This window comes from Sorex araneus, chromosome 2 (assembly GCF_027595985.1).
Source record: "Sorex araneus isolate mSorAra2 chromosome 2, mSorAra2.pri, whole genome shotgun sequence".
Taxonomy (NCBI): Eukaryota; Metazoa; Chordata; class Mammalia; order Eulipotyphla; family Soricidae; genus Sorex; species Sorex araneus.
In genome coordinates this window covers 1,580,573-1,649,185 of record NC_073303.1, presented here as the reverse complement: position 1 = coordinate 1,649,185, position 68,613 = coordinate 1,580,573, and the positions used below count along the sequence as shown (strand labels likewise).

General features: G+C 63.6%; 1 protein-coding gene across 3 annotated transcripts; it reads right to left on the bottom strand.

Moving 5' to 3' along the window:
- Positions 1-33,237: 33,237 nt before the first annotated feature.
- Positions 33,238-50,212, bottom strand: TFAP2A (transcription factor AP-2 alpha). Of its 3 annotated transcripts, none has more exons than XM_055127351.1 (7): positions 50,088-50,212; positions 45,712-46,146; positions 42,590-42,641; positions 40,390-40,621; positions 39,101-39,219; positions 37,155-37,296; positions 33,238-35,048 (listed from the first exon to the last, which is right to left on the bottom strand). In XM_055127351.1, the coding sequence occupies exons 1-7, from the start codon at positions 50,136-50,138 to the stop codon at positions 34,760-34,762; spliced, it is 1,320 nt and encodes a 439-aa protein (XP_054983326.1). In that variant the 5' UTR covers positions 50,139-50,212; the 3' UTR covers positions 33,238-34,759. The 3 variants fall into 3 exon arrangements, with proteins under 3 accessions (XP_054983326.1, XP_054983328.1, XP_054983327.1); XM_055127353.1 differs by lacking the exon at positions 50,088-50,212 and adding an exon at positions 49,084-49,235; XM_055127352.1 differs by lacking the exon at positions 50,088-50,212 and adding an exon at positions 47,222-47,373.
- Between the last annotated feature and the right edge of the window lie 18,401 nt (positions 50,213-68,613).

Below are 68,613 nucleotides of genomic sequence, written 5' to 3'. Positions count from 1 at the left end.
GAGGGAGAGAGGAAAGAGAGGGAGGGAGGGAGGGAGAGGAGAGAGAGGAAGAGAGGAGGAAAGAGAGAGGGGGAAAGAGGAAAGAGGGAGAGAAGAGGAAGAAGGAAAGGGAAGGAGGGAGAGAGAAAGAAGAGAGAGGGAGAAAGAAAAATGGAGAAAAAATGGAGAGAGCAGAAGAGAGAGAGAGAAGAGAGGGAGGGAGAGAGGGAGGGAGAGAGGAGAAGACAGAGAGGGGAGGGAGGGGAGGGGGAGAGAGGGAGGGAGGGGGAGGGAGAGAGGAGGAGGAGGGAGGGAGGGAGGGAAAAGAGGGGGAGGGAAGGGGAGGGAGGGGGAGGGGGAGGGAGGGGGAGGGGGAGGGAGGGGGAGGGGGAGGGAAGGGGAGGGAGGGGGAGGGGGAGGGAGGGGGGAGGGAGGGGAGGGAGGGAGGGGGGATTGCTCTCTTCTCCCCAGACAAAGCCAGTGCTGCCGCCACGGCTGTTCTGTACTTCCGGAACCTTCCGTCTCTGAGGCTCCACACGGGCCCACTCGGAGACCTCCAGGAGCACCAGCTGGACTGCGGGGCCCGCGGGAGGGGGAAGGGGCATGGCCACGGCACGTGCAGAGGGACCCAGTGGGCCCCTGAGTCGGGAGACGGAGGGCGGGTCCCCTGGGCTGCCCAGGGCCCACCCACCGGACCACCCAACACAGGGTCGAAGGGCCCCAGCCGGGCAAGCCGCACCAGGTCACTCTGGCAACCCCCGGACAGAGGGGTCGGGGGCCTTTCCCTTCCCGACTTTAGCTCCGGCCCCACCTGTCCTCAGGGGAAGGGAAGGGGGACGGCACGGGGACGGGAAGGCGTGTGCCTTGCGCTGGTCCCCACTGGATCCCCAGCACCACGGGGGGTCACCCCACGGCCCCCCAGAGCTGGCCAGGGGCAGCGGGGAAGCCCCGGGCACCGCCCAGTGCCGTATGGCCGGGCTCTGAGCCGCCCCGGGAGGTGCCTGGCCGCCTCTGTGCTGGGCCTCAGGAGGGGAGGGGAGGGGAGGGGAGGGGAGGGGGAGAGGAGAGGGGCTGTGGGGACAGCGACCTTGTCAGTGGGGCTTTCGTGACCTGTGACCGACTCCAGGAAGTGAGAGCTGGGTGCCAGCACTGAGGGTCTGCGGCCAGCCTTGGGGTCCGGGTTTCTGTCCGTCAGAACTCAGCCCTCTGCCACCGTTACTTGGTACATGAATGGCGCGTGCACACAATCCTGGGGGAGTGTGTGAGTGCATGAGTGTGCGAGTGTGTACTGAGCACACACATGCGTGTGCATGACTGTGTAAAGCGTGTGCATGAGTGTGCACATGTGTGTGCATGCGTGTACATGAGCATGCACGTGTGTGCATGAAGTGTGTGGGTGTGTGCACATGAGCACATGTGTGTACATAAGTGTGTGTGAGTGTGCAACTGAGCATGCACATGTGTCTGCATGAGTGTGAGGTGTACACATGTGTGTCTGAGTTGTGAGTGTGAGTATGTATACCCTGAGCATGTGTATGCATGAGTGTGTGTACCTGAGCGTGTGTGTCTCTACCTGTGTGTGTCCCTGAGCATGCGTGTGTGTGTGTGTGCACGAGTGTGTGGGAGTGTCCACACCTCTTCTCCCCGAGGACAGCAGGCCCAGGGTCCCCCCGTCCCGGGCGAGCTCGGCCAAGCTGACCGTGTCCGCAAAGACGAGTTCTTCCAGGCAAGCTCTTGCGGCCCTGCTGCTCGCGGGGCCCCACAGGGGGGGCTCAGCGCCGAGCCAGGGGGGACCGGTTTCGTCTCGCTGCAGCTCTGGGCCCGGGAGACAGAGACAAGGTGCCGTGAGCCTGGACACCAGGAGGCCCAAGGTCTGGAGTCGTCCACTCCGGAAAGGACGGGCACGAGGAACCGGCCTGCAGACCCCAGGGCGACCCTTCGGCAGGTCCGACACCCGCTCTAGAGAGGCCAGCGGTGAGCCCCGAGCCCCCCAGCCACGAGCCCCAGAGCACCCGCCACGACCCAGGCCCAAACTCTCGGGGCCGAGCACTGCCGGAGGGTCCCAGGCCCCCAGCACAGCTAAGGAGACCCCAAAACCTTAAAGCGGCAAACACACCGTGCAGCTCCACCGAGAGGCAAAGGCCTCTGTGGCCGCCCCTGCGCCCACACGCGAGGGCTCTGGGGGTCTCTGGGGGTCTCTGTACACAGGCGCAGAGAGAAGCGCAGCACCCCCGAGACACCCTGTAAACGCCAGCACGTGCGTGGTGCGCACAGCCACCCCTGCAGCATTGGCCCGGGTGAGGATAATCCCCAGGTCCCGGTGAAACGATCTGATTAATTACAACTTGGTCGGAGTCACACAAATGAAAACAGTTTAATGACTGCGCGAGAGGGGCGGGCTGAGAGGTGTCTGCCAGCCCCACGTCAGACTTGTCACCGACCTTGGGGGTGAAGCACGAGGGTGAAGCACGGGACCGCAGGAAGGCGGCCGGAAGTGGGGCTCGCGTCTGCGCAGGCACCGGCTCGCTTTCCGGAGAAGATTCTCTAGAAGCGACGGTCAGTCCCGAAGCCCAGATGCCCCCGGCCAGACAAGCGGCCTGAGCACTGGGGGTGGGGTCCTGTCCGAGCACACAGCCGAGCCACATGGTCCCCCCCCCCGCCTCTCCAGGAATGCTCCCTGAGCACTGAAATGAGAGGGACAGAGGGGGGAGGGAGAAAGGGAGGGAGAGAGAGAAAGAGGGAGAGAGGAATAGAGGGAGAGAGAGGGAGAGAGGAAGAGGGAGAGAGGGAGAGAGAGAGAAGAAGAGAGAGAGGGAGGGAGAGAGAGGGAGGGAGGGAGAGGGAGGGAGAAGAGGGAGAGGGAGAGAGGGAGGGAGAGAGAGGGAGAGAGGGAGAGAGAGGGAGAGAGAGGGAGAGAGAGAGGGAGAGAGGGAGAGAGAGAGGGGGAGAGAGAGAGGGAGAGAGGGAGAGAGAGGGAGGGAGAGAGGGAGGGAGAGAGAGGGAGAGAGGGAGAGAGAGAGGGAGAGAGATAGGGAGAGAGGGAGAGAGAGAGGGGGAGAGAGAGAGGGAGAGAGGGAGAGAGAGGGAGGGAGAGAGGGAGGGAGAGAGGGAGAGGGAGAGAGAGGGAGAGAGAGAGAGGGAGAGGGAGAGAGAGAGAGAGGGAGAGGGAGAGAGAGAGAACCTCCCCATGAGGCCGGGCTGGGACTCCTGGTGGGGCCAATTATTCCAATGATCCTGGTTAATTTGTTTTATGGCTTCTCGGAGTTTGATGTATTTGCTCTTTGTCGGCTCATGTATGTAAGAGCGGGGTGAGATTAATAGGCGTCAGGACGTGGATTCATTTCCTCGCGTGATGCCGTGTCTGCAGACGGGTCCCGGTAAGAGCACCGCCAGGCGCAGACACGGTTTTCCTTTGGAGGTGGTGTGGGGGCGTGGCCCCTGGTGACGCAGCCAGGCTCCCCCAGGGGCCGCCCGGCAGAGCTGCGGGACCGAGCGGGGCAGGAACTGAGCCGGGCCGCGGCCTCCAGGCCTCCCGGTGCTCCCTCCGGACTCCTCTAGTGCTCCTGAGATTGTTATCAGCAACATCCGCCATAAATACCAGTGATCACTGGCCGCCCACGGGAGGGAGTCTCGTGATCACCACCCTGAGGTCAGTGGCGGTCACAGGCGCTGCTGCATTTCCAGCTCAAAATTGTTGCGTCTCTGGGGCTGGAGCGACAGCACAGCAGGGAGGGCGTTTGCCTTGCACGTGGCCAACCCGGGTTCAATTCCCAGCATCCCATAAGGTCCCCTGAGCACCACCAGGAGTAATTCCTGAGTGCAGAGCCAGGAGTAACCCCTGTGCATCGCCAGGTGTGACCCAAAAAGCAAAAAAATTTTTAAAAAATTGTTGGGTCTCGGGGCTGGAGTGATAGCACAGCGGGTAGGGCGTTTGCCTTACACACGGCCAACCCGGGTTCGAATCCCAGCATCCCATATGGTCCCCTGAGCACCGCCAGGGGTAATTCCTGAGTGCAGAGCCAGGAGTGACCCTGTGAATCGCTGGGTGTGACCCAAAAAGCAAAAAATAATAATAATAATAAAAATTTAAAAAAAATAAAAATCGTTGGGTCTCTACAGAGAGAGTGAAAGGGAGGCGCCTGCCAGAGGAGGGGGTGGGGGCACGGAGGGACGCGGTGGAGAGCCGGCAGGGGTGAGGGTGGGTCTCGAGCCCTGCATGACTGAGGCGCAATCACGAGAGTCTGTAAGTCTGTAACTGCACCTCACGGCGGTTCCTTAAGTTTTTTTTAAGTCGTGGCATCTGCCCCGAGTGCCAGGACCCTTCGTGTCTTCATTTCTTTTTCCTTTTACTCGTCCAGGGCAGTGCTCGGGGCTGACTCCTGCTTCTGTGCTCAGGGCCGCTCCTGGCGGTGCTCTGGGGCCCAGGGTAGTTCGGGACCACGCGCGGGCGGCTGCGCGTCAGGCCAGCGCCCCCCTGCTGGACCGTCGCCCCCCTCCACGGAAGCGTCCGTCACCGCACTACCCTGGCTCGGTGCGTGTTTACACAGTGCTCGTCTGCGCGCCCCTCGGCGGGGTTCGGGCGGGGCAGAGGAAGGGCTCAGGCCCCACCCCCACCACCCGCCCCCCAGGCTGGGACCCAGACGCGCCCTGCGTGACCGCGCCCCACGCCCTCCTCCCCAGCCGCCCCAGCGAGCCTCAGGAAGGAACAGCAGGACCCGCCACTCCGGGTCCCCCACCACCACCCGTGGAGCCAGCACCCTGCCCCCCTCGTGCCGGGTGCTCCGGAGTCTCCGAGCACTACTGGACGGGCACCCCAGGCCCGGGAGGAGACTGCTCAGGCCAGCTGTCACCCGGGAGGTGGGGGACGGGCAGCCCTGAGCAGGGGTGAGTGAGGCGGGAAGCGGGCAGCTCGGGACTCACACCCGGGCGCAGGGCAGCCGCTCTGCAGAGAGGGACGGGCTGGCTGCAGGGCTGGGAGGGGAGCCGGGAGCCGTGTGCATGTGGGGCACCGAGTTCCATCCCCAGCACCGCAGGGAGTGGCCCCCAAACAGACACACTGAGGAACAGGAGGGGAAGGTGGTTGAGGGCCCAAATCCAGTACTGGTGGTCCTGAGTGCACAGTTCCCCATCCTGGGGTGCTGAGGGCCCAGTTCTCCATCCTGGGGTGCTGAGTGCACAGTTCCCCGTCCTGGGGTGCTGAGGGCACAGTTTCCCGTCCTGGGGTGCTGAGGACCCAGTTTCCCATCCTGGGGTGCTGAGGGCACAGTTCCCCATCCTGGGGTGCTGAGGGCACAGTTCCCCATCCTGGGGTGCTGAAGACCCAGTTTCCCATCCTGGGGTGCTGAGGACCCAGTTTCCCATCCTGGGGTGCTAGGGCACAGTTACCCATCCTGGGGTGCTAAGGGCCCAGTTCCCCATCCTGGGGTCTAGGGCACAGTTCCCCATCCTGGGATGCTGAGGGCACAGTTCCCCGTCCCGGGGTGCTAAGGGCACAGTTCCCCATCCCGGAATGCTGAGGGCACAGTTCCCTGTCCTGTTGTGCTGAGGCCCGTCCTGGAGCTGAGCTCTGGCACTTCCCCCGGGCAACTCCCTGGAGCTGGGTCTGGAGGGGCTTGTCCCGCGCACCCCCCCGGGCTGCTCTCCGGGGCTGGGCCGTTCCCTGGGAGCCCTGGCGATGCCCGGCCCTTGGCGGGTCGGCGTCCGCAGAGGCGGTTGAGGACGGCCGGGCCGAGGTCTGGGCCAGAGCTCGGGCTGCCAGCACGGCGCTGCCCAGCTGTGCCTCACTTGTGCCCAGTGCCAGCCTGGGACCCCGGGTCCCTCCCGTGGCCGCCCGCCCGCTGCAGGGCCCGTCCCGGCCGCCAGGTGCTGGGCCACGCGGGCCACAGGCGCCTGCTCCCCGCCGCCCTGCCCTGCGCGTCGCCCCTCCGGCTCTGCCCGTTCTGCCCCGGCCAGTGCTCCAGGCCAGGACTCGAAGCAGCCTGGCAGGCGTCTGGGGACAGGCGGGAAGCGGCTGCGGGAGCGTCCAAGGGCCCCCCGAGTGTGACAGCTCGGACCCCTGGACAGACGCTGCTGGGCTCTGGGAGGCAGAGCCAAGGCCCAGAGGGTCCCTGTGGGGGCGGGCCCGAGGCCCAGCCCACACGCCCGGGCGGCCAGAGCACGACGCCGTGAGACTGAGGCAGGGCTGTGGCGGTGGGGGGCGTCCCCCACAGCAGGTCCCTACGCCCCTCGGGGCACACAGACTCGCCACCCTTTTCCTGGTCTGGACCGTCCACTGCTGGCCAGTGCCCAGGCCTCAGCGACGGAGCCCCCGACCCTTACCTCCCCGTGCCCTGGGGCCTGGCAGAGCAGGGACACTCGCACCCGGGGCTGGACCTACCCTGACTCGCACTGACAGTGCCGAGGCTGCGTGACCTCCTCCCCATCTCTGCACTGACTGACGGCTTCCCGGTGACGGGGCTTCGGGTTCCCAAACGCTGCACTCGGGGTTCCGTGCAGGGACCGGTGGGCGATGGTCAGGGGCGGGCGCTGAGGCCGGGCAGGTCAAGCGTCTGCGCTCCTCAGTGGCCGCGCGGCCACGGCACCTTCTGTGCAGACACGAGGTCGGAGGCTCAAGGCCCGGGACGGAGGCCGCGGGGAGGGCCGGGCACTGAGCCGCCGCAGAGGAGAAAGGACAGAGGGACTCAGGCTGCCTCGCTGGACAGCCCCAGCGGAGCCCCGGGCACACTGCCCTCCCGGCCCCAACCTGCCCTCGTCGGCCTCTGGGGGACGCAGGCCCCCCCAGATTTGCTCAGTCCGAGATAGTTTCCACAGGGGAGAGAATGAGCCACACCCAGCAGCAGCCAGTGCCCAGGCCAGGGCTGGACACGAGCTGTCTCCATACCGGGCCAGAGCTGCTGACATAGGTGGGCCAGCCCTGCACCGGCGTGAGCAGCATCCCCACCGAGCTCCCGGCTGGGCCTCCAGCAGCCTCCAGTCCGACACAGCCCTACATAGCCCGAAAACAGCCCCACAACAGCCCCACAACAGTCCTACAACTGTCCCACAACAGCCCCACAACAGCCCCACAACAGTCCTACAACAGTCCCACAACAATCCTACAACAGACCCACAACAATCCTACAACAGTCCTACAACAGTCCTACAACAATCCTACAATAGTCCAACAACAGTCCCACAACAATCCTACAACAGTCCTACAACAGTCCCACAACAGTCCCACAACAATCCTACAACAGTCATACACAGCCCTGCACAATCCTACAACAGTCCTATGACAGTCACTACAGCAGCCCTGCAATGGTTCTAGACAATCCCACAACAATCCTACAACAGTCCTATCCAGTCCTACCACAGTTCTAAGACAGTCCCTATAGTGTCCCAACAACAGTCCTACAAGAGTTCCCCCAGGGTCCCGAGAGCTGCGCACACGAGGCCCCAGGGACAGCCCGTCGGGTCCCAGAGGTTCCACACCCTGAGCTGCAGCCGGCCACAGGCACAGCCGGCAGGATCGTGCTGGGTGACACTTTCGTACCCCCAAGAAGTGACCGTCTGTCCCACAGGGAGCAGGAGGAAACAGTCGCCAGCTGCCCCTCGGGTGACTGGAGACTCCTGCAGACAGACGGACAGACACACAGACAGACGGACAGACAGACAGACGGACAGACTGACAGACAGCAGCTCACAGGGCCAGGGGAGCCTCAAAGGGCTCAGGTGCGGCTTCGCCCCCGCCTGCAGCGAGCGGGGCTCCCCCGCCCCGCACCCCACACCCCGCGGGAGAGCGAGGGGGCGGCTTGGCCCCCTGCTGGCTGCACGCCTGGGTGGCCTGAGAGCACAGAGAGGCTCCTCACACGCCGCCACCCGGCCCCACAGATGTCCCCGCCAACGTCCAGGTGGGGTTTTCCACGAATGTGAACTCGCCAGTGCGGCAGCGTGACCCCGTGGGAGTCGCGTGGGTCCAGTGCCGGCATTCCCCAGGGTGGACACCGCCCCTCTGCCAGGCCTGAGCCGCGGTGCTCGCTGGGGGGCGATGCGTGTCCTCCACGATTCCCAGCCCGTCCCTCAGCCCGCGCCCTGCCGACAGCCGCTCCTCTCCGGCCAGTGCCGCTCCGGCCAGCTGCCGAGGGGACAGATCTGGGTGCCAGCACTGTCCAGCCCGGGGCCGCGCCTCCCACCTGGCCTAGGAAGCTGGTGTGTGGGTAGGGCCTGCCCCCGCCCCCGCCCCCGCTGGGCCCCCAACAGCCGCCCTCGCCCTGCGGGGGGGGGGGGGGAGACGACGAGCTCCCCTTCGAGCTCCCCTGCGGAAAGGTGCTGGAGTGGAGAGTCCCGGACTCCCACCGAGACCCTCCCCAAATCTGGGGCTCAGGAATGTCTGATCGACCAAAGCAAGTCATTAAAAGACGTGACTTTGGGGGGCTGGAGCGGCAGCACAGCGGGAGGGCGTTTGCCTTGCACGCGGCTGACCCGGGTTCGATTCCCAGCATCCCATAGGGTCCCCTGAGGACCGCCAGGGGTAATTCCCGAGTGCAGAGCCAGGAGTGACCCCTGAGCATCGCCAGGTGTGACCCAAAAAGCAAAAAAAAAAAAAAAAAAACGTGATTTTTGGCGGTGGAGAGCAGCCAGTCCGTGTCTGGTGACGCAAGAACTCTGAGTCCAGGCGCGGTGCGTGGCTGCCCCAGACCCGCCCTGGCCCCGGCTCCCTCACTGCCCCGCGGGGCGGGCAGAAAGCCTTGCCTGGGACCAGCCACTGTGCACGCCTTCGTTCCAGTGCTCCGAGAGTTCCTTTGGAGATTAATGCAAACCCTTTGGGGGCGGAGGGGGAGCCATTATTTTTAGTCCAAAATTACTTCTCGGGATACCAGTGCAAACATCAAAGCGCGCGAATCCCTCAAGAAAGGATATTTGATAACTCAATAGCACAAATTAATTGTGAGAATGCTCAGGGACTCCACGTGCATTATAATTAATTTAATTCTTAAGAAATACATTGAATAACGGAGCTAAGCCCAACGCAGGAGCCCGGCGTAGAAGGCGGAGCCCGGTCCTGGTCCTCCTCGGGCCGGAGGCCAAGGGTCAGCCCGAGCGGGGGCTCCAGCCCCTCCCCCTCCCGCCCTCCATCCTCCCTTCCCCTCCCCCTTCCTTTCTCCTCCCTCCCATCCCCTGCTTCCCTCTCTCCTCCTTCCCGGCTTCCTTCCGTCCTCACGTTCCTTGGCCTGTCTTCTCCCTTCCGTGCCCTCCCCACGGTCAGAGCCGGTGCCCAGGCTACGGGCCCGGCTGCGGCGCCCGCACGTTCGCACTGTGGTGCTCCTTAGGGCCCACACAGCCTCAGGAGCCCGCACACTGCCCACAGTGCTCCCACTCTGGCTGTGGTGCTTCCGCACTGCGCACAGTGCTCTCACATTGGCCTCAGTGCTCCCACACTGACTGCAGTGCTCCCACACGGTTGTGGTGCTCCCACACTGACTGCGGTGCTCCCATAGCCGTGGTGCTCCCACACTGCAGTGCTCCCACGGCTGTGGTGCTCCCACACTGACTGCAGTGCTCCTACACATTGTGATGCTCCCACACTGACTGCAGTGCTCCCACACTGTTATGGTGCTCCCACACTGACTGCAGTGCTCCCACAGCTGTGGTGCTCCCACACTGACTGCAGTGCTCCCACACTGTTATGGTGCTCCCACAGCTGTGGTGCTCCCACACTGCAGTGCTCCCACGGCTGTGGTGCTCCCACACTGACTGCAGTGCTCCCACGGCCATGGTGCTTCCACACGTTTGTGGTGCTCCCACACTGACTGCAGTGCTCCTACACATTCGTGGTGCTCCCACACTGACTGCAGTGCTCCCACGGCCATGGTGCTCCCACACTGACTGCGGTACTCCCACACGTTTGTGGTGCTCCCACACTGACTGCAGTGCTCCCACAGCCATGATGCTCCCACACTGATGGTGGTGCTCCCACGGTTGTGGTGCTCGAGTTCTCTGGAGTCACTGGCTGTGGCTGTGGGTCTCCCCGGGGCCCCTGTGGGTGCTCCCGGGGTGTGCCGGGGTAACACCCGCTTCCACACCCGGGGTCCTCACGGCTCTGGGCACCACAGGGAGCAAAGCCCCAGGGCCCGGCTCGGCCACGTGGGCACCAGGTCTGGACTCACGAGTCAGGCCGTCCCCGAGAGAACGGGAGCTGGACGCACCGCAGCCGAGCCGCAGGGGGAACTGGGAGTCAGCGCAGGGCAGGGGCAGGGCCGGGGCAGGGCCAAGGGCAGGCGGGGGGGCTGGCAAGGGCCTCGTCACGCACCACGGCCTTCGCCCGAGCAACTGAAAGGCCCGGACAGCAAGCCTGCCCGGTGAGCGGACGGTGAGCGGACGGCAGGCAGAGACAGGAGCAGGAGCAGCAGGGGTGGGGAGAGCAGGGAGGGGAGGGGAGGGGAGGGGAGGGGAGGGGAGGGCGGCACCCGAGCCCCTCAGGGCCTGAACACGGGGCTCACCCTACCCACCCTCCTGCATTCACACGCCCAGAGTGTGCAAACACGTGTGGCCACACACACACGCACTTATATGTGCAGTGCACATGCACTTAGCATGAGCGTGCACACTAGTTCACAAGCATGCACAATGCACACCAAACAGGCATGTTCCGTGCACACGTGACGTATGCCTGTTGCTTGTGTCTGTGGTGTACATGTTCCATGCGTGTGATCACTCACTTGTCCACAGCGGTGTGCGCATCCCTGAGCATGCTCCACAGCAGCGTACACATGTGTGCACGTGGCTGCACACAGTGTGTGCACACAGCCACGTGGGGGCATGCACACTCACTCATGAACAGGTGAGCACATGGTGGATACACGTGTGCATATGTGTTCATATGCAGACTCGTGTGCACCAGCACACCCATGCACGCCCATGGAGCAAATGCACGAACCACACCATGCATGCTTGTGCTCATACAGCATGGACACCAGATGCGTGCACATGCACACAGGCACACATGCACATGCGTGAACACATGCGCTCACACACAATCACACACACACACACACACACACACACACACACACACATTCGCTCCCCCTGAGCCGCCTTCCCACCAAGACTAAGGAGCAGAAACTCCTACCAAGAGCGGGGTGGGGGAGGCTGGCTCCCCTCCCCTCCCCTCCCCTCCCCCCTCCCCTGAAGGGAGCCCGAGCAGCACAGCCCCTGCCTCCCTCACCCTGGACAGGCCACAGGAATGCCCAGGGGAGCCCAGGCCTCTCCCCACGGTGCCCCCACGGCCCCTCTGAGCCCGGCAGCCCCGCCAGGACCCTCCAGGGAAGCAGCCACCGAGGGCCCCAGGGCGGGTCTCCCCCTGCTGGGGCGGGGTCCACTCAAGGGGCGGCTGGAGAGAAGGGAGGCTGCGGCTGACCCCATGGACCCCTTCTGCAGGGGGCCAGGGCCCGGGCCCAGAGCACACACACACCCCCGGGAGGCGCTGGCCTGTGAGAGGCCGGGCCGGGCCCTGGCGTCCACCCAGTCACGGGAGCCAGCCCCCACCGCCCCGGGGAAGGGCCACAGCTGGGGGGGGGGCTGAGGGGCTGCCCCGCCCCCACTGGCCCCCAACCTATGACAGACGAGGTGCCGATGGCCGCAGGGGAGGTGGCTGGTCTCCAGCACACTCTGCCCCCACACCCCTGCATCTCGAAGACGCCCGGCCCCGCCCTCACCCCCCCCCCCCCGCTCCCGAGGGCCTGTCCAGGGAAGGGATCCTCCAGGACCCCCAAAAGAGAGGGAACCGGCAAGGGGGGGAATAGGAAGAGGATTAGGGTGCGTGTGGGCCCGGGCTCCCCACTCTCCTCCCACTCGATTGTCCCTGCCCCCCCCTTTCCTGTGGCAAATGGTAATTAGAGTCAATAAGCTTCAGCTGAGGGCGCTTTGTCTCCACACTGTTTAGATCATCATCAAAGGCCCGCCTTGAGGCCCGCGTGTGAATAATTCAAGGTGTGCTCAGCCTCCTCGGAGCAGGAAGCCCAGTTATTGAGTTTGTAAAGCAGCCGGTGATTTATGGTGACATCCTGCATGAGTCACGCTCATTTAATAAAACGCTTCGGTTTAATAAGGAACGCAGGGGAAGTCGGGGAGGCGTCTTCCCGTTAGCGCCCGGCGTGCAGGGGGCACCTCGGCCGGCCTGCCCTGGCCTGGCCCGCGGGACAGACAGACAAGACGTGCCGGCCCGAGATCCTCGCCGCTCTAGAATGTTCTCCACGCCCCCCCGCCCGGGAGGCTGCATCCTCGCCCTCTGGTAGAGAGAATGTTAAATCTCTCTCTAAAAGGCTACTAATTAAGAAACCAGAAATGCTCGTGGAAATAAAATTACAAGAAAAATCAATATACGGTTGTTAAATGTAGCCTGCATTTAAGGCCATAACCATATTTTACTGTTAAACACCGGCTGGCTCATTAGGGAGCCGCGGCAGACGGCCGCGCCCCGAGGAGGGGAGAGGGGAGAGCGCCCCCCTCTGCAGCTCCGGGGAGACCCCCAAGGAGGGGAGAGGGGAGAGTGCCCCCTCTGCAGCTCCGGGGAGACCCCCGAGGAGGGGAGAGCACCCCCCTCTGCAGCTCCGGGGAGACCCCCGAGGAGGGGAGGGCGCCCCCCTCTGCAGCTCCGGGGAGCCCCGGCTGGGGCTGCGGGCGGCTGGCCGGGCCCTGGCCCCCCTCTCTCCAGCTTGCGAAGCCAAGCCCGGCAAGGCTGCCCCAGGCTGACGGAGACGATTCCCGGGGGGACCAGCACGGTCCCGGCCACGGCCACCCGGCCACGGCCACGCTCCACAGCGCCCGGGACCTGCTGGGGCCCAGCAAGCAGGTGCGCTGGCGTGTCGGTGTATGACTCGCGAGACTGCGGTGTGGTATGCGTGGGCAGCAGGCCCGGCCCTGGGCGGACACTGGGCCCTGGGCCCTGGGGGTGAGGAGACGTCCTGGGGGGGGCCCTGCGCTCTGCTCCGTCCAGCTGAGCCTTTGTCCCCCGGCGTGACCGGCACCCGGGCCCTCTCCATCGCAACCGCCTCTCAGAGCGGAAGCTGAGACACACAGCTCTGGTTCCAGAAACTTCTGCCCCCCCACGCGGTTCCAGGGGAGAAGCCTCCCACGGGGGGGCCCAGCCTGACACCAAGAGCCACCAGAGCCCGGCGCCCCCCGCTCGGCTGTCTGGGGAGGACAGGGCGGCCGCAAGCCCGAGAGGCCGGCAGCTGCGCCTCCCGCTGGCGCCCCCGAGCTCCCGGCCGGGTAGGGGCGCCCCAAGCCCCTGCTGCTCTCCCCTGCCTGCAGGCCTGGAGCCCGGGCAGGGGCGTGGGGAGGAGAGGTCTGCGCCCCCTCCCCTCCCCGCACAGAGGCCGCTGCTCCGTGCCCCTGGCCAGAGAGTTCTTTAGTGCAGCCGCAATCAGCCCTCACCAATCACCGCCCGGGGTTAATCAGCTGATCGATTGGTCCCGCAGCCGGCCAGGGTCCTCCCGGGCTGCGGCCTGGCCTGGGGCAGGAGGGGGGGAACTTTTAATTATCCCGCAGCGGCTGGGGCTGCCGGGCCCTGGAATCGTGATGGAAGCCGGGCCTGGGCGACGCAGGACTGGCCTGCGGACAAGCTAATTGCCTGGCAGCGGCCACATTTCCGAGGTCTGGGAGATGCTTTGTCAGAGCACGGGGGGTGCTGGGCTGGCAGGAGCCGCGGCCCTGGGGTCCAAGATGCCCTCCCAGCTGCTCCCTCCTGCCCGGCACCGTGACCCGCCGCCCCGGGGCGCAGAACTGATCACTGGAGGGAATTTGAGTCTGACATTTGGAGGCACATTCAGGGTTTAATTATTTTTCATTCAGAACTTCCCCAAACAAAATCATCACACCACACCCGTGTGCACACAGACACGCAAACACGCAGACACACTCACGGCATGTACAGACACATGAACACACACATGCACACTCAGACACACAGTACGCACACATGCACTCACGGTCACATTCATGCACACACTCACACATGCACACTCACACAGCACACACACATGCACGCACATGCACACACATGCATGCATGCAGAGGCACACATGCACATCTACTCAGACACATGCACACACATTCACACACACAGTATATGCACGTGTACACTCAGACACATGTATGTATATTCACACACATGTGTACACACTCAGACACACATACAGTACACATGAATGCACGCATGCACACTCAGACACACAGCATGCATACATGCACACATGTTCATGTAATGCACACATGCATGCACGCACACAAGCACACATACGCAGATACATGCACACATTCACACATAAGCACACACAGTATACGCATGTGTACACTCAGATACATGTATGCACATTCACACATGCACACACTCAGATACACATACAGTATACATGCGTGCATGCATGCATGCTCAGACACACAGCATACATACATGCACACATGTTCATGTAATGCACACATGCACACACATTCACACAGAAGCAGAAACAGTATACACAAGTACACTCACACACATGTATGTACATTTACCCATGCACACACTCAGACACATGCACACACATGCACACAGTAACACAGTGCACATACATAACATACATACATGCAGACACTCAGATACACACAGCAGACACACATGCACACATGCGTGCACATTCACACACAGATACCTGCACACATGTACACTCATACATGCACACTCGCACACACATCATAATGCATGCTCACTACTCACAAGCACACACTCAGACACACGCACGCATGTGCGGACACCCATGCCCACACACTGGGCTGCGTCTCTCCCGTGACCCCTCCAGCCCACGTGCTGACACCTGCCTCCATCTCTCCCCACGCCCGAGTCCTGTCCTGGTGTCTCTGCAACACGGTTTCTCCCTCTTCTCGCGTGTTCTGCCTGTGAACCGGCCGCAGTGAACACAGAACACACGTGTCCTGGGGGGACGGTGTGGGCCACGGGGCGGAGTCTCTGGGCTCAGCTCCTGGGTTTTGGAGCAATGGCCCTTTCCTGACCTTTCGTCTCTGCGGGGCCAGGTTGGACCCAGGGAGCAGTGGGGAGGGGGAGGGGCCTTCTCTCCTCCCCCCCCCGTGGCCCCGGGGGAGTCGAAAGCTGGGGGGGTCGCGGGGGGGGGGACAGACAGCACCGGGTGAGCAACCCTGGCTCAGCCCCGGGACACTCCGGAAGGGCCCGGCCTTTGCACACGGGCCCGGCGCCAAGACGGTGGACAGACCCTGAGGCTCCCCCCGTGTCACGAGCATTTGCTGTCCTGGCGGGTCACGGCTCAGGAGAAGCGCGTGCAAGGCCCTGGGCATGGCCACTGGGGGGGACAGCACTCACTAGTGACACACGGCCCACCCGGTTCTGTCCCCCGCAGCGTCCATCCCCCACAATGCCAGGGGGTCCCTCCGCACCCGGGGCAGGAAGACCCTCCGACTCACCGCCAGGTGTGGCCCCACAAAACAAAAACTTAGTAATTAAACAAAAATGTTTTTTTGTTTTTTTGGGGTTTTTTTTTTTGCTCTTTGGGTCACACCTGGCGATGCACAGGGGTTACTCCTGGCTCTGCACTCAGGAATTACCCCTGGCCATGCTCAGGGGACCATATGGGATGCTGGGATTTGAACCCAGGTCGGCCGCGTGCAAGGCAAACGCCCTACCCTCTGTGCTATCACTCCAGCCCCAAAATGTTTTTATTTTTAATGTAAAAACTAATAGAGAGACCAGAGAGACAGCACGGCAGGTACAGCATTTGCCTTGCTCACGCCTGACCCAGCTTTGATCCAGAGAAGGCTTAGGGGTGACAGGAAGAGAGCAGGAGTGAGGAAGGAAGGAAGGAAGGAAGGAAGGAAGGAAGGAAGGAAGGAAGGAAGGAAGGAAGGAAGGAAGGAAGGAAGGAAGGAAGGAAGGAAGGAAGGAAGGAAGGAAGGAAGGAGGGAAGGAGGGAGGGAGGGAAGGAAGGAAGGAGGGAAGGAAGGAGGGAAGGAAGGAGGGAGGGAGGGAGGGAAGGAAGGAAGGAAGGAAGGAAGGAAGGAAGGAAGGAAGGAAGGAAGGAAGGAAGGAAGGAAAGAGGGAAGGAGGGAGGGAGGGAGGGAAGGAAGGAAGGAAGGAAGGAAGGAAGGAAGGAAGGAAGGAAGGAAGGAAGGAAGGAAGGAAGGAGGGAAGGAAGGAGGGAAGGAAGGAAGGAGGGAAGGAAGGAAGGAGGGAAGGAAGGAAGGAAGGAAGGAAGGAAGGAAGGAAGGAAGGAAGGAAGGAAGGAAGGAAGGAAGGAAGGAAGGGAGGAAGGGAGGGAGGGAGGGAGGGAGGGAGGGAGGGAGGGAGGGAGGAGGAAGGAAGGAGGGAAGGAGACATGCAAGGCCGGGACCCAGGCGTGAGGTTCCCAGCGAGACGCCCGGTCCTGCTGACGCCTCTCTCACTAAGCAGAGACCCAGTGGAACTCACAGGATTAATTTCTCCCTTAGATTTGTCCTCTGGCTCCTGAGCACTGCCAGCTTACTCCTGAACTCCGCATCCGCGTCTCGGGGAAGCTGCTCTCCAGAGAGTGAGTTTGGGGAATAGTCTAGGGCCGAGCGACAGCACAGCGGGGAGGGCGTCTGCCTGGCACGGGACCGACGCGGGTTCAAGTCTCAGCATGCCATAGGGTCCCCCGAGCACCGCCAGGAGCAATTCCTGAGTGCAGAGCCGGGAGTCAGCCCTGGGCATCGCCGGGTGGGACCCAAAAAGCCAAACAAGACAAACCCACAAAGAATAGTCTGACCATGACTCAGTTAAGCCGACACCGGACCTTCTGAAGGAAACGGAAAACATTTAAACATCTTGAAACATATTTACTCGGTGGTTCGGGGACTACTCGGGGGCTACTCTCGGCTTTGTGCTCAGGGGGACCGAGCAGTGCCAGGACCAAGCCTGGCTCCTGTGTGGAGACAAACGCCCAGTCCTGGAACTAAAGCGGGTCTCTGGGTGCCAGAGGTGGGAGGGAGCAGCGTCAGGCACTGGGTCTGACCCTGGCGCCTGCAGGCTCCCTGGGCCACCCAGAGGGACCCCTGAGCACCGACAGGGTGGCCAGAGAGGCACAAAGGGCCCGGCGGCTGCATGACCAGCTCCCACGGAACAGTGGCCACCAGCAGCAGGCCCAGGGGACCCCGAGACCACGGCCCCAGCCAGCCCAGGGGGGCCCGAGACCACGGCCCCAGCCAGCCCAGGGGGGCCCGAGACCACGGCCCCAGCCAGCCCAGGGGGGCCCGAGACCACGGCCCCAGCCAGCCCAGGGGGCCCCGAGGCCACGGCCCCAGCCAGCCCAGGGGGGCCCGAGACCATGGCCCCAGCCAGCCCAGGGGGCCCGAGACCGTGCTCGGGGGGAAGGCACGGCCCAAAGCCCCCCTGGACACGCTGGCCCTCGAGCCTGGGCTGGGGCAGCCGAGCGTGGGGCCGTGCAGAGGAGGGAAGGGGCCGTGGCCAGAGCCTGCACGTCCCCCGGCCCCGTGTCCGTGGCGGGAGAGGAGGCCCAGCACCCCCGGACAGAGGAACGGCCCTGGGTCGGGACAGAGAAGAAACGTCTCTTCTCCCACAGCAGGACGAGCCGTGGAGGGAGGGGCAGGGGCTGGGCCGAGGGCTGACGGCAGGAGGCATCCCAGGGACCCCCGAGCACCCCAGGAGTGACCCCACCCAAGCACAGAGCTCGGAGTAGCCTCTCCCCAAACACACTCACACACACACACACACAGAGTCACACTCACACAGAGTCACACTCACACACAGCCACACATGATCTCACACATATTCATACACACTCACTCACACACATGCACACATGCACACTTACACACACATACACATGCACACGCATGCATACTTACACACATACCCATGCACACACATGCACACACACATACATACACATGCACGTGCACACTTACACACATACACGTGCACACACATGCACACTTACACACATACACATGCACACATGCACATTTATACATACATACACATGCGTGCACACATGCACACTTACACATACATACACACATACACATGCACTCACATGCACACTGACACTCACACACACTCTCCCTCCTCAAACACATTCACTCTTGCACGCACACACCCGCACATACCCACTCACACCACACAAGCACACATACACACTCACACACACACTCCTCACACACTCACACTCATACACGCTCACAGACACACACTCATGTACACTCACACGCACTCTCCGTGTTTAGCATGACCCTGAGGACCCGTCAGGCAGACACGAGGGGCCGAGAGCTGGCGCGGGGTCAGCACCAGCCTGGCACCCCCCAAGCACACTCAGCCCCGCTCACACGCACCTGCCAGGAGCGGCCCCTGAGCCTCTGTGCCCACAGGAGAGTCAACACGGAACAGCCACCCGGAGCCCGGGCAGACGGTCCAGCGGGGAGGGCCCTGCCCGGCGCACAGCCAAGCCGGGTTCGATCCCCCGCATCCCACACGGTCCCCCGAGCACCGCCAGGAGTGAACCCTGAGAAGAGAGACGGGGGTCGGGCCTGAGCATGCCTGGGAGTGGCCCAAAGACAAACAGGGCCGGAGCGAGAGCACTGCGGGGAGGGCGTCTGCCTTGCACGCGGCTGACCCGGGTTCCAGCCCGGCACCCCAGAGGGTCCCCCGAGCACCGCCAGGAGTCATTCCTGAGTGCAGAGCCAGGGGTCAGCCCTGGGCATGGCCAGGTGTGACCCAAAAGACCAACAAATAGGTAAACAAACAGACACAACCACACCTGGCCGTCCAGATATTCTCCCTCTGAGTCTGGTTGCTCGTTTGGGCTCTTGGTCCCTGGGCCACACACATCCAGGGTAGTCGGGGGCCCGTGTGGAGGCAGGAATCGAACCAGCACCTCACCCAGCAGACCCAGGGGGCCACTCCGGGCTCTGTGCTCAGGTATCACTCCTGACGGTGCTTAGGGCATCTGAGGAGGTGCTGGGGCTTGAACCCGGATCCAGGCAAGGCCAACGCCTTAACTGCTGTAGAATCCCTCAGCCCTCACTTCTTAACTTCCTTAAAATGGACTTTCCCTCATTGTCCCTTAGGGCAGCTCAGCTTCCCTCCACTCTCCCTTTCTCCCTAAACAAACTTCCTCTTCTCACAAAAAGAAAGGGGAAAGGGAGCTGAAGCGATAGCACAGTGGGGAGGGCTTTGCCTTGCACGCAGCCGACCCGGGTTCGATCCCCAGCATCCCATATGGTCCCCAAGCACCGCCAGGAGTCATTCCTGAGTGCAGAGCCAGGAGTCACCCCTGAGCATCGCCGGGTGTGACCCAAAAAGTAAAAAAAAAAGGAAAAAATAAAAGAAAATATTTTTTTCTCTATAAATGTTTAGATGGAGTATTAGTCGGCCTGAGGGGTAGTGCAGAGGGAACAGCGCTGGCCCTGCACACAGCTGACCCGGGCTCGATCCCTGGAACCCCCAGTGGTACCCGAGCACCACAAGGAGTGATCCCTGAGCATAGAGTCACGAGTAAGTCCTGCTGAAACCTCCAGGCTTTCCCAGAGTTGGCGTGGGCTACCTCCCCCCACCTCCCGATACTCCTGGCAGCACTGGCAGTCACCCCAGGAACCAACTCCAGCGCCGGCCTGAGAGCTCTACTGCCAGCCTTGCTTCAGAGACCCAGAAATACACCTCGAAAGAGATCAAAAGCCGCAACTAAGCTCGGACCCGTGCATGACTGAACAGACCAGGGTAAATCGGAAGGGGGCGGGTTGGCCTGTGCCCACCCAAGCAGAGCCCCGGCAGCCGCTTGCTTCCACAATCCAAAATCGCTGCCATACCCCCGGCCTGACTCCACTGTCTCAGGATGGACCTCACCAAGAGATAATCTGCTGGAATTTTGGGTATGCGGGCTTTGTGACTGCAATTTCCAGGCTTCCTCAGGCGCATGGTGGGCTACCTCCCCCCACCTCCCTGTACTTCCGGAAGCCTCGGCAGTCACAGCCACACCCCAAAGCTGCTACCCAGTAAAAAAGCTACTCCAGCCTTACCGTCCCAGTAAAGATACCAAGTGCCCTGAACCAACACCGTGACCTCTTAGCACCTGTATTGCAAACCATGATGCACAAGAGGGAAGGGAGAGAGAGCAGGAAGGAAAGTGCTCCCATAGAGGGAGGCTGTGGGGGGGGGGGGTGGGGGATGGCTGGGGGGAAATGGGAAATATTGGTGGTGGGAGATGTGCACTGGTGGAGGGATGGGTGCTGGATCATTGAGTGACTGAGACCCAATCATGAACAGCTTTGTAATGGTCTCACTCACAGATATTCAAATTTAAAAATTTTAATAATAATTTAAAAAAGTAATGTGGAGCTCATGCCCAATTCAATCAGCTTAGTCAATGGCTGAATAAACAGCAGTACTCCTACATTTAAAAAAAAAAAGTGGGACCCTCTGCTCCTAAAGACTTTGATTCCAGAAGTCTTCTAACCCATTTTGGCCCCCAGAGCGGCTTCTTACGGCAATGCACTGGGACTGTGAGCTGGGCTACAACTCTGTGCTGCCCGGGGATGGACTTTTCCTCTCCACCCTGTTTTTCTGCACGGAAAATGGTGGCAGCAGCAATATCCATGTGGCGGGAGCCACCTTCTAAGACTCCTAACCCAGAGGTATACGGCTTTTGCAGTTTGTGGCTCATAGACAATCATGGGAAGTGGGCGTTATCAACACGCCCTCAGCCCAGATAAATCTGGAGGTGCTGAGCGCGAAACGGACCCTCTGCTCCTAAAGACTTTGATTCCAGAGACCTTCTAACCCATTTTGGCCCCCAGAGCGGCTTCTTACGGCAATACATTTGGACTGTGAACTGAGCTAAAATATCAGAAATCCAAAACCGCGCGGCCACTGTCGTGGCTTCGTGAGTTTATGGAGCCTTCATTCTCAGCAATAAAAGAAATTATTAAATGATGCCTTTTCAGCAGGCCTGCTTGTTGGGGGAAATTCCAAACAATAATAGTGAGTTCTCTATTGAAATATTGAATGTATTCAGGGGCTAGAGCAATAGCACAGCAGGGAGGGCGTTTGACTTGCACGTGGCCGACCCAGGTTCGATTCCCAGCATCCCATATGGTCCCCTGAGCATGGCCAGGAGTAATTCCTGAGTGAAGAGCCAGGAGTAACCCCTGAGCATCGCCAGGTGTGACCCAAAAAGCTAAATAAATAAATAAATAAAATATTGAAGTATTCAAAGTATAGAGAGAATCAAGTGAAGATCATCAGCTACTTAGGTGGGGGCTGGGTGGGAGGGGGGTTTGGGGTTTCTGGTGGTGGGACATGTGCGCTGGTGAAGGGATGGAGGTTCAATCATTATATGACTGAAACTTAAGCCTGAAAGCTTTGTATTTTTTTTCACGGTGATTCAATAAAATAAAAACTTAAAGAAAAATTTAAAAAAATAAAAATCTCAGTATCATTAAAAAAAAAGTAAGTCCTGAGCACAGACCCAGGAGTTAGTCCTGAGCACATACCCAGGAGTGAGCCCTGAGCACAGAGCCAGGAGTGAGCCCTGAGCACAGAGCCGGGAGTGAGCCCTGAGCACAGAGCCAGGAGTGAGCCCTGAGCACAGAGCCGGGAGTGAGCCCTGAGCACAGAGCTGGGAGTGAGCCCTGAGCACAGAGCCGGGAGTGAGCCCTGAGCACAGAGCTGGGAGTCAGCCCTGAGCACAGAGCCGGGAGTGACCCTGAGCACTGCAGGGTTGGGCCCTACACACCCAAACTACGTATTTGACCTCAGCTCCGAGGTGCTGCCCATGCCACGTGTGGCCCCCACGTTCCCTGCGGCCTCAGGAAGACAACCATTCCCTGCTCCAAGCCTTTGTTAGCAGCGAGGCCGCGGGGAAACTGGGGTGCCCCGTCCCTGGCCTCCCTGAGGGCAGGGGCCCAGAGCAGTGAGGGGCTGAAGAGAAGGCTCCTGCGGCCCCTCCTGTCCCCCCACCAGCCGAGGTCCAGCATCCAGGTGGGGGAGGGGGGCACGACTGGGCCAGCCTGGTCCCCGCAACAGAGGCAACTGCCCGGCCCTGGTGGGTTTGGTCCCTCTGAGATGCCCCCAGGAGCTTGTCTGCTAAGCTCCCGGCTCCTGCCAGTGGGCATCCAGTGGCCACTTAGCAGGCAGCGTGGACAGCTACTGAATGCCCACTGGGAGATGGCCACGTGACAGACTCAGAGGGACAGGGATGGTCAGCCCACGTGTGACGTTTGAGGGAAGGGAAGGAGGGAAAGAAGAGAGGGAGGAAGGAAGGGAGGAAGGGAGGAAGGGAGGGAGGAAGGAAGGAAGGAAGGAAGGAAGGAAGGAAGGAAGGAAGGAAGGAAGGAAGGAAGGAAGGAAGGAAGGAAGGAAGGGAGGGAGGGAGGGAGGGGAAGAAGAGAGGAAGGGAGGGAGGGAGGGAGGGAGGGAGGAAGGGAGGAGGGAGGGACGGAGAGAGGGAGGGAGGGAGGGGAAGAAGGGAGGAAGTGAGGGAGGGAGGGAGGGAGGGAGGGAGGGAGGGAGGAAGGGAGGGAGGGAGGGAGGGAGGAAGGAAGGAAGGAAGGAAGGAAGGAAGGAAGGAAGGAAGGAAGGAAGGAAGGGAGGGAGGGAGGGAGGGAGGGAGGGAGGAAAGGAAGGAAGGAAGGAAGGAGGGAGGGAGGGAGGGAGGAAAGGAAGAAGAAAGGAAGGAAGGAAGGAAGGAAAGGAAGGAAGGAAGGAAGGAAGGAAGGAAGGAAGAGGAAGGAGGAGGAGGGAGGGAGGGAGGGAAGGGAAGGGAAGGGAAGGGAAGGGAAGGGAAGGGAAGGGAAGGGAAGGGAAGGGAAGGGAAGGGGAGGGGAAGGGAAGGGAAGGGGAAGGGGAGGGGAGGGGAGGGAGGGAGGGAGAGAGGGAGGAAGGAAGGAAGGGGAGGGCGTGTCTGGAAGCCCTATCAGAAGGCACCCTGGAGGGGCTTCCCCAAATAGTCAGGGCGAGGCGTCTTGAGCTGCAGCTTGTATCCAGGAAGCCCAGATGGCCAGGGCGGTGGCCGAGGGGTTTTAATTAGGCAGTGGCCCCCAGCCCCCCCCTCCGTGTCCCCTCCCCTCAGCGTCGTGATATATGCCACTTTTTTGGTAACTGGATTTCATTAACATTTATGAACTCTCATAAAGTAGTAGAAAAAGCAATTTGTGTGGAAGAATTTTCCACCTCATTAAACAGTGCTCTTTTGGGGGTCAAGCTGATATTTTTGTGTGGATTTTTTATGGGTCCTTTGTCCTTCCCTGCGCCCTAGGGGATGAACAGAGGGTCCGCATCCACCCCGGGACAGTGGGGACAGGCCCACTTAGCCGCGCGCTGGAACCGCCTTTGTGTCGGTCCTGCCTCACCATGCCAGGAAGGCTGGGGGAAGCGGGAACCCACCCGCGGGCCCCAGCTCCCAGGCGGACACAGCAGCTGGGACAGACGGGACAGTGCCGGGCCCCTCCCAGGAGCCAGGAGGGGCGGTGGGAGGAGGAAAGAACCGAACCGCTGGGCCCAGCATCCATCTGCAAACCAGCTGTGTCCCCCGAGTGGCGCCCCGGGCCTTCAGGGCCCACCTCACAGCAAGGTGGGGCCGAGCTCAGGGGCTCTGCTCGGTGGCAGGCCCCCAATCCCATCCGCCAAGCGGGGTACTCCTCTGGAAGCTCCCGGAAGGCAGCCCTGGGAACCCCAGGGGAGAGGGAGCAGGGGCGCGGCTGCGAGCCCTGGGAGTGTTCAAGAGACAGCGGGAGCCGGAGCAGGAGACCCACAGAGCCGCGGGGGTCCGGCCCAGGGGGCTGTGCAGGGAAACTCCAGGCCCTCCCCTGAGGGCAGGGTCTCCCCACTCCCCCTGGGGCCCGCCCGGAGTGGGGCCTCCTACCCGCCAGCCCGAGCCCCTGGAGCCCTACCAACAAGAGACCGGGGGCCGCCCCTCCTGGCCGGGACCCCACAGGACTGGAGTGGGGCCCCCCAGCCCGCCCAGCGCCCGGGCGGTGTCCAGCAGGTGAGCGGTGGACAGGACGCGGAGAAGGCGCAGAATGTCCCCCCAGCGGCCGCCTGTCCCAGCCCTGAGACACGCGGCTCATCAATAATTCAGACACCTGGCCCGCTGGACACGGGTCCGGCTCTGCCCCACACACGCCTTTTGTGTGTGTGCGATGGGCTTTGTGCTGAGCTGCCCGGGCCTCCCCCCACCCCCACCGCCGGCTCCTTCCACCCGCATCTGTGTCCGCCTTGAAGTCCGTGAAAGCCCAGAAAACAGGCCGGGGGACGCGGTCCCGTCCCCGGGGAAGGGGGGGCTTCCCTGCGGCCCTCGGGCATGCGGGCGGGGGTCTCGCGACAGATGAATCCTGCCGTGACAGGGGGAGAGATGCTGCCGCCGCCCCGTACCCCAGGGCTGGTACAGCCCAGAGCCTCCCGCCCGCCCCCTCCCCACCCCGGTGTTTGCGGACAGAGCCGAGTAATTGGCACTCCCGATGCTTAAATAAATCGTTGGTGGGTGAAATCACACAGGCTCGCTCAAAGTGTAATGTGATTAAGAGATTATGAGATTGGAGCTAATATCTTGTCTCTCCCGAGCTCCCGCCCCCTCCCAAATCTTGACACCAGAAATTTATCAACTGCAACTGCCCAGAAATCCTCGGGGCGCGGGGTCCAGGGGTGCGGGCAGGGGGGTGCGGGGCGGGGCGGGGGGCTCCAGGCGGCGGCTGGGGGCCGGGGGCTGGGGAGGCCGCTGGGGAGGGACCCCCGGCCCCGCGGGGACGGGGCGCCGCTTCCCCCCTTCCCGGCCGAGGCGCCACGTCTGCGCGCTCATTACCGGCGTCTGCGCCGCGCGGGGCGCGCCGCTAAGTCCGTTATCGGGGGCGCCGGGGCCTCGCCCGCGGCCAGGCCGGGACGGGAGGACCCCGCGGGGCGCAGCTGCGCGCTGACCCCGGCCCGCAGCGCCTGGGGGGCGCCTTGTGCGGGGCTGACGTCGCCGCGTTTGTTCCCTGAGCCCCTGGCGCGGCCTGTCCCGGGGGCGCGCGCGTCCTCTCCGGGACACCGTCCCCCCCACCCCGAATCCGAGACCCCCCAGGACCCAGCTCCTTCTCCAGACAAAGGCGCATCCACCGGCCCCGGGGATGCGGGATGCGTTTCAGGTGTTAAATCCTTTGAGGGGAGGATGCAAATAAAATTTAAAAAAACGGTGAAGGTGACGCGGTACCTTCTGGGGAGCTGACGCCCCTCGCCCCTCTGCTCTCCCAGGAGCCCCCAAACCTTCCCCATCGCCTGGCCTCGTCTGGACACTGAGTCCCTGGGCCTGGCCAGTGCAGGGCACACCCCCAGGTTGGCTGGCGGCTCTGCCCCGCCAGGGCGCGGGGGGCTGCCCGCCCTCCCGACTGGAAACCCCGCCCCCCCGCCGTTGAAGGCGCTCCCGGCTAGCCCGAGGCCCGGCCCGCGCCCCCCCAGACGGCCGCCAGGGCCCCTGCCCCAGCCCGAGGGGCGCGGGAGGAGGCCGTCCACCACTTCTCTCCCCGCTCCAACAAGATGCATTTGTGTCTCCAGACGCACAGACAGCCCAGCGCCGGCGAACGGACTGTTGGAATCAATTTCCTTGGACTCGGTCCGCCCTGCCGGCCTCCCCAGAGCCGCTGATTCAATTTAGTATTTGCATAAGTAGGAGAAGAAGGTGGCTGTGCTGGCTCCGTGAATGGGGGTCCTTGTTTGCCACTTGTGGGCCGGAGGGGGGCAGGAGGCGTCCCCCCCCCTACAGGTGACGGACGGCCTCCTCCGCCGCCCGCCCGAGGCCTCTCGGGCCTCGGGCCCAGGCAGCCCCCTCGGGACCAGGGTCCGCAGGGCCGAGCGGGCAGCGACAGGCCCAGCTGCAGCCACTGGACAGTGCCGCCGTGTCCCCGCCAGACCCCAGCTCCATCTCCCACAACCCCGCACCCCCCCCGCCCCCCCCCCCCCCCCGCCCCGGGCTCCCAAGTTCCTTGCTTGTTTGTTCGCTTGGGTTCGGTGTTTGTTCCTGTTTGTCTTTTGTTGAGCGCAAGTGGCACCAAAGAGAACTTTGTCCCGGAAAGACGGACGGACAGACAGACAGACTGACGTGCTGCTGCAGGCGGAAGCTGGTTTCTGAGCCCAGCGTGGCCCCTTCCGAGGGTCTCCCCTGCCCAGGAATGACGAAGGAGTCGCTCGCTCCCTGGGGGCCTCTAGCTCCGAAGGACCCCCCAAGGCCCCCGGAACCCCAGACGGACCAACCCCCTCCCGTCCCGCCCAGCAGGTCTCCGGGCCTCCCGCGCCTGCAGCCCCCACATCACATCTGTCCAGCCGTCCACCCGTCCCCGGAGAGCCACCCCCCCAGCCGCACTGCCCAGTCCGCTCCTGGCCCCCACAAGCAGCGCCCCCCTCCACCCTGCGACCCTCCCAGCAGGCAGGGGTGGGGCTGGTGGGCGCTGGGGAGCGGCGTCAGAGCTCCGGCTCCCCCCTCCAGGGGCCCCTGGTCCACGCTCGTCCTCGAGGCAAAGCCAGAGCCCTGGGCAGCCGGGGCAGGTCCTGGGGTCACTGAGCCCGGCTTCCTGGGACCTGAAAATGGGACCCGGGCCGGGGCCAGGAGGGTCCCCGCACCCCAAGCCCTGCTGTGAGGAGGCCGGCCTCAGGGGAGCGGGGCTCAGCGTCCCCCAGAGCGGCCCTGCCCTGACCCGGCTTCTCCCGCTGGCCGCCTCGCACCCCCTGCCCCCTGAGGCCTCAGGTGTTCCGGTGAGAATAGGCGAGATGCTGCCCACCACGATGACCCCTGACCTTCCCTTCCTTACACCTGACCTGGGGCCGAGCTGCTTTTTCCATCCTCTCTCCCCCCTCCTCCCCGGCTCTCTCTCCTCCCCTCCCCCTCCCTGCCTGTTCCCGCCCTGTGTGTCTCTGTCTCTGCGTCTATCTCTGTCTCTCCCTCCCTCTTCTTTTCTCCCTCCCTGTCTCGCCTTTTCTCATTGTCTCACTGTCTCTGTCTCTGTCTCTCTCTCTCTCCCTCTCTGTCTCTGTCTCTCCATCTCCTTCTCTCCCTCTCTCTGTCTCTCTCCCTCTCTCTCTCTCCCTCCTCTCTCTCTCCCCCTCTTACCCTCTCTCTGTCTCTCTCCCTCTCTGTGTGTGTCTTCTCTCTGTCTGTCTCTATCTGTCTCTCTCCCTCTCTCTCTTTCTCTCTTCCTCTCTGTCTTCTTCCTCTCTGTCTCTCCATCTCTCCATCTCTCTGTCTCTCCGTCTCTCTCCGTCTCTGTTTCTCTCTCCCTCCCCCTCTCTCTCTCTTTCTCTCTCTCTCTCTGTGTCCTCCTTTCTCTCTGTCTCTCCATCTCTCCGTCTCTCTGTCTCTCCATCTCTCTCTCTCCATCTCTGTCTCTCTCTCCCTCTCTCCCCCCTGCCACCCCCGCCCATCCCGGCTCCCAAACGCGTCCCTGGCGGTTCCACCATGGTCGGTGCCGGCAGGGCCCAGGACGTGATAAAAGGCGCTTTTGGAGAAGATGTGATTGAAACGGCGTGTGCCAGGGCTGACGGGAGCCGGAGGGACAAAGCGGCGGATCGCGGACACTCGGGCAATTACGCTGCGGCGCGGAAGGTGGATTAGCGCAGGGAGAAGCATATGTTTGGCCCGGGGCGACACTTCCCCCCGGCTGCGCCCGAGAAGCGGGAGAGCCTGGGAAGATCCACGGCCCGGCTGCAGAGGGGGAGGGAGGGGGAGAGGAGAGGGGAGGGGGAAGCAAGAAGGGAAGGCCAAGGGAATGGGAGAGAGGGAAGGAGGAAGGCAGGGAGAGGAGAGAGGGAAGGAGGAAGGCAGGGAGAGGAGAGAGGGAAGGGAAGGCAGGGGAGAGGAGAGAGGGAAGGAGGAAGGCAGGGAGAGGAGAGAGGGAAGGGAAGGCAGGGAGAGGAGAGAGGGAAGGAGGAAGGCAGGGAGAGGAGAGAGGGAAGGGAAGGCTAAGGGAGGGGGAGAGAGGGAAGGAGGAAGGCAGGGAGAGGAGAGAGGGAAGGAGGAAGGCAGGGAGAGGAGAGAGGGAAGGAGGAAGGCAGGGGAGAGGAGAGAGGGAAGGAGGAAGGCAGGGAGAGGAGAGAGGGAAGGAGGAAGGCAGGAGAGGAGAGAGGGAAGGGAAGGCAGGGAGAGGAGAGAGGGAAGGAGGAAGGCAGGGAGAGGAGAGAGGGAAGGAGGAAGGTAGGGAGAGGAGAGAGGGAAGGAGGAAGGCAGGGAGAGGAGAGAGGGGAGGAGGAAGGCAGGGAGAGGAGAGAGGGAAGGAGGAAGGCAGGGGAGAGGAGAGAGGGAAGGCAGGGAGAGGAGAGAGGGAAGGGAAGGCAGGGGAGAGGAGAGAGGGAAGGCAGGGAGAGGAGGGGGAGCCCTAAAGGCCAGTGAGGCCTGGGGGCGCCTCTTCCGTCCTTGCGGTAAAGGCCATTCTAGCGACTTGGCCAGCACCAGGGGCCCCAGGAGAGCCGGGGACTGACGCCCTCCCCGGGGGCAAGGCCGGGGGGCGGCAGGAGGCGGGTGAGAGGCCAGCCTGCGCCCCACCCCCTGAGCCCAGCCCTGGGCGGTGGGGACCCCCACCTCCCCTCCGCAGCCGGGGCCACAGGCCCCCGGGGCCCTCTGCCGCCCGAGTGCCCAGCGCAGGCCGACTTGCAGCCCACCCGCCCCTTTGGGCTTGGGGGACTCTGGAGGGCTGGGGGCAGGGGCAGGGCTGGGTCCTGGCTGGGACCCACCCCAGGCCATGGACAAAGGCGCTGCCCGCCTGGGGTTCCAGAGCGGGAGGGCGGGGCCCAGGGGGACTGGGAGCTGACAAAGCAAAGGGAAATTCGATCTAGCGTTAACTCAGCGCCTCGGGAAAAAAATTCTTTTAAGCTATATTAGCGAAATGCAGTGGGGCAAACACTTGCCGGGGTGAGCCCACTGGCCCCGAGGCCGTGGGGGCCTCACGTCCCCACGAACAGCGGGGCTGGGCCGCGTGGACAGGCTCCCTCCAGCCCGCGGGTCCTAGAACCAGGGCGCGGGACACAGCGCGGCCCGGCTGCTGAGAACACGCCCCGCTGGCAGACACTCATTAGCACGGAAAGTCAAACGGATTCGCCAGATTCCCCCGAAAGGGGCCAGACCCGGAGAGACGGCAGAGGGGGCAGAGGGGGTGGAGGGCAGAAGAGGGAGTCTCTCCTGAGATGGCAGAGCTTCCGCTTAGGGACACACACACACACACACACACACACGCACACACGCACACACACGCACAGACACATATGGACACGTGCACACACGCACAGACACACATGGACACGTGCACACACACGCACGCACAGACACATGGACACATGCACACACACGCACACGCACACACACACACCCCGCACGCACAGACACACATGGACACGTGCACACACACATGCACACACAAGCACACACACACGCACGCACAGACACACGGACACATGCACACATGCACACGCACACACACAAGCACACATACACACACCCCCCGCACGCACAGACACACATGGACACGTGCACACACACGCACGCACAGACACATGGACACATGCACACACACGCACACGCACACACACACACCCCGCACGCACAGACACACATGGACACGTGCACACACACATGCACACACAAGCACACACACACGCACGCACAGACACACGGACACATGCACACACGCACACACACAAGCACACACACACACCGCACGCACACACACACATGGACACGTGCACACACACACGCACACACAGATACACGCGTACACACAGACACATGCGCGCGCACACACACAGACACACATGCACACACACGCCCCAGCATGCCTTCACTCCCCCAGCGGCCTGCTTGGCCCAGATCCGTAGCCCCTTCCCCCGGGCTTGGGGGATCAGTCACCCAGCGGAGCCGTGAGGGTGGGAGCGGCCCATGATTTGAGGGGGGAGGGAGGCTGGGGTCTCGCGCTCCCTCTCTCCTGAGCACGGAGCCGGGAGCCGCCTTGAGCACGGGGCTGACCCGGGCACAAGCAGCAGCAGCAGAGCTGGTCTCAGCCCCTCCCGGGGGCCCGACTCTGTCCCTCGGCCTGGCCGCCCTGCCCGCCTGCCTCCCCCACTCCCCGGGGTGCCCACTCCTGCCCAGGGCCCCCCATTCCTCGACAGCGTGAGGTCAAGGGCTGTGGGTCGGGCGCCCGTAGACCCGGGCGCCTCCGGGCTCCCGTTCCACGCGGCCCACAGGCAGGTCTGGGGGGCGAAGGGGAAGGGGCTCGCGGCCCTGCTCGGCCGCCCCCTCGGCCCGTGCCTGGGAAAGGAGCGAGGAGTCGCCCGCGGGTGCGGGTCCGAGAGGCGGGGTCGTCTCTCCCTCCCGACACTCTCCTGCTGCCTCGGCCCGCGGCTGCCTCCTGGCCTGCCGCCTCCCTGACCTGGTTTCTGACGCAGCCGCGAGAGTCGCCCCCACGCCCCCACCCGGCCCGCGGCAGCTGGGGGTCTGCGGTGGAGCCGGGCGAGGGAGCCGAGCAGCTGCGGCCCCGCCTCGGACACGTTAGGCGAGCGCCGTGATGGGGAATGACGCTAATTAACCCGGTTCCGCTCCCAACAGCAGCACCGCCAATGGCGCCGAGTCTGCTCGCGGGGACCGGTTCTTCCAGCCCCTCTCCGGACGCGGAGACCCCCAGCCCACAGCCCCCCAAGACCGCCCGGACCTGCCAGCCCTGGCTCCTGGGGCGGAGGGAACCCGGCTCTGCTCTTCTTCAAATTTCAAGTCACTTCTTTCTGAGCACTGGATTCCCCGGCCCTGTCCTGAACCTGCTTAAACTCGCCTGGAGCCGGAGTCCACGCCACGAGCTCGAGTGGTGGTGCCCACCGGCCTTTCCGAGTAGGGGGGAGGGCGGGGCGGGGCGGGGCGGCCCCTCGCACGGTCTGTGGACTCACTTCTGACTGGGGGGAGAAGCTAGCTCGGGGCGAGTTGTTCCCAGGCAGGGGGGTGCGTTGAGATGCTCAGGCAGGATTGGGGGAAGCCGGGAGTCGGCAGGCCCTGCCCCCGCCGAGCCTCGCTCGGAGCCCGAGTCGTCCAGAAATGTACGTTGAATTTGGAATTTTGATAAATGAATATTCCTCGCAAGTGAATAAAATGTATTCAATTAACTAAAACCCCCTTACACTTCTGAACTGAAGTGGAATCGACTGTAATTGATTTATCTGAAACCAGAGGTTAAGGACTGAATTAGCTAAGTACAGCTGGGTATTTCGAGCCACTGACTTCTCAAATGTCAAATCCCTTCTATTTTAAATATTATTTCAGCTGCGGGGCATTGCCGTCCTGCCGGTGGTTCCATCAAGACCCGGAATGATATGAATATTCGATCCGGGAGGGGCCCGGGCAGGGCCGCGGGTTTCCGAGGAGGACGCGCCTCTCGCCCACCCACCGCCCCCGTACTCCCGTGGAAACCGTGGAAACGGGGTGATTAGCGGAGCAGCTGTCCCCGTGTGGGTCCACCCCAAGGCGCCACGCCGGCCGCTCAGCCCCTGAGGGGCAGAAGCACACGGGGGCCGGCAGAGGAAGGCGCAAGCTCGGGCTCAGCCTGACGCCCTCCAACGGAATTTCCGCCCCTGGACACGGCCGGAGCATCCCGGGCTGCTCTGCCGTGGAGAGAGGGAAGGGCCCGGAAGCGGCACCCTCGGCTGGCGGTGCTTTGTCCTTGGTGACCCCGAGCTGCAGCTCCCTCCCGCCCCACGCGCGGCTGCAGCCCCGGGTCCGGGTGACGGTGTCGAGTGAGATGGTTCCCGGCCCGAAAGGAGCATCCGGGCGTCGCAGGGAGAGAGCAGCGGCGGGAAGGCGGCCGCGGGTGAGAGCCCGGCGTGACCGGGACGCGGGGACACGGCCAGGGAAAGAGCTCGGAGACAAAGCCCAGGGCGTCACCGCTCGCGCTCGCACCCCTTCCTGCCAGGGGTGTGCGCGGTTGGGGCCCACGCGCCTGGTTACTCCGTTACAGCTACGTTCCGGTTAACCAGTCTCTCTAGGAAATAATAAATAACCGCTTTAAAAAACAATTGCCGCGTTGCGTTCTGAGGCTACACTTTCCATTTGAAATTTAAAAAAAAAGAAAAAGAAAAGGAAAAAAAAAAACCAAGCAACCAACCACCATTGTTATGAATTCTCTGGCTTTGGAAAATAGAATTTAGACCCAGCAGCTCCCATTGGCCTGTGGAGATGGATTTCCCCCCCTTCCATAAGGAGATTAGGAAGCTCTGCCGGGGGCTGCAGCCGGCCCAGTGCCCACCCACGCCTCCCCACCCTCGGGGGCTGCACCACGGCCTCCATCACCGCCCCAGAGCAGGGACTGGGCTAAGGCCCGGGGCAAAAGCTCTGAGCTGGCCATTTGTCTGTCAGAAAGTCCTTCCTTGGGGTGAGCCAGAGCGCGCGCGCACACACACACACACACACACACACACACTCACACATATACACACTCACACACACACATACGCTCACACATATACACACACACAGACACTCACACATATACACACTCACACATATACACTCACACACACACATACGCTCACACATATACACACACACTCACACATATACACACACACATACGCTCACACACACTCACACATATACACACACTCACAATCACACACATACACTCACACACTCACAATCACATTCACACACACTTACTCATACATATACACCACACTCATACAGATACACACACATACACTCACAATCACACACTCGCACTCACATATACTCACACAATCACGTAGTCACAGACACAATCACACTCACATGTACTCACAATCACACACACTCACACACATACACACACATACACACACTCACACACACATATACAGTCTCTCTCTCTCTCACACACACACACACACACACACACACGCAAGATGGGGGCAGTAACAACCCCCACCCCCCACCTGGAAGGGCAGGTTCATGACAGCCAAGGCCAAGGCCAGCAGCGAGAGACTGGGGACGGGCAGGCAGCTGTCCCGCTGTGCCTCCACTTCCACCCTGAGTCCCTCTTCCCCAAGCCACCGGGACTGGCCCACGGTGGCCCACCCAGGACAGGACGGAGGCGAGAGGGTCACACGCACGCCCACCCGCCCACAGCCCGGGCAGCAGCAGGGGCGTGGTCTGCCGGGGCCTCAGTCTTCCTCTGCTTCCTACGAGGGTCTCCAATACACAAACAAAAACCTAAAGGATCAACATAAATAAAATAAAACTTTATTTTTAATAATAAAATTAATGTGTCTGGGAGGGAAAAGACAGTCTGTCATCCCTGTCGCCGTGCGAGCCTCCTCTCTCGGAGAGGCCACCCCGAGCTTTATTGCGCCATTTGTCTGTGCGCGGGCTCCGTGGGACACCTAAATGGTACCCTGCTCTGAACTCCAAGTCGAAAGTAAGTTTTTATTGTACTTGAGGGAAACCATGGGTTCAGCTGCTTACTGCAGGGACAATTGCCAAGGGAGAGGTAAACTCAATTACTGTAACCATTCTGAATAAAAATACTGCCAGGAACAAAAAGACGCCTGGGTAAAGACAGCCACTGAATAAAAAAAAATCGACATAAAGCGTATCAAATATTTATTTATCTGGGCAACAAAGGACTATGATACATTGACGAACACGGAGATGGTTGCCAGCACGTCACAGCGCGCGGAGAGCTGTCCCCACGCGGGCAGTGGGGACACGGGAGGCCGGGGGTCCCCCAGGCCTGAAGTTGTCTGAACAAAAAGAGAGCGGGGGGCAGGGGGCGCGAGGGGCGAAGGGCCTAGCCCTGGTTCAGAGACCACCTTCATTTATTGCTCAAATAATGCCGGGCAGGGGGACGAGACGGGGGGTTGGTTACTTTCATCGCCGTCTCCCCGAAATACTCTGGAGGTCGGAAGATTATCCAACCACTTACGTTTTCTCCAAAAACAAAAACAGAAAAACTTTTTCTCCCGGTTCAATAAAAAGCTCACTGGAATACTAATTATATATAAAATTTTATTTTGGCTTTTTTTTAAAAAAAAAAAAAAGTGTTCAGCTGTTTCATTGTCGTCTTTAACATGCTACAACAGGGCTAAGTCCAGGGCTGCCCACGGAAGGGCCCCCCCCCCGCGGACCCCCAGACCGGAAGCAAGAGTCACATGAAGAAAGGAAGAGTCGAACCACTAAGCGAGAGGTAAACAAGGTCACCAGATAAATAAAAAAAGGGGCGGGGGCTCCGGACACTCACCATATTTACAATTCCCATTAAATTACACATAAATAAATCTGTACAGAGACGCGGGCGCGCCTGCTGCACGGGGAGTCCAGCCGGTCGCGTCGCCTCGAGGAGGACGAACTCGGGCCACCGACGCCACGGCCCGCGTGCTCGAGCTTACTCGCAATACTGATAAGTGTCATTCTCCGTGGCCGCGCCGGCTCGAGTATGGCTACGGGCGGGGCGGGGCGGGTGGGGCCGGGTGGGGGCTGGGTGGTCTGTTTTTTCATTTTTATGTTCTTTTTCTTTTTTTTAGAAAAAAGAGTTTCCAAAGTGTGTGTGTGTACGCATGTGTGTGCGCGTGTGTGTGCACGCATGTGTGTGTGTGTGTGCACGCATGTGTGTGTGTGTGTGTGTGTGTGTGGTGATGGCGGGCGTCTTCTCTGCGCTTCTCTCTTTCTCCCGGAAAAGGAAAGAAGGTTCCCAGGCTCGGGCGTCGGAGCTTCCTCGCGCGGCTTCGGGCCCGCCGTGTTCTCTGGGGAGGTCGAGGCAGGACCTCAGCAGCAGCAGTAGCAGCAGTGGGGGGTGCCGCCCGGCCTCACTTCCGGTGCTTCTCCTCTTTGTCGCCGCCCTTGGCGCCGCCGTCGGGGTGGCTGCCGGGGTTGCTGCTGAGGTACAGCTTGTCCATGGCCTTCAGGGCCTCGGTGAGATAGTTCTGCAGCGCCGTGACGGCCGCGCACACGGCCGGGCTGCCGAAGCCGTGCGAGATGAGGTTGAAGTGCGTCAGGCAGCTCTGGATGCCCGGCTCCAGGATGGGGTTGGGCCTCGAGTTCCCCAGGGGAGAGCGGTCCTGGGCCAGCAGGTCCGTGAACTCCTTACAGATCTGCCTGCCACACAGAGGGCGCGGGGAGAGTGAGGCGCAGGCCCGGCCCCTGCCCCGGCAGGCCAAAGCGGCCCTCCCCCTCCCCCTCCCCCTCCCTCCCTCCCTCCCTCCCTTCTTCCGCCCTCCTCCCTCCCTCCCGCTCCCCCCCACTCGCCCTGCTGGGAGAGCGGACCCAGGAGAGGGTCGGGGGACAGAGCAGGACACAGGAAGAAAGAGCTCAGTGGCCCCCCACCTCCCCCCACACCCCAGCAAATAATCCACACCAGCTGGAGCACTGTGGGCGGGAGCGTGGAGGCAGAGAAGGGGCGGGCCTCGGGAAGGGCCTGATGTGGCCAGTGCCCCAGAAGCCCCTCGGGAGGTGGGGGGGGCAGACACAGATCTGCCCCAGGCCTCTGCGTTCGACCACAGCCCCCGTGCCAGGGCTTCCAGCAGCCGTGGACTCCGAGAACATAAGGCAAGAGCCATCTCCTTCCCCCGCGGCAGCCCGGGAAGCTCACCCAGCCCCGACACGGGGACACTCAGGAGGACACCTCGGCCCCTTGCTGACGTGCCCTGGAGGCACGTCTGGGAACCTCCGTGTGCATCCATGCCCATGTGTCCTTGGACCTGTGTACATGCCTGTGTACATGCCTGTGTACACACGTGTACGCTTGTGCACACCCATACATGGGTCTGCGTGTGCGTGCATGCTGTGTATGCACACGTGCACATAGGTCTGTGTGCAGGCATGTGCATGCATGTACACATGCACTGTGCAGTGCATATGGTATACACACGCGTAGTCATATATGTGTGTGCCATGCACAGATGTGCGTGTGTGTATCTGTCTGTGTGTGCCTGTGCCTTGTATGCATGTGTCTGCATACACGTGCGCCCGTGTCTCACGTGTGCGTTTGTGTGCTCTAGATGCGCCCGTGCGCAGGAGAAGGTGTTTGGCAAGAGGAGGAGATAAGAAGTGGAGGAACAGGGGGCTGGAGCGGTAGCACAGCGGGGAGGGCGTTTGCCTTGCACTCGGCCGACCCGGGTTCGATTCCCAGCATCCCATGAGGTCCCCTGAGCACTGCCAGGGGTGATTCCTGAGTGTAGAGCCAGGAGTAACCCCTGAGCATCGCCGGGTGTGACCCAAAAGAAAAAAAAAGTAAGTGTAGGAACAGGCCAGAGTGATAGTCCAGCGGGGAGAGCACTGGCCTCACATCAGCTGACCCGGGTTCGATCCCCAGCATCCCATATGGGTCCCCGAGCACAGGAGTGATCCCTGAGCACAGAGCCAGGAGGAACCGCTGAGCATCCCTGGGTATGGCCCAAAAACAAACCAGAGAGAAAGAGGTGGGTGGTGATGCACAGGGGCCAGGGGCCTGCTCTCAGGTCCACACGGACCCAGAGCACTGGGCTGGAAGTACCCGAGTGCCACCAAGCATGGCCCCAAACGCAGAGGGAGAAAGGGGGGGAAGGCAGGAGGGGCTTGGGGTGGAAGCTGGAACAGGCCCATGCACGGCCCGCACCCCGGGCCCAGAGCGGCCAGAGCCCACCCCCCCCACGCCTTCCAGGACTGGACGGGGCGTCCTGGGGCAGCGCATGCCAGGAGTCCGCTCCCAGGGGCACCCATGTGGGAGTCCACACTTAGCGGCATCGCACTGGGAGTTCGCTCTCAGCGGGCGCTGAGTCAGGCGTGTGCTCTCAGCAGCAGCCACGGAGCCGGGAGCCCACCCTCACACGTCCTCCTCGGATTCACTCTTAAGACACGAGAAAGGGGCAGACAAGAGGGAAAACGCAGAACCACACCAGCAGCGACCCGGGTCGCCCCTTTAACGCCGGAGAGATAACACGGGGCTCGGACGCTGGCCTTACGCTCGGCTGGCCCGGCCAGGTCCCCCGCAACTGCACCGGGGCCCTCAGCACCACCAGGAGTGATCCCTGAGCACAGCAAGGTGTGACCCAAATGCCCACGTCCCCCCAAAATACAAAATATTTAAAACTAGGCAATAAATCAAGCAGATGATGGTTCTGAGGCCGGGCTGCCCTGCTTTCTATTTAAGGAGCCAGGCAGATGGGGGGGGCACCAGGCTACCGGGCTGAGACAGAGACCCCCGGCCAGGGAGAGACCCCTTACTTTGTGGCCAGAAGCATGTTTTTCCTCGTCACTTGCTCGTTGGGGTCGGCATGTTGTCGGTTGAGAAACTCAGCCACGGCTTTCGCCGGAAATTCCGTTTCGCACACGTAGCCGAAGTCTCTGGCGAGGTGCACGGCTTCTCCTGGCAGGAAGAAGGGGGTGGTCGGGGTGTCTGAGGGGGAGGGGAGCTGGCCCCGGCCTTCCCAGGGCCTGGGTTTCTGAGCCCACACGTGGCCGGAGACCTTCCCCCCTGGGGGCCCCTCGTTCCGGGGCGGGCGGGGTGCTGGGGGCCTTTCCCGGGAGGCCAGCGCGGGCTGGAGCCGCCAAGCCCATCCCCCAGCGCCCCCCAGAGCCCCGGCCTCACACCTCAGGCCTCCGCCGGCCCCTCTCTGGGCTTTCCTGCCTGGGCCCTCTAAGGGGTTACATTTTAACTTGATCGCATATAATTATCTGTTCATCCGAACCGATTAACCAAGAGGATTTGAGGGTCACTCCACCAGGCCGGTCTGTGCTGCTGATTTTCGAATCTTTGGTTTTAATTTCCTGAACCAGTTGGTTTTTACTGCGGGGTTTCCTGCCATTAGCTCCGGCCCGGAAGAACGCATGCGCCAATTAGCCCATCAAAGCCGGGCCCTCCCAGCCTCGCTTCCATAAAACCAGCGGCCTCTCCAACACTCCAGGCTGCACCCTCACCCGCCCCCACAGGCACCCCACTTCTCTGTGTCAGGTTATGTCGTGAGCGTTCTCCAGGTACCCCCATTACTTTTAATTTAATGCGACCGTAGTTGAGTTACTGGCCTGAGCCCTTTGCTTGCTACCTCACAGTCAGGCTGTCATCATCTCTCAAACCGTGAACGGTGCCATCGTGCCCTGCCCAAATTCATGGTGGAAAAGTTTTTTTTTTAAAGTCATTCACAGGGCGAGACCTGGAATCCAATTGTAATGTATCTCCTCAAAAGCAAGATGCAAACAAGTTATAATACCTCCTCCATCAACAGCGGTTTGGAGAGCTAGCTAGTAACAGACTTGCTTTTTTTCTTTTTTTTTTTCTATTAGCCTGAGACATTTCCAACAGGACACAAAAGCAGAAAACCTGCACACAGACTTAAGCCAACGAAGAAGGTTCTGAAAAAATTAGCAGGAATAGGAACGTGTCGGAGAAGGTCTGGAAGGAACTTCTGCCTTGAGAAGTTTGGAAGCATGTGCATGTGTATGTGTTGAGCATGCATGCATGTGTGCATGTGCGTGCACATATGTGTGCATGACAGAGAGAGAGAGAGAGAAAGAGGGAGAGAGAGAGAGGGAGAGAGAGAGAGAGAGAGAGAGAGAGAGAGAGAGAGAGAGAGAGAGAGAGAGAGGGAGAGAGGGAGAGAGGGAGAGAGAGAGAGGGAGAGCCCCATAAGCAACTTTCTGCAATGTTTCCAATTCCTCCTCCTATCCAACAGTCCAGAGCCTAAAGCTGCTCGCCTCTCTTCTCGGGGAGAGAAAAACAGAACCCAGAGAGAGAGAGAGAGCAGCGAACACATGTCTGGGAAACACGGCCTTAAAGGGCATATAACCCTGAGCGTTCAGGATGGCCTTAAATCAGGATGCCGGTCAAAGATTCCCAAATTAATTCAGGAAGTAATGGTCACGCGTTTCTCAAAGGCAGATGTCAGAATTGCTTAAGTGATTTACTGCCGTGCTCCCCGGAGGAGACAGGAACTGGGGAGCTCGCGGCAGCTCTGAAACGTGGCCCTTGTTCCGGGCGCGCCCGGGAGGTGTGTGTGATTTGGCCGGAGAGAGGAAGAGGAAGCCGGGCGGAAGCAGGAAGTCCCGCAGATGAAAAACGGTTTTTCTGACTTGCAGTGGCTCTGTTCGCCTCCACAGGCCCACGGCGGGGGCTGGGGGCTCCTGTGGGTGCCCGGGGCCTGAGCGGCCCCGCCCCGCCCCAGGGGCCACCTTACCTTCCACCAGGGAGGTGAGCAGCGTCACGTTCGCCGCCTTGCGTCTCCCGGCGGGCAGGTTCAGGCCGATCTTGTCCAGCTTTTCTCTCAAAGACCTTCCTCCATTTTTGGACTTGGCCCTGTTTCGCAAACACAGTGGACAGAGGGCTTGAGAGAGCCCGGCTGTGTCCACAAGGCGCTCGGGGGTCACTCTGGGTGCGGCAGGGGGGACCCTACGGGATGGCAGGGACCGGACCCAGGGCAGGTCCCCGAGGGGGCCCTCGGCAGCCCCGGCTGCAGACAGGAGGGAGTGCGGGAGGGACGGGCCAGCTGGGCAGGAGGCCAGCAGGTCCCCGGGGGCCAGCGCGTGCTGGGCAGCCGTCCTGCCCGCTGCCACGGCCAGGCTGGTGCCAGGCCGGGAGCCCCACAGGCTCCTCCCCGGGGACACAGCACAGACACACGCCGGGGTGGCAGCGGGCCTGGAGTCCGAGTGACCGTGTCTGTCCCCCCTGGCGGGAACCTCGCGGGTCCCGGGGGTCCCGGCACTGTCCGCGCAGGGTCTGCTGTGGGCCTGCTCGAGAAGGCCAGAGCCATCATCACTGTGGCGGCCCGGCCGGGAAACCCTCGCCACCAGCTGTCTGCACCCCCGTCCCCAGGCCCAGCTGGCCACGTCCCAGGGCCGAGCTGCCTGGGGCCCGGCGACCGGGCCTGGGGGACCTGGGGGACGCGCAGACAGACGCCGTCAGCAGGCAGCGCTCGGGACAAAGCGCTAGAGCAAAGCAGCGGGTTAATTAGCTGCACTCCCTGCTCAAGTGCTCCTAACTGTGCGCATCAGGCTGCCCTCCCCGGGTGACCGGCCTGCGGCACTGGGGCGGGCCGGCTCCCAGGTGCGTGCAGGTGCAGGCGGGGGGGCGGGGTGTGTCTGCCGGGGGTCCTGGGGGTCTTCGGGAACTCACAGCCGCTTGCCAGCCCGGGGCTGCCCGCAGGTGCGCGCGCGGGGCGGGAGGCAGCGGCGGGCCCGGGCGGGCGGGCGGGCGGCGCCTGCGCACTGGTGGGCGGGCCGTCCCCGCAGGAAGCGCCGGCGCATGCGTGGCCACGCCCCCAGCCCCGCCCCGGGCCCGGCGCCGCCGTGGGCGGCGGTAGCGGCGGGCGCGGCCGCGCACGCGCGGGCGGGCGGGCGGGGCGGGGCTGGGGCGCGCGCGCGGCGGGCGGGGCGGGGCCGGGGCGGGGCCGGCGCGCGCGCGCGGGTAGGCGGGGCTGGCTCGGGGGCGGGGCCGGGGCGGGGCCGGGGCGGCGGGGCGGGGCCTCACCTCCGCAGCACGCCGCCCAGCAGCGACGCGTTGAGGCACTCGGGCGGGGACAGGCGCCGCTGCACTTCCGCCACCGTGACCTTGTACTTCGAGGTGGAGCTGAGCAGCGACAGGCGACCCGGAACTGAACAGAAGACCTCGTTGGGGTTCACCACGCCGCCGAAGAGGTTGTCCTTGTTGATGGGGATGGCGGACACGGCGCTGCCGCTGGACTTGGACAGGGACACGGGGCCTGCGGAGAGACACGGGCGCGTGGGCGTCCCCGGCCCTGCCGCCGGGACCCCCGCCCAGCGCCCGGCCCCTGCGCACCCTCGCCGGCCTGGACACCCGCAGACCAGCCCCTGTCCACCCTCGCCGGCCTGGACACCCGCAGGCCGGCCCCTGTCCACCCTCGCCGCCCTGCACACACGCATGCTGGCCCCTGTCCACCCTCGCCGGCCTGGGTACCTGAAGGCCCTGGCCAGCAGCAGGGCCGACCCCTGTCCACCCTCGCCGCCCTGCACACCCGCAGTCCGGCTCCTGTCCACCCTCGCCGGCCTGGACACCTGCAGGCCCTGAGCAGCAGCAGGGCCGACCCTTTTCCACCCTCGCCGCTCTGGACACCCGCAGGTCCGGCCCCTATCCACCCTCGCTGCCCTGGACACCTGCAAGTCCTGGCCAGCAGCAGGGCCGACCCCTGTCCACCCTCGTCGCCCTGGACACTTGCAGGCCCTGAACACCCACGGCCCGACCCCTGTCCACCCTCGCAGCCCTGGGCAACCGCAGGCCCGGCCCCTGTCCACCCTCGCTGTCCTGGACACCTGAAGGCCCTGGGCAGCAGCAGGGCTAGCCCTGTCCCCCCACGCCGGCCGCCCGGCCCCTGCCCCCTCCCTGCCCTCTGCAGGGACCCGCACTGCAAACAGCCCTCAAGCCCAGCTCGGAGGGGTCAGCCCGGGCCCTGGCCGCCTCGGGCAGGGGGCGGCCCTGTTGTTGCCGAATTAAAAAATGCGACTCGGTTGGGTCTCCTGGGGCCCACCCATAGCTGGGGGGAAGGAAAGAAAAGAAAAGAAAAACCCCAGGCCCGCAGGAAGGCCACTCGGGTGTGACATTCGGCCACTGGGTGTCCACTCGGGGGCTCGCCTGGCGGAGAGTGCGGGGGTCTTAGTCTCAGCACAGGGTCCCGGCGAGCCCACCCCAGCCGGCCCTGGCTGTAATGCAGATATTCTAGACGTTTGAGGAAGGGGCGGGGGAAGGGGGGGGCGCCTGGTTTTGGCGAGATCGCTTGTGACATTAATAGCTCAGGAGAGGCTAATAGACACAATAGGAGTTAAACGAACTCTTGAGAGATTACTAATAAAAGAGCCAATTATCGTTTCGGCTTGGAAAAGAGCATCTCTTAAGATTTATCCCTTGCACCGCTAATTTGACGTGACAAAGACTTCACAGACGCGGAAAAAAAAAAATGAAACTTTAAACCAGCCAACAATACACCCACCGATTGGGGTCCGACGCACACCCAGAGCCGGGGCTGTCTGCAGCCTGACTCTCACAGAACACCCCAAACTTTTATCCACCCGCTCACATCACCGCTTGGATATTCACCCAGATTCACATCACTCGTCACAGTCGCGCGGAAGGATTGCGGTAGTAATTCTGACATCTTTAAGATGCTAATTTTAACCAAAAGCCAAATTTTTGTTAACCTAATTCACCAAGTTTTAAAGCCCTTATACAGCTAATGAGAAATTAAATTGAGGAACTGGAAAGCAGTCTTTTTTTTTTTTTTCCCCCTCCCTCCACTGAGGGTGTTCAGTTCTTGTTATCATCCAGCCTCCGGTTAATATGAAATTATTTGCGCTATTTTCGTCTTAGGCTCTGAAGACACATGGTCACTCAGACAATGGATTCAGCCACCAAACCCGTTTCAAAATGGAAATGCGGCTTCCGGGTCAGTTCCACGGTGCCACATTTCCATGCATTTGTCCAGATACCACTGACCGCGACGGTCAGATCCCGAGTCAGAACAAAGCTAGCCTGCTGCCATGACTCGGCTTGCTGGGAGCCCGGCCGGTGAGGCACTGCTGATCTCTGCCTCGCTATCTACGACTCCTGAGCCTTTAGGAAATCCTATTTGAAAAAAAGAAATACGGCTCTCGCACGTTCTTTTCAATAGCACCCAGCCTGTGAGGACATGCTTGGAATGCAGAAGGAAACAGCTTACCTTTCTTAATTACAGTTTGATCTGGGATGTTAATACCCGGGTCTTCCACATGCTGCAACAAAAGGGGACACATGGATGTAAGTGTATAATCAAAACAAAAGGAAATGAATATTCCGTGCGGGGTGGGGGAGGGGTGGCGTGTGGAAGTCCCCCTCCCGCTGCCATTTATATATAAACATCTACTCGGGGGCTCTGGAATTGGGGCTTTGCAACTGAAGAGGTTTCAGCGCACACCCCAGGCCGAGCCCTCCTCCCAGCAAATAATCCCACCTTGGAAGGAGGTGGGGGTTGGGGAATAAAACTTTCTTTGGAAATTCAGGCAAGTCTCGGAGTCTCTGGCAATGGGCTCGACCTTTACAAATGCACCCAGCTTTAGTTTGGCGCCGCTGCGGCTTCGGACTCGGAGGGTTTCCCTGAGCCGGCAGCAAATGAAAAAAAAAAAATAGCTGAGAAACAATAGATAGAAGGACCCAGGCGGCCGGCTGCCCAGGAGAGCTGGAAACGTTGGGAAACCCTTTAGGTACGTGGTGAGAGTGACCACTTCCACGCTCCTCCACGCAGCAAAGGCTGAAAACGCGTCTGGTTTTTCCAAAGGGGCCCACCGCTTCGGCCGAGTCACACAGGAAGCGGAATATCAGCAAAAGACAAAACACCTTGAAGGTGGTCGGCCCTGCGACTGTGTCACAGCCAACGTGCGGCTGGCGGGTGGGTTTGGGGACGCCTAGGGGGTCCCTTTCTCTTGATTCGGTCTTTCTTTTCTTTCTTTCTTTCTCTCTCTTCTTACAGATGGATGGGTATACGTGTGTTCGAGAGTCAAAACGTGATTAGAAAGTAAAATGAAATCATGTTTTCTAATGCAGAAACTGACAGGCAATATAATGTCTGGCTGTGTTTACAAATTAGCACAGGGCTGCTGAGATAGGAGGTTTCGCAATCCTCGACAAACAGGCATTACCATTTAAAAAACTATTACTTCCTTCTCTAGTCTTTGTCCAACAATAATACTGATTCGAACATTTTCCATTCTGTCTTGGATTTATGCTCCTGTTAATTGTGCCTGATCACAATGATTCCGGGTGGATGGTACTAAGTTGCTTTATTACAGGTTTTATTATACTCAATGCTCTCATTTGTAACTTGCCTAAAGTGCTTCTGGATTTAAGTATAATTAAATTGAGAAATGTTCAGAAATGACTACTGCTGCAGTTCTTGTGTTTTAACTATATGGGGAAATATGATCCCTTTAAGCACGCACCCTAAACCCATAAAGTAAATGTAGTGTGGCATAATACTTTTATTTGTGTTATTTCTAGACCTTGTCCACACAGGGAAGACTGTTAAGTTTAAAACCCCACTGAGATATTAATGATTAAATAATTTTCACCATCGATTTGATTTTCTTAAATATTTAGCAGCCATTCTTAACAGTTGCAGCGAAGGGGAAATTGAAAACAACCCTTTCCTGACCCAAATTCCTTTGAAAGAATCTTTTTTCCTGAAGAGGTGGGGGAGGGAAGGGGAAGCTCTGAACTGGGTCCCTGGGTTCCTATTTGATCTTTGGGTTAATTTCTCCCACCGACCAATTTCACCACAAAGGGTGTTAAGAATTTACACCGGCCACTCAGGAATTTTTGTGCAAAGGAAAGCGATTCTAATTCAGAGTAGCGCCCCGAGCTTACAGTGTTATTTTGCAATTCAAATAGTTTCAAAGCGCCGGCCCAGGATAGGATTGGGGGGCCTCTGGAAAGGAAGCTAAAACGAAGACAAGTTCCCAATTTGGTTTTTTAATTGTTCTTTCCTAAACTCTCCATCCTCATATTAACTTCCTCCCAAAAGGCAGCTTAGTACCAATTTCTTAAGCCTGTAGGAACACACACACACACACACACACACACACACGTATACAGAGAAATGTTTACTAAACCCCTCAATAGCTCTAAGCACCCAATTCCTGCTTCCCCTAAGCTCAACATAACCAACAAATTCCAGTCATTAACTGGGTCAAATGAGAACTGTAATAAATTTTCTATTTCCTCATGTAACTTAAACAATGTTTTAAATTCACCGAGCTAGCAGGTAAGTTCATCTGACCATTTTCCCTGCAATCCAATGCCGTAATCATTAAACTGTCAACGGACATACCGCTACAATATCTGATGCAGTAATTCGAAAGAGCATTTTAGCAAAAATCACATCCAGGCACATTTCCTCTCCAGAGCAAAGTAGCATTAACAGAGCCTTTACAGCCTTAATAAAATTATTGGCTTGTTCTAATTCCATCTCAGGACGGCTGTGAGGAAACCATAAATATGCAGGACTGAAGTAGGGTCAGGGTGCTGGTTTAAATTTAATTCCAGAAAGTATTTTCAAATTATCAATAAGCCTGGCTTGCATTGTGAAAGGGAGCGCGAGAGTGCCATGCTTGCTCAGAAATCATTTCAAACCGCATTTATTGATAACTGAATTAGAACTCAAGTAATGGGTTGCCCAATGGTGTCAAAACGTTTCATTTCACAGGGGTTGTAGCAGCTTCTGATGCTCGCTGGGAACCCGGCTGGTGGCAGGGGAGATGGTCACTCAGCGCCCCGGGGAAGGGGTGGGCGCAGCTTCTCCGGCCTTTGCTCTGTGACCGGGCTGGGCACGCACGGGGCTGAGGCGGCCCTGGGCCTCGCCAGAGTCAGGGAGACAGTCTCCGCGCCTCGCGGACACCTTCCTCGGGATTACGAGGGCATTTAACGAGCTGTTTCTGGGGAAGGGGAGGGCTGGCACCTTCTCGTCCCGCCGGGGAGAAATGCCCGAGCCGGCCGGGCGAGAACCGCGCCTGGCAGCGGCGGCTGTGAGCGGCGCGCCCGGAGGATGCGAACGGGCGGGCGCGCGTTGTCCGAGGGATCCGAGAAACCCTTGGTCGCGGGGGCTCGACCCTCTCTGAGTCCTGGGGTTGTTAAAGTGGGGTGTGCGCCTCGGTGGGTTCCCAAAGGGCCTCCTCCCGGCCCGCCAAAACAAACCTATCCCCCTCAAAACAAAACAAAACAAAACAAAACAAAAATCCGGAACAGACACAAAGAACGAAGCGCAGTTCCCGGCGCGCGGACCCCCGGCGCGCAGACCCCGCGCGCCCTTACCGGGACGTCCTCGATGGCGTGCGGGAGGGAGTGGAGCGGGAGGTCGGCCAGGCCCGAGCCCAGCCCGTGCGGGCCGTGCAGGAGGTCGTCGTGGCGCCGGTAGTCCCTGCGCGGGTCCAGGCCGGACAGCTGGTGCGGCAGCCCCCGGTGCGCGTGCAGGAGCCCCGACTCCTGGCTCTGGCGCTGGCCGGGCCAGCCGGGGTGCTGCGGCTGCGGCTGGGCGTGCAGGGGGTTCAGGCTGTAGGGGTCGTTGACGTGGGAGTAAGGATCTTGTGACTGCGGGTAGATGGGCTGGTAGGGCGGGGGGAAGTAAGGGGGCTGGAAGTCGGCATTGGGGGTGTGGGACAGCGGCGGGGCGCTGGTGTAGGGAGATTGACCTACGGAGCCCAGCTGGGGCAGCCGCGCCGTGCCGTTGCTGGCGCCGTCGTGGCGGTCCTGCGGGAGGGAAGGCGACAGGGGGCAGAAATCAGGCGGGGGGCGCCGCGGGCCACGCGGGGCCGGAGCCGGGTGCGCGCGGGAGGATGCCCGCACCGCGCCCGCACGCCCGGGACGCAGAGCCAGACGCCCCGGGAGCGCTTCGCTCCGAGGGGCCGCGCGGCAGGAAAAACCCTCCTCGGGCAAATCCCAGATTCCTGCGGGCCAGGGGGCGGCCCGGGAGAGCGCGGCGGGTGGGGTCGGCCGGGGGTTCTCGCGCGCCCTCCGAGAATCCGAGCCACCCGGCGCGGCGGATACTGTTTACCCTGTTCCATTTATTTGGAGTTTAAAAAAAAAAAATCAGACACGTTCAAAGTGGACTGCGACTTCATGACTATTTAAACAGAAACATATTTCGCGGAGGGACTAGAAGGAAAACACGCGTTTGAATTACCAGCCGAGAGAGACGGTTTTAAACCGAGGGATGGGGGGCGGGGGGCTGTCGTTTCCGCTTCCTCCGTTAGAAGTCACCCACCCCCCACCCCTTCTTTTTATTTTTTGCTTCACGGGGTCGATTGATGAAACGAACAGGCGAGTCTGGGTTTTTAAACGAGTCGGTCTTGTTGGCTTTAAAAGAAAAAGATGCACCCGGGGCGGAAACACTCCTCCCCGGTCTCCCCTAACTAGCGTCCGCGCCAGCCTGGAGGAAACCGGGGCGCGGCGCGGCGCGGACAAACCCGCGGCGTGGACCCGGGGCCGGCGCGCCCCCGCGGCTCGGCGCCGGCCCGGAGGGAAAAGGGGCGCTCGGGGCCGCGGGGTCCCCATCCTGATCCCCACACTCCCCGCAGGACCGACCGAGCTCGCAGGATGCAGGGGAGCGAGGGTGAAGGTGGCGAGAGGCATCGGGGAAGGCGGCGGCGAGGCGGTTGTGCAAGCCGGGAGCCCGGGAGCGAGGGAAGGACGGGAGCGCGAGCCGCAAGTGGCTCGGGGGAGCGCGCCCCGGGAACGCCCGGGGCCCGGGGGTGGAGGTCCCGGATGGCAGCGGAATTCCTAAGGAGAGGGCGCGGAGGAGGGGGGGGGTCGGGAAGGGACTCACCATCGCTGAAAAACTGTGAACTAACATCTGCGAAGCGTCTGGGGAACCGAGTGAGGTGGAAACAAACCCGCCGCCCGAGCGCGCCCCACACAAAAGGCGCCGCGCGCCCCGCGCCAGCCCGCACTCCCCGGCTCAGGGCGCCGAGGCCGCCCCGCGCGCCGCAGCCCCGCGCCGCTCCATCCGAACTCCGCCGCGGCCGCGGGCTCTGGCGCCCAGGGAGGATCCGCAGGTCCTTAATAAAAAAAAAAAAAAAAGAAAAAGAGAAAAGAAAAAAGAAAAAAAACCCAAAACGGAAAAAGAAAAAAGTGTGTGCGTGTGTGTGTGCGCGTGTGTGCGCGTGTGTGTGTGCGCGCGTGTGTGTGCGTGTGTGCGCGTGTGCGCGTGTGTGTGCGTGCGCCCCAACCCGCGGCTCCCTCCCCGGCGCCGGCTGGCCCGGAGCTCCCGAGCGGCGCGCTGGGCAGCGGCGAGCGTCCCCGCAGCCTCCTAATAGCAGATACTCGAGACTATTAATATTACACGAATACTTAATAAGGGAAGAATGCCTGGAAATCGAGCGTGAAGCGGAGAGGCCACTCGCGCCGCGGCCACCGCTCACAGCCGCCCATGGACGGCGCGCCTCAGTGTAGCGAATCGGAGGTGAGGAGCGCGGGCGCCGGAGACAAAAAGCGGGCGAGGGGGCGAGCGGGCGAGCGCGCGGGGGGCCGCGGCGCGGCGGCTGGCGAATCACAGGCGGGGGGCCGCATCTTAAAAGGTGGCAGGGCAGGCCCCGGCGAAAGAGAAAGCGGGAGCGAGGCCGGCCGCGGGGAGCGAGCGCCGAGCGAGCGGGAGCGTGTGTCTGCGCGCGTGTGCGAGGAGGGAAGTGTGGGCGCGGGCGAGCAGCCGGGAGTGGGGCGCGGGGCGGGAGGAAGGAGGGAGCGCGGGGGAGGGGAGGGGCCGCGCGGGGAGGGGGGCGGCGGGCGGGGCGGGGAGCCCGGGCGGCGAGGACAATCGGGCCGGAAAGCCGGGGGCAGACCTCGGGGTGCCGCTCGGGCCTCGTCCGGGCGCTCTCGGGCTCCGCGCGCGGACCGGGGGCGCGGGGCAGGGCGGCCCCGGCGCGGCGGCTCCGCGGAGCCCCGGCGGCCCGGCCGGCTTCCCGCTGGCGCCGGGCCCCGTCCAGCCCGGGCTCTGCCGCGGCGGGGAGCCGGGACGCGGCGGCCGGGGCGCGCGGGGAAGACGCGAGGCGGCCCCGCTGGCACGGGGCTCGCGCGCAAACCTGTCCGACTGGCTGGGCCACCCCCCGGCCCGAGCCCCCCCATCCCCCACGCCCCCCGGATGACACGGCGGGGCCGCCGCCAAATGCCAGCCGGCCTGCCTGGCTGTCAGAACAAGCGGCGCCTCGCCCCTTGCAAGTCCCTGCAGAGCCCGGCATAATTAGGCAGCCCCGAGCCGGCTCGGAAACCCGAAATCCCAGCCCGGGCGCTCGCCCACCGCCGCCAAAGTTCTGCAAACAGCCGCCCGCACTCTGCCCGGCCCCCCGCGCGCTGCCCGCTCCCGCCGCACCCGCGCGCTGCCCACCGCTCCGCGCCCGCAACTTCTCCACTTCTCCCGGGTCCCCCTTCGCCGCCGCGCGCGCACCCGGAGCCGCCCGCCGCCCGGCCCGGCGCGCCCCTTCGGCGTCCCGGAAAGACCGAGCCCGGGGCCACGGCCCCGACGGGGGTCGCTCCGCGCCCCCGACCCCAAACCAGCCTGTTTTTCCCCAGCGGCGCACGAAGCCCCCCTCCCCCAGCCGCGACACAAAGCGGCCGGCGCGGCCCGGGTGGGGGTGGGGTCTGGGCGCCCCACGCCGCCCACGACAGGAGCGTCCGGCAGGGACTGTTACCCACCCTGAAGCCCATCCACTGGGGAGGACGCGGGGAGCGGGCCGGGAAGCGACTCCGCGGGGAGCAGACGAGGGGAGCGGCGAGAGCGCGCTCACGCCAAGCCGGGTTTGGATCGCCGGTGTAGACCAGCCCCGGCCACGCAGTTCCAAAAGCCAAAAAGAAAGAGAGGATCTGGCAGACGAGCGACTCACCTATCCCTCTCGGTGCCACCCTCCCCCACCCGGCCGGCCGTGACTCATCCCCGCGTCCCGAGGAGCTGTGGGTGGTTCCGCCAGGCCAGTTCCCAGGCCGCCCGCGGGCCGCCCCCAGCGCCGGGGCTTCCCCGCCGCCGCGCCGGGAGCCGGGAGCCTGGATTTCCAGGCAGGCTCCCGCGCTGCGCCCCGGCCGGCCGCCCCCACCCCAGCACCCAGCAAGTCGCTGGGACTTGAGGACTAATATAGAGCACCTGGGGGCCGCTCCCCGCAGCCCGGGAGGTGTGGGCGCCCGAAGGAGCCCGCTAAGTGGGAGGCGCGGCCCCGCTCAGAGGCAAGGAGCAAACCTCTCGCCAATTAGGGGGAAATTAGATTAAACACCCCCCCAGAAAAAGAAGAAAAAAACCTTTTTTTAAAAAAAATGTAATAAGAGGGTTGAGAAGAGAAAGAGTAAATAAAAGAAGATGAACTCGACCAGAGAGGGGGGAGAGAGCGAGAGAGGGAGGGAGGGAGGGAGAGAGGCGTTCTTTCTTTTCCTCCTCCTGGTGAGGGGGCCCCCCAGAACCCTGCTGCAAGACAGACGCGCGGAGCGCGCGGGCACGTGCCCAATCGCCAGCGAAGGCTTCGGGCACGCACGCGGGGCTCGGCGCTCGGCGCGGCCGGGGAGGAAAGCGGGTTGCGGGACGCGGGCGCTCGCCAGGGAAAGGCAGGGCGGGCGGCCCGGCTCCCGCTCGCTGCCGCGCGCGCCGCCAAAGTTTGTCCCCCGCGCCCGCGGCCGCCGGCGGACCAGAGCGGACGCGGCCCGCGCTCGCCTACCTCGCAGTCCTCGTACTTGATATTATCCGTCAGTTTCCAAAGCATTTTCATGGAGCGGCGTGAACCGATGGGCCCCTCCGCCTCGCGCCAAGAGGAGCTACTCTGCGTAAGCTCAAAGTGCCGCTGCCGGCCGCGAGCCGAGGAGGAGGGAGAACAGGAGGAGGAGGGCAGAAGGGAGGAGGAGGAGGAGGAGGAGGGTGAGGAGGGAGGAGGGGGGAGGAGGAGGAGGAAGAGGAGGAGGAGGAGGAGGAGGAGGAGGAGGAGGAGGAGGAGGAGGAGGAGGAGGAGGAGGAGAACAGGCAAAGCGCTCTCGTGCGCGCTCGGAGATCTCCCTCTAATGGTAGAAAGTTTTCCCTTTTCCAACTCTTTACCAACTGCCTAATCGCCTCATTAGCATATCAACAATAGTCCAATTGCTCGCCAGCACCGCAATGAGCCGCCGGCCTCTCCGACCCAGGTATAAAGGCCTCTCCCAGGCGCGAACTCGTTCCGACAGCTCCAGCCAGCCTGCCAGGCGAGGCCAGCAGCCCCGCGCGCGCCCCGGACCCCGGCACGAGCGTCCCGACCGCCGCGTCCTCCCGGCCGCAACCCGCCCGGCGCTGCGGGGTCCCCGCCGCCGCGCCCCCGCCGCCCTCAGTGCCTCTCGGCCCGGCCAATATTATTAGAAATTATCTTTTCCGCGAGCAAATAGAATCACCAAACCCAGGCCGGCCAACTCGCTCCAGCCCTTCTGCCCGGCGAATGGCCCTGGGCCACGGCTGCGCCTCCGCGGGGCCGCAGCGCCCCGGGACTTTAATTGGCTTCGTGCTTCTCCCCAGCTCGGAGATTTTGCCAAACGGCTCAGGTCACTAGGCTGGGGTTTGCGATCCTTTAATTGCCGCGTGTAAAATAAAAATTGTACCCTGAAGAGGTTCCTTGACAGCTCCAGGGGTTAAATTAATTTATTCCCGTTTGTTTGTAGGAAGATGGGCCGCTCGGCGAATTCTGCGGGGAGTCTGGAGGAGGCTCTCCGAGGTGGACCACGGGCAACCGGCTGGAGACACCCACACGGTGTGCTGAGCCTCTCCACACCGCCTCACGCGTGCATCCAAATAAACTCTCGGCTGTTGGTCGGCTGCAGTTTTCCCAAGACCTCCCCCCCCCCATTTTTTAATTAAAGCAGGGCGAGTTCCTTTATGATTTGGTGGCATTACCAATGCGGCCTGCTGGCGGGAGAGGCGGAGACGCCCCTTCTCTCGCCGGGCCTGCGGGGTTCCTCCCCAGCTCCCACCAAGCTAGTGGCGGCCTCCAGGCTCTTGCTGATGGGGATTTTGGTTGGGTTTGGCCATTATTCCAATTTAGCCGGTTTTAAAGATGTGCGGGGTAGAGGGAAAGGCCAGGCCTGGCGCGAGCTTTCGGACAGATCCATCCGTTTTCCAGGCTGAGCGTCAACCGTGGCCCTTAAAAAAAGTTTCTTTCTCTCTCTTGAACTTTCTCCAAAACTCCCGGCCAGGGCAGTGGCCTGCGGAGGCTCCTCCCGCGCCCCGTCCCTCGGTCCTTCGGGGCATTTCCAGCTAATCTGCAGACCCCACCCCACACCCTCAGCCCAGGCCCAGACAAAGCCGGGCTTTCTTAACAGGTGGCAAGAAAACGAGGGGGGTCCTCCACGTGCAGAAACCCCACTTTCCCTCCGAGGGGTCACCTTCTTCGGGCCAGCAGGGGCGGCCGGACCTCCCGTCAGGAAAAAAAATACAGAAAAAGTTCCTAGGAAGACTCAGGTGGGTGGGTGTGGGGCCAAGCCGGGCCCTTTCCTGCCCTGTGCGGGCGGGTCCCCGAGCACCCACACCAGGGCCCGCTGGGGGCCGCCGGCCCGGCCTCCGCGCTTCACCCACACCTCGCAGACACTCAGGCCACTGGGGGGCCCCAGCCTGCGGCTCACGCCAGCAGGCTCTGAGCGCAGTGCTCCAGGGAGTTCTGAGTTTCGCTTTCTTCCTGCGTGTGGCTGTGCAGGCATGAGGCCCTGCGCCCTCCCCACCCAGCCCTGTCCGCTGGCGGCACATCCAAGGGGCGCGGATGGCAGAGGCGGCAGTTGCCCCCCTCCCCCCCACCCAGGGTGGGAGCACCAGGCAGGCTGCGTTTGTGCGCTTGCTCCCAGCGTAGACCCTGAGTCCCTCAGGGCAGGACGGGGACTGCAGCTGGGCCTCCTGCTGCCCCGGCCCAGGGCCCGGTGAAGGAGGGATGGGTTCAGATCTCAGTGAACGCAGCTGGGAGGGAACAAAGGGCCCATCGCTCCACAGGGACCCGGGAGCCCCCAGGCCTGACCCTCAGGTGCAGCCCACCCAGGACCCCTCCTGAGACACCCCCGGGGAGGGGGGGCCTGTCCAAACAGAACCCTGGGAGCCGGGCCTGGGAGCTTCCCTCTGGGTGCTGCCCCAGCCACCTCACCACCCAGGAATTCCACAGCCAAACTCCCCCCGCTGGGCGAGAGTCCCCCAGGGTCTCTGCGCGGGGCTCCCCCCAGCCCCTCCACCCACACACATGCAGGGGAGAAGCAGCGGCAGCCGGGCAGGGCCGGGCAGCACGGTGGATCCCCTGGGTTTGACTGGGCTGTGGGTTTCGTAAACCACAAAGTCACTCGGATGGGGGATGGACCGCGCCCCAGAGAGAGGCCTGAGCCTCGGCCCACGGCCCAGATCTGAAAGGAGCCAAAGCCCTCCCCCACAGCGGAGCCCCCTTCTCCTTGGGGGAGGGGGGGGTGGACGCTGGTTCCAGTGGCCTGGGGCCCTGGGGATAGAATTCTGGCCTTGCCAGGCCTTGCCGTGCTGGAGCGAAGAGCTGAGAAGCCGGCGGTGTTCCCCCACGCGGGGCAGTGGGTGAGGCTCACTCTCCCCCAGGCCCATCAAGTCATGGGGGGCCCAGGGCGTGGCGCCTGGAACCCGGGAGTGGAGGGGCGCCCTGCTGGGTGGGCTGGGTGAGGGTCCAGCCGGAGGGACCCTGCAGTGCCCGCGGCCTAGCGTGCCAGGTGCTGGTGGTGGCGAATCCAACACCTAGCGACCACCCGGCGCGCCCTGCCCGCGTCGCCGCAGCCGCCCCCATCCGCACTCCGGCCGCGAGAACCGGCCTCGGAAGCAGAGTGAGAAACTAAACTTCCAGCCAACTCCAGAATCCGCCCCACGGAGAGAGAGCTTGGCCGCCCCCACCGGCCACCCGGGCTCCCTCCTCCGTGCCCGAGCACCCCCCCTCGGCCCCCCAGCCAGGAGGGGACGGAAGGAGACAGGTGCACGCGAACCCCACCCCGCGGGCGGCCCTAGGGGTTCGGGCGGCCGCGGGCGGCGCAGCGGCGAATCTCGCTCCGGGCGCACCCCCGCCCGCGCCCTCCCTCTGCCGAGTGACTCATCCTCCCGGGCTGCCGCTGGGGGGTGAGGGGAGGCTGGGGCGCAAACCACAAGTGACCCCCGGGGCCACCTGTGGAGCGTGCGGCCGGCCCGGGCGGCGCGCGGCCCCCCTTACCCCCCCGGAACGCGCCCCGCGCCCGCGCGCTCGGCTCCGCGGGCCCCGGGACGCGCCGGGGGCCCCGCCGGGCGCCTCCCCGCGCCGCTCCCGCCGCGGCCCCGGGGCTTCCTCCCACTTCGCGGCGCCCTCCCCGCCCACCCCCGCCCCGGCAAACCCCCGTACCTGCCAGTCCCCCATTTTGGCAAGCATGGACATCGCGGCTGGGCGCTCCGGGCGACAGTCCCCGCCGGGCATGGGCTGGACGGCTCGGCCGGCCCCGCTGCCTGGGATCGCTTAGGCAAATCCTCCTTTCTTACCTGCTCACCCACATCTCACCTGGTCATAAAGAGCTGGGTTGCTACCTGCCGACGCATGCGCGCTGGCCCAGGAATTCGCTCCGCCAGCCTCGTCCCAGCGCGCCGCGAGCCGACCTGGGAAGTGATGGATTTATAGCCGCGCAATCTCGCCATCGGCCCCGGCGTCTCCCAACAGCCCCAACCCGCTTTCCCGGTCAGCGCCCGGCCGGCCGGGGACCGCGGACCCCCAGCGGCTGTGTGCGCCCCAGCGCGGCGCCCTCCCCGGAGCGCGCCCCGGCACCGGGGGTCCCGCGTCCTCGCGCGCCCGCTGGGCCTGGGGCAGGGGCCCGGGCTGGTCCCGCGAGCCAGGAGGCTGGGACGCCGCGGGCCCCGGGGATCCCCGCGCCCCCCATCCACGCACGCCGTCACCCCGTGGTCTCCAACTCCCGCTGGTGGCTCCTTCTCTCTCCCCCAGCCAAGCCCCCCAAGACCACCCCCCACCCTTTTCCACTTAGCAAGTCTCTAAAGGTGGGGTTTGAGGGGGGAGGGGTGGTGGCCCTTCTGGGATGGGCCCCGGGGCTTGGGGCTGGGGTTTGAGTTCCCAAGACAGATAAAATCACTCTGGTGATTTCACGGCGGCTTCTAATTAGAAGGAGCTTAAAAGAAGCCACAGGCTTTGGGGCCGCCTGGCTCAGCTCGCGGGAGCCACACCTGGCGGGAGGGACCCCGCGACCATGCGGGCCTGGCTCTGCGTGGTCCGCGCCGGGAACCAGGGAACCAAAAAACCGGTTTCCAATGGCCTGTGACTCGGCAGGGAATGTGTGTGAAAGGTCAGCGCCCGTGGCTGAAGCCGGGTCCCCACACCAGGCTTCCCTGGCCCTCGGCCCTGGACAGGTGGGCCCCGCCTTAGCCCCTGGCACCGCAGGCGGCCGCGGGGCTTGCTGGGGATTCCTGCCCGCTGGCCCTCGCCACAGTGGACTGTGGTGGCCACACCTCGGGGGCTTGGCCCGGGGCCGCGGGGCTCCCGTCAAGGAGAGTGGTCGAGGCACAGGAGCCGGGACTGGGGGGCTGGGGACCCCCCACAGGGATGGCCAGGCCCGCAGGACGCAGGGCGCGGCCCCGCCAGGCGGGCAGCCCTGGGGGGAAGGGGGGTGGGCTCAGGCAGCCCAGTGGGTGGACGGTGGCAGCCCAGGCCTGGGGCTGGGGGAGGCGCCCTAGGGGTCTGCTGGACGGTGGGGTGGGGGCGGGGCGGGCCAGTGTCCAGGAATGCAGGAGCGGCCCGAGCGCGCCCGGGGTCGGGTTTGGGGTCCAACTCTGCGCCCGCGGTCCCGGACAGACGGCGGCGGGGGCTCCCGCCCTCCGTGGTCCCGCAGCGACCCGCTCTGCCCCTCCGTCGACTAGTTCGGGGCCTGGTCCCTCCCCTCTGTGGACTCGGTCACACACTGGGCGGCGGAAGAAGTGGCCAGGAGGTGCCGCCGCCCCTCCCCGCAGCCTGGGCCGGTTCCGCCCAGCCCGCAGCTGCCGCCTACTGCGGGCGTCACTGTGGCCGCCATCCTCCCCCCCCAGCCCTCATCCTCCCGTCGGGGCGGCCCCTGCGAGACCCTCCCAAACCCCCCCCCCACCAACCCCCGACTCCTCCCCTGCAGTCTGGCCAACGCCACGCCCTGAGCCACCCCCGACCCCCAGCTCAGGGCAGCGCCCAGAGCGGCCATGGGACCTCTGGCGTCAGAAAAAGCATTTTTGACCCCCCGTGGGCGGGATCCGCTGGGGGCGGGGCCTGTGCTCCCGGACCCCGCTGGCCCACCACCCTCTCCTCCTGCGGGGACCTGCACCCCTTACCTGTTCTCAGGGCCGGCTCTGATTCAGGCGCTGGGGTGGGGGAGCCAAGAAACCATTCCTAGCTCGTGACTCACCCGACAGCAGCGAAACCCTCTTCTCTGCGGCAGGAGCGTCTCTGCCAAGCACTCTGGGGGGTGCCCTGGCCCTCGGCTCCCCAGCCTGAAGCCCCCGCTCAGCCCCCCAAGGCGGGCAGAGGAGAGAGCCGCTCAGCTGCATTCCCTGGGGCGGGGGAGGGGGGCTGGGCCCGGAGCCAGTCTCTCCCTCCCGCACCCGCCCCCTCCACTCGCCGGGTTCTGGGATGTGACCCTACAGGGGAGGGAGGAGCAGGGCCAGGCCAAGGGGAGCAGGGCCAGGACCCCGAGGCCTTGTCTAGAAGGACGACGCCTCCCAGCCCAGCCCCACGGTCTAAAGGAAACCTGGTGACCTGGTGACTGGTGACCAGGCAGGGGCCTGCCGTGCAGCCGGCTGACCTGTGCTGACCAGCTGTGTCCTGGGCTCACTTCTTTTAACTGGGAGGGGTGTGTGTGTGTGGGGTGTGTGTGTGTGTGTGTGTGTGTGTGTGCTGCATGAGTGTGTGCTTGTGTGTGTATGTGCTATGTGTGTGTGAGTGTGTGCATGTGTGTGAGTGTGTGTGCGTGTGTGTAAGTGTGTGTGCGTGTGTATATGCGTGTGCATGTGTGCATGCATGTGCGTGTGCATGTGTGTGTGTGTGAGAGAGCATGGGCATGCAGCCGGGTCCAGAGGCAGCCCTGGAGGCCGGGCCTCCTCCGCCGGCCGCCGGGAGCAGGTGCCCGCTGCCAGGGTGCCGCTGTGCCAGGCCCCGCAGTCACTGGTGCGGAACTGGGATCCCGAGTCGGCGTTCTGTTTACAAAGCAATCCTGCCATCAAAAGAGGAACCGAGTCACCACTTATCACAGCCTGTCATGGAGTAATCTGCCCAGAGGGAAACCCGAGAGTGCAGCCAGCCGGGAGAGCGGGAGAGCGGGCCAGGAGGTGCGGGCGGGCAGGGGGACAGGCAGGCCACTCGCCCCCTGTCCTCAGGGCCCAGGCCAGGGATGGGGCGGCCCAAGGCGCACCCGAGGCTCTTGAGCTCCCTGGCCTGGAGCCCCCAGACCCCTGCCCTAGGACCGTCCCATCCCCAGGGGGTTCTGAGGGGGAAAGGTGTCCCAGGGGGCTGGGGGGACACCGACAACCCCAAGGTGGTCCTCAGGAATGCTGAGCCGCCCCTAGGGCCCCTCGCTGGAGCCCTCTGCCCCCCACGCCCCGGGGGGCTGGGGCTGCACACGCGGGCCGCAGGGTGGTTGTGGGGCTCCGGGCTTGGGCCCGGCGCGGTCCCGCTGGGTGCAGAGACCCTGTGGTCTGACAGCAGTGCCCACTGCTGGGGGTCAGGCCCTGAGACTCTGGCTGGGGGCTGAGGGAAGGGGCGGGCTGTGCGGGCACCCCAGCGAGCTGCGGCAGGGGGCTCCCAGGAAGGGCCCCAGCCCCTCACAGCAGGTGTGGGGTGGAGGAGGCAGCGGGCTGCACCTGCTCCCCCCAGTGATGCCCGCCCGCGCCCTGCTAGGGAGCTTCGAGCTCCGTGGGGAGCTGCTCCTTGAAGGGACACGGGTCCCTGCAGGGCCGGAGCAGAGCCTCCGGAGGTGAGGGTTGGGGGGCTGGAGGCCAAAGCCCTGGAGACCGCCCTCGCCCCAGCGCACACCTTCAGGCCTAGGGGCTCACCCCCCCAGCACCACAAGAGCCCCCCACGAAGCTCCTGCTCCCCAGCTGGGTGGAGTTTGGACTCAACATCCCACTCCCCGCCCTGTTCTGGGCTCCATCCCCGGAGCAGGGACCTGGGCGCACTCTCACACCCGGGCCCTGGGAGCTGCGGGTGGGGGCGATCCAGGGGTCCGCCCTCCCACCTTGCTGCCCCGTCTCCTCCCTACCCCTCCCCTGGGCTGGTGATTCTGCAGGGGTGCGGGAGCTGGGGGAGAGGGAGGCGGGGCGGGGCGGGGCGGGGGCTGCCCGCTGGGTGTGGGGGTTTCTGGGGGCCCAGCGGGCCGTGTGGGTCTGTTCCGGGCGCCCGGGCTGGCGGGCGGGAGGGGCACACGCAGCCGCGCCTTAGGCCCGGTCACCTGGAGGAGGTTTAGCGAGCCTGGCCCGGGGCAGGCAGGCCGGAGGCGGGGGGTGGCCGGGGGCTGGGGGCCGGCCGGGTCGTGGCGTCAGCCCCTGCCGGGCGGGGAGGGGGCGCGGCGCGCTGGCGCCAACCCCGGAGGGCCAAGCGGGGGGCCGGGGGCTCCTTCCCATTCAGACTTTGCGGCGGGTGGAGACGCTGAGTCTCCCTCCGCGCGCCCGGGCGGATCTCGGGATGGCTGGTGCCGTGCTGCGCGCCCCGGTGCCCACGGCCCGTCCCTCGCTTCCCGACCGCCCCGTCGGACTCGTCGCCGTCCCGCGCTATTTCCTCGAGGATGCAGCATCTGCGCGCAGGGCCGCCTCCTCTGTGCGCGCAGGACTCCCCGATGCGCCCAGCCCCAGCCCGCGCGCCCCCGCCCTGGGGAGCCCCAACCCCGGGCGGGCGTCCTGTCTCGGCCCCGAGCGCTGAGAAGTGGCACCCAGGAGGGAGGAGGAGGGCTAAAGTGGTTCCAAAGCCCCCAGCCAGAGGCCAACGCCAGGCCCAGACTGTAGCCAAGGTCCCGGACCCTAGACTTCTGCCGAGAGGAAGTTATGGACTGTGGGGTTTTCTCCCCCAAATAAACCCGTTCCTAAGCACGGCTCTGGAGTATCAGGGAGGTGACGCGCTTCTCCCCACTCGGCTCCGCTGCCAGGACTGGGCAGCACCCAGGAGGCCTGACCTGTGTCCAGCCTGGCCACTTCTCTGCTCCAACCCCAGGCGCTGGTGAGCCTCCTTCTGCTGCCCTCCCTTCCTGATCGGCTCAGTGCGGCCCTGAGCCGGGGTGAGAGTCAGCTCGCCTTTGAAGTGTGTTGCCACTGGATGGGGTGTCGTGGGGAAGGTGGGGTGTGATTCAGAAACAAGCACAGCGGGGAGGGCATTGGCCTTGCATGCGGCCGACCTGGGTTCGATTCCCAGCATCCCATAGGGTCCCCTGAGCACCGCCAGGAGTAATTCCTGAGTGCATGAGCCAGGAGTGACCCCTGAGCATCGCCAGGTGTGACCCAAAAAATGAATTAAAAAAAAGAAAAAGAAAAAAAAAAGAAACAAGGCAGGCGGGAACTGGCAGCTCTTGCCCACATTCCCTTCTGCGCTACCCCACCCCCTTGTGCTCTCCTGGTGAGTCTCCCAGGGGAGGGCATGAGGTGCTCCGTGGTCTCGGTTGAAACACTCTGTTTCTGACTTTGCAACACTGGTTTTCATTTTCCTCCGGGAACCCCGAGACCAGACGCTCCCCAGGACAGAGACTCGCGTGGCAGCGTCTGGCCGCCTTTAATTTCCAGTCACTTAACAATTTTTAAACCTAAAACTGCGGCTTGGATGAGCCTTTGGAGGATGGAGAGCGATGGACGGAAAAGCCAGCCTGCTTCAAGGCGGGTTTCGCCTCTCGCGTGGACACGCCCGGCCGGGTCATTGTATAAAAGTGCAGGGAAAGCAAGTGTGTCCGTGGACACTCCGTATGCCACAGAACCGACCGGGTGATAACAGGATTCAGATCTCGCTTGTGGGGCTGGACGGAGGGCGGAGGGAGGGAGGTGCCGGCCTTGGACACAGCCACCCTGCGCCCGATCCCCAGCACCACGTCTGGTCCCCCAAGCCTGGCCAGGGTGACCCCCGATCCCTGAGCCCGGCCAGGGGTGCCCTCCCAGAGGGACCCCATTGAGGATGCTTCTCAGCAGCCCGAAGGGGGACGCCGTGCCATGACCTTGTCCAGAGGACAGCATCACCTCCGCCAGCCCCTCCGGGAAAGCTCAGAGCACTTTTAAGGAGTCCTCATCCTGGCACTGCCCCTCTCCGCAGACACAGGTGCGTGGATGCTGAGTTCTGCAGACATGCGTGTGCTCGGTCCTGTACAGGTGTGTGTTCTGGCCTCGGGACATGCATGTGCTCGGTCCTGTACAGGTGCGTGTTCCAGTCTCAGCAAGGTGTGTGTGTTACTCCTGGACAGGTGTGTGTTCCAGCCTCAGTGTGTGTGTGTGTGTGTGTGTATGTGTGTGTGTGTGTGTGTGTGTGTGTGTGTGTGTTGGTCCTGGCCAGACTCACACCTGAGCCCCGTGGCCCCCTGCTGGCACCCTGTGGCAGGAGCCAGGCTTCCCCGGGGCCTGGCCCTTCCCTCTCTCCCCTCCCGAGTCCTGGTTCCTGCTCAGCCTCAAAGTCCTAATTCAAACACCACTGGGGGGCAGGAGGGCGGCTCCCAGGGGTCCTGGTGGTCAGTCCCAGTGAGGCTTCCTGGGCCCGAGGGTCAGTGCTAGGCCCAGGACACGGAGCTACTCGGCCCTTTGGTGTGGGGGCCCAGCTGGGGGACCAGCTGGGAGAGCTCAGGGGGCCCCGGGGGGCGGGCGAAGGGGACCCTGAGGTGTAGGGAGGGAACCCAGGTGGGCCGGGCGCTCGCCTGGGCTGTCTCTGGGCGCTGGGACTCCTGTGATGTGTTCACTGACCAAGCAGGGCAGGGCCGGGCCTCGGGCCTGGAGGGAGAAGCCTCAGGGCTCGGCCTTTCCTCCGTTTCTCTCCTCGGCCCGGCCCCCTGAGACTGGGGAAAGTGGCTCTTGGCCGTCTCTCTGCCGCTTCCTGTGTCTCTCCCGAGCGTGGCTGAGCGAATCCGGCCGAGATCCGCTGCGGGGGTCACGGGGTCACAGAGGAGGACCAGGAGGACGCGCCGGCCACACAGCCAGAAACTCGGCCCGCGGGGAAGGCTCGCAGTCGGACCCGGTTTCGAGGCCGGGTGGGTGCTCGGGTGTGGCTGTGGGTGACACGCGGCCCCTGGCCCTGGGCAGCTCTGGGGGACTCACGGCTGAGCGGGCCGAGGCGCCTCCACCCCGAGTGCTCCGAGCCTCCCTCCAGCCCTTCCTGGGCTCCTCACGCCGCCCGACGGGGCCTCGCCTTTTTCTCTCCTGTGCTGCCCCCGTGTGCCCTTCTGGAGAAATCCCGCTGTTCCGCGGCTCTTCCCGGAGCTGCCGGGAGACCAGGGCGCGGGCGGGCTGCGCTCAGGGAGGGGCTGGAGCAGCAGGAACCCCCCCCCAGGGCGGGTCTGGCGCCTGGGCAGGGGGGTCAGACTTTCCCTCCAGGCTCCGCTGCCGGCCCCCCACGTGGAGGGCGGACACGAGGCTCGGGAGACCCTGGGGAGACCCTCTGAGACCCTCTGAGACCCTCTGAGACCCGGTGATTCCTCCGTGGCGCCCGCGGGGAGCTAAGCAGGAAGCCTCGAGTGCCCCCCGCCCCCCCCCGCCTCCTACTGCACCCGCGAGCTCGGCCCAGACTGGGCCCACGGCTCGCCAAAGCCCAGTGAGGGTGGAGGACTCGGTCACCCGTCCTGGCCCTCAAGGGCCTTCGACAGAGCCGCAGGGCGGGCCCAGCCTCTGCACACGCCCTGCTGCACAGGACCCCCAGCCCCAGGCAGCAAGACCCCCAGAAGGCCCCCGGCCAGGGCCACTCGCAGAGCCAGGCGGGACGGGGTCACCGGCCCTCTCCCGCTCATGTTCTGGAGAGTTCTAGAAGAATGCCGGTGCCCAGATGTGCCCTGCCCCCAGACACTGAGCACTGGCCTGTCCTGGGCGGCCCTGGGCCTGTGGGCTGGGCTGGGCTGGGCCCCCTCCTGCGGCCACTGGCCCGTCTCGGGGGCGGGTCTGGGACTGACCGCAGGGCCGGAGCTGGCCCGAGCGAGGGGCCGTCTCGCTGGGGGCGTCTGAGAGGGAGGCAGAGGCGAGGGCCGTCCTCTGCGAGTGTCTCGGCATGGGCAGGAGGCGTGACGCGGGCGCCGGGCCCCCTCTCAGCAGGGGGAGGACAGCGGAGGAGGAAGAGGAACAAGCCCGGGTCTCGGAGCCCCCGGGCCTGCCGGAGGGGCTGCCCCGCCTCACAGAGCTCGGGGAAAGGACCGTGGCTCCAGGCGGCCGAGTCACCCCAGGCCGAGCGAGGGGCCCCGCACATCTGTCGGGTTCCTGAGACACGTGAGCGGAAAGCACGGACCCCGGGCAGGGGACGCCGTGCACAGCGCTGCTCTCGTGGTGAGCGGGGCTCAAGGACCTGCTGAGGCGTGTGTGTGTGTGTGCCTGTGCACATGTATGTGTGTGCATGCATGAGTATCTGTGTGTGTATGTCTGAGTCATGTGTGTGCATGTGTGTGCATGTGCACGTGTGTGCCTGTGCACATGTATGTGTGTGCGTGCATGTGTACATGCGTGTGCATGTGTATCTGTGTGCGTGTGTATGTCTGAGTCATGTGTGTGCATGTGTGTGCATGTGTATCTTGTGTGCATGTGTGTGTCTGAGTCATGTGTGTTTGAGTGCATGTGTGTGTGCGTGTGTGTGCATGTGTATCTGTGTGCGTGCGTGTATGTCTGAGTCATGTGTGTCTGAGTGCATGTGTGTGTGCGCATGTGTGTGTGCATGCGTGTGGTGGGAGCAGCATGCACACAGCAGCTGAGGCTCCCACACACCCAGCTCTGGGACACCGAGGCCACACGTGGAGGCCACAGGGTCCCTCGGACGGGGCTGAGGTGGTCGCAGACGGGTCTGTCAGAGGCGGGTGCTTTCCCAGAGACTCGCCCTCCCGTGCCCAACGCCTGGAGGCCTCAGCAGTGCTCGGGGCTGCTGTGGGGGCCGAGTGGGGCTCCCTCGGCCCAGCCCGTGCGCAGGCCCCGGCCTCGCCCCTTCTCTGGCGACGCTCACGTGAGACTCACGCCGCCTCATCCTGTGGCGCACCCGTGGCAGAGGCTGGTGTGGACACAAGCCGTGGCCTACCCGGGACGGCGTTTCCTCCCGGCCTGCCCCGGGGCCCACAGGCGGCGTGTCTCGGACCCTCCCCGCTGTCTCTGGCCCACTGCCGGCCTTTCCGTGACGCTGCCCTCCGGCACGACTCCCTCCGGCGTGATGCCACGACCTGCCGAGGGCCCAAGTGGGCCGCAACCTGCCGAGGGCCCAAGTGCTCCCGCCCCAGTGCTCCCGCCCCAAGTGCTCACGCCCCCCCCTCGCGGCCGAGGGGCTCTTCAAGGCTCTGCAGACCCCCCTGGCTTCCTTCTTCCCACACGGTGGGGCCGTGTGTTGGGGGGACCCCCAGGCCACCCTCAGGCCCGCGGTGCCGGGACCCGGGGCTGTACCGGGAGTGCCCAGAGGCCCCTGAGAGGAGGCGACGCTGCTGCCGCACACTCGGCCCTGCCCGTCGCCCAGCCAGGGGTGTGGCGTGGGGATCGAGCCCGAAGCCAGCAGCCAGGCCAGCGCCCACCCGGCCTCTTCCCTACGGCTTCGTGCCACCCTGAGGGGTCCTGGCCATCCACCCAGGGCCACGCGTGTCCCTCTCGGCCACTCTCAGGCACAGCGGGTGGGGGATCCCGGCCCAGACCACGCCCGGCGACCCCAGCCCTGGCAGTCCCGAGCCCGTCCGGAGAGGCTGCCAGGCCGACCCTGTGCTGGGGGCAGAGCCAGGAGAGGGCAGGGCCCCAGGGCTGTCCTGGCAGGGCCCCAGAGGGAGGACAGGAAGGACAGGGGAGAGTGTGGGGAGTGTGCGGGCGAAAGGGAAGTGGAGGAGCGAGGGAGTGAGAAGCTGTAGGCTGGGCCAAGTGATCTCCCATCTGATGGGGGCGCCTGAGGCAGGGTGACCTCTGTGGCAGCTGTGCAAAGGCCCTGGGGCAGGGCAGGCGCTGATAGAGCTGCTGATAAGGCAGAGCCTGGAGCCCCAGCCAGGAGCCCCTCCTTGAAGGGGACACTGGTGAGGGTCTGCAGGGTGGGGGGACTAGGGAGAGTGAGAGCTCCTGGGGGCCTTGTTCCCGCCCCAGACAGCCCTGAGGTGTGGACGGACAAGGGAGGCAGGGCCAAGGCCAGAGGCACATGGAGGCCGCCCCACATGGCGGCTGGCACGGTCAGCACGCGGACCCCTAGCAGGTCCTAGCAGGGCCCTGAGAGCATCAGGGCGCCCGGCCCAGGCCTGACTCGGCCGGCAGTGCTCAGTGGCAGAAAGGCGCCTCCCGGAAGGGACAGGAAGCTGACCCTCCTCGGGGCGGGGGTCTCCGGCTCAGCACCACAGCGGCCTTCCTGGGCCGTCTCCGGCTGCCCCCACGCATTGCTGGCCCAGGCCGGGCCCTGGCAGCTCCTGGTCACACCCGGGACGCGTCCGGCCACGGGAGAGTGGGACGACAGCGCCATCTAGTGGCCACCGCGGGCTCCCGGCCCTCCAGGGCTCCCGGCCCTCCTTCTCCCCTGGCCTCCAGCTACCTGGCGCCCTGGGAACTACCCGGGCCGGAGGGCACAGGCCCCGCCCCCGCCCTGCCAGGGGGCGCCCAGCACGCCCGGTGGCCGCGGTCACGACAGCCCCAGGCCCTCCCCAGGCCTCGTCCTACCCGGGAAAGAAGCAGAGGGATAGAAGAAACAGGGTCACAGCGGGGAGGGTGTTTGCCTTGCATGCGGCAGACCCGGGTTCGATTCCCAGCATCCCATAGGGTCCCCCGAGCACCGCCAGGAGTAATTCCTGAGTGCAGAGCCAGGAGGAACCCCTGAGCATCGCCGGGTGTGACCCAAGAAGGAAAAAAACAAAATTTAAAGAAACAGGTCGGTGTGTGGGGTCTGGGCCCCTCCGGGCGCCCTCTGGGTCTGGGGCATGAGGAGGCCTCTGGGTGGCACCGTCTGTGTCTCTCGGGCAGGAGCCCCCTTGTTTGCAGGGGCCGCGCCCAGCTCGGGCGAGCTGCTGGCTCTCTCCGGGACCGAGAGGGGGCCTGGGCTGGAGCCGGGGCCTGGGTGTGAGGCCAGCCCACCCCATGCTGTCCCCGGCCCACCTCAGTCCTGTCTCTGGGCCCAGCCCCCTCCCACGGTCTCTCCCAGGAGGCTCAGGGCCAGGGGTGGCTGACAGAGCGACTCTGTGAGGCCTGGGGGGGGCCACAGCCCTTGGCAAGGGCAACTGGGCTCCGGAAGGGACCGAGACTCGCCTCTGCCCGCCGGGGGTGCTGAGAGGGGGCAGCGGGCTCACTCGAGCTCCCAAGCACCACTGGGTCTGTCTGTCTTTCTCTCTTTCTTTCCTTCTTTCCTTCTTTCTTTCTTTTTTTTTTTTTTTTGCTTTTTGGGTCACACCCAGCGATGCTCAGGGGTTACTCCTGGCTTTGCACTCAGGAATTACTCCTGGCGGTGCTTGGGGGACCATATGGGATGCCGGGGATCGAACCCGGGTCGGCCGCGTGCAAGGCAAACGCCCTACCCTCTGTGCTATCGCTCCAGCCCCTGAAACAAAATTTTTATTTTATTGGCTTTGAGCCACACCCAGCGCTGTTCTGACCTAACCCTGGCTCTCTGCTCAGATCTCTCCTGCTGGGTCTGGGCCGTGTGGGTGCAGGGCAGACCCTGGGCAGCTGTGTTCAGGGCAAGCGCCCTGCCCACTGGCCTACATCTTTTTTTTTTATTCTTTTTGGGTCACACCCGGCGATGCACAGGGGTTACTCCTGCTCTGCACTCAGGAATTACTCCTGGCGGTGCTCGGGGGACCCTATGGGATGCTGGGAATCGAACCCAAGTTGGCTGCATGAAAGGCAAACGCCCTCCCCGCTGTGCTATCGCTCCAGTCCCTGGCCTATGTCTTTGGCGCTTGGTGGATCTTTGGTTCATCTCACCTGGCCGGGGGCGGGGGGGCTGCCTCACGGTGCAAGGAGGCTGCCCAAGCTCCAGCCACCCAGCACATATCCCCGCCAGCTGAAAGGAGGGAGTTTCGAGTAGCAGAACACACTCGGAGCACTGTTCCAGTACCTAGGGCTTGGCTACATTGCCAGGACAATTTGCTGAGAGGAAAGAAAAGACACGAACAGCCCTGAGAGATACAGCTTTCAGCAGGGCAGCCATGAAGGGCCCCAGATAAGCTTGGGGTGTGTCGAGAAGGAGAACGGGGGGGGGGGGGGGCTGCAGGTCCCCGCCAGGCCTGCCGGCGTCCCTGGGCAGCAAGGAGCGAGCCGCAGGCAGAGCCCCCTGTCTGGGAAAGCTCAATGAGTCACCGAGGCGAGAGAGGCACCAAGTTCCCGCCGGCAAAACCGTCTCTGCCGAGGACGAGGAGGGGCGGGGGGTGGGGGGTGGGGGAGTGAGGAGCAGAGGCCTCGGGGCTCAGCCTGGTCCCCGAGACTCCGGGGCTGGGGGCTCCCGAGCAGGTGCAGCCCCGCTGGCTCCCGGCCGCCCATCCCCCACCGGCCGGCCCAGGCCCGCGCTGCCCTCCCGAGATACAGTCTCATTCCACAGCCCAGATAAGCCCCACGCCCCGGGGGAGGTCAGGGGGCAGGTGGACCCGGGCAGGGCCTGTGGGCGCTGGGGGTCCCCGCTGGGCGGCCGCCCCTGGCACTGCACCCACAGCCCCCGAGTGGGAGGGTCTGCACAGGTGGGTCCAGGCTCGCGGCAGGCGGGGGCACGGAGGCCCTTAGTGACCACGTCCCCTTCGCCCAAGGGCCCGGGAGGGCGGGGCCATGGCGAGGCGGGGCAGGGGTCCCGAGACGGCCCACCTGGGCAGCAGAGGGTCGGGCCCCGGCAGCCTCCCGTGGGCACCCCAGGGTCGTGGGTCCTGAGCCCTGCGGGGCCGTGCCTGGGGGCCAGGACGCGGGTGGCCAGTCCTGGCAGAGCGGGGGCCCGGGCTGGCCCTCGCCACCGCTGCCCGGAGACTCTCCCACACGCCCAGCTGGAGCTGCGGGCGGGCGGGGGAGACGGCCAGGGACCTGCTGGCCAGGAAGGGCTGTGGTCAGGGAGCCCATCTCCGGTGTCCCGAGTGTCCGGAGTGACCCTGGGCAGAGGCAGGAGTCAGGCCCCGCAGCCGCAGGACATCAGGCGAGGCTCGGCCTTCCCGCCACCCCTCGGCCCTGCCCCGGGGGCAGACCCTCGACCGTCCGGGACACGCACTTCGCAGCGGCCTGCCCGTGTGGGAGCAGAGCTGGCCCCCCGGGGCAGTGGGCAGCGGGCTGGGGGCGGGGCAGCCTCTGTGCACGGGGACCCCCGCTGCTGGGCCGGTCAGGGGAGCCCGTCCCCGCCTTCTCTCCCAGTTTGTGTCGCGGCACCCTGGGCAGCACCTGTCCCTTCCGCAGGAGAGTATCAGGACAACGCCCACCCCCACAGCCCAGGGCGTCTGTCCCCCTCCGCGTCCCGTCCACTCCCCGGAGGCCCCGCCTGTGTCCCCCCCCCCTGTGTCCCCCGCCCACTTCCTCTCCCTTGTGCAAACTCACTTCTGCTGGCCAGTCCGGGCCCTGCATGGCCCCCTGCTGCTCCCCCACTGTGTCTGGGGCTGCTGCCCCCTCCGCTCCACTCAGCTCTCCAGGCCCGACCGTGGAGTAGCGAACAGCAGGGTCTCGTCCTTTATCACGGCTGAGTAGTATTCCACGGTGGGCACCAACCATAGCTTCTCTCTCCGCTCTCCTGGCCTGGGTCCCTCCCAGGCCACGCCCTGCCACTCAGCGCTGCTGCTCTTGCCCAAAACTGGCCCCTGGTCCAGGCTGCCCTGGAGCCTGGAGCCTGGCGCTCAGGGAGAACGACCGTCGCCCCGACCCTGGGTCCGAGCACCGCCCGGCCCCGAGAGAGCCAGGTGGAAAGTCGCGCCAACATCAGGGGATCACGTGGGTGTGTCGTACCCGGGCCTGGGCCAACCAGCGAGCGCCCAGCGGCTGTCTTGGTCACACTCGGGGCCTGTGTGTGGAGTTGATCCGGCTCTCAGGCTCTTCCTGCCGGGCTCTGCCAGGGGTCCGGGGGCCAGCACCAGCCGTGAGGCAGCAGAGTGAGAGTGTGACAGCCCCCGGCCTCTGGCGTTTCTTTCCCTGTACTAGGGGGATGGGTTGGGTTTGGGTCACACCTGGGCATGCTCAGGGGGCCGCCCCTGGCTCTGCACTCAGAATCACCCCTGGTGGGGCGCAGGGGGACCCTATAGGATGCCGGGATCGAACCCAGGTCGGCCGCGTGTGCAAGGCAAACGCCCTCCCCGCTGTCCTTTTCCCTCCCTCCGTCCCTCCGTCCCTCCCTTCCTCCCTCCCTCCCTCCCTCCCTCCCTCTCTCCCTCCCTCCCTCCCTCCCTCCTTCCTTCCTTCCTTCCTCCCTCCCTCCTCCTTCTCCCTCCCTCCCTCCTCCTCCCTCCTTCCCTCCTTCCTTCCTTCCTTCCTTCCTTCCTTCCTTCCTTCCTTCCTTCCTTCCTCCTTCCCCGCACCCCCTGGGCCCCCCAGCACCAGGAGCGACCCTGAGGGGCTCCACGCGGTGGGACCCAAGAAGCAGAAGCGCTGCTGCCCGCTGTGACGGGCGTGGCACGGGGCTGCAGCCAGGCTGTGTCTTACCCAGTGAGAAGTGACTCGGCCGATCCGCGGCAGAGACAAGGGGGTGTTGGCCTTCAGGACACAGTGACCGGGCACAGAGAGGAGGCCGGCGGCCAAGCGGGCAGCGGGGGAGGGGCTGGGCTCCACTGCGGGCAGGAGACCCCGGGCTCAACCCCGCCCCAGGGGGTGCCCTGAGGACGGCTGGTGTGGCCCCAAATAAAAACTAGAAAAGGGAAAAAAAAAGAAAGAAAGAAAGAAAGAAAGAAAGAAAGAAAGAAAGAAAGAAAGAAAGAAAGAAAGAAAGAAAGAGAGAGAGAGAGAGAGAGGAAGGAAGGAAGGAAGGAAGGAAGGAAGGAAGGAAGGAAGGAAGGGAAGGAAGGAAGGAAGGAAGGAAGGAAGGAAAGAAGGAGGGAGGGAGGGAGGGAGGGAGAAGGAGGAAGGGAGGGAGGGGAGGGAGGGAGGGAGGGAGTGGAGGGAGGAAGGAAGGAGGGAGGGAGGGAGGGAGGGAAGGAGGGAGGGAGGGGAGGGAAGGAAGG

What these genes read in the sequence shown, in the direction of transcription:
- TFAP2A (XM_055127351.1), bottom strand. Translation starts at nt 50,138, where the DNA reads ATGAAAATGCTTTGGAAACTGACGGATAATATCAAGTACGAGGACTGC. An exon ending in ACGCCATCGAGGACGTCCCG is followed by an intron (nt 42,642 to 45,711) that starts GTAAGGGCGCGC and finishes CTTTTGTTGCAG; the next exon opens with CATGTGGAAGACCCGGGTAT. An exon ending in AACATGCTTCTGGCCACAAA is followed by an intron (nt 35,049 to 37,154) that starts GTAAGGGGTCTC and finishes TCTGTGTGGCAG; the next exon opens with GCAGATCTGTAAGGAGTTCA.